General features: G+C 32.8%; 9 protein-coding genes and 1 non-coding gene across 18 annotated transcripts in view; 3 read left to right on the top strand and 7 right to left on the bottom strand.

The window, feature by feature from the left end:
• The first annotated feature begins 9572 nt into the window (after positions 1-9572).
• On the top strand, positions 9573-11882 carry LOC102669989 (putative F-box/FBD/LRR-repeat protein At1g78840). The gene is made up of 3 exons (XM_006586346.3): positions 9573-10832; positions 10928-11137; positions 11700-11882. The coding sequence occupies exons 1-3, from the start codon at positions 9573-9575 to the stop codon at positions 11880-11882; spliced, it is 1653 nt and encodes a 550-aa protein (XP_006586409.3).
• A 2328-nt stretch (positions 11883-14210) lies between these two features.
• On the bottom strand, positions 14211-15511 carry LOC102669865 (uncharacterized). Its single transcript, XM_006586345.2, has 3 exons — positions 15006-15511; positions 14686-14895; positions 14211-14592 (listed from the first exon to the last, which is right to left on the bottom strand). The coding sequence occupies exons 1-3, from the start codon at positions 15456-15458 to the stop codon at positions 14434-14436; spliced, it is 822 nt and encodes a 273-aa protein (XP_006586408.2). The 5' UTR covers positions 15459-15511; the 3' UTR covers positions 14211-14433.
• Positions 15512-18549: 3038 nt separating this feature from the next.
• On the top strand, positions 18550-27145 carry LOC100817965 (anoctamin-like protein At1g73020). Of its 4 annotated transcripts, XM_006585476.4 has the most exons (16): positions 18566-19295; positions 19688-19757; positions 19897-20012; positions 20340-20466; positions 20550-20650; positions 20743-20834; positions 20921-21025; positions 21139-21408; positions 22325-22457; positions 22543-22656; positions 22793-22860; positions 22966-23093; positions 25879-25961; positions 26091-26198; positions 26384-26542; positions 26636-27145. In XM_006585476.4, the coding sequence occupies exons 1-16, from the start codon at positions 19122-19124 to the stop codon at positions 26762-26764; spliced, it is 1977 nt and encodes a 658-aa protein (XP_006585539.1). In that variant the 5' UTR covers positions 18566-19121; the 3' UTR covers positions 26765-27145. The 4 variants fall into 4 exon arrangements, with proteins under 4 accessions (XP_006585541.1, XP_040874224.1, XP_006585539.1 ...); XM_006585478.4 differs by lacking the exon at positions 26636-27145 and having other exon boundaries at positions 18550-19295; positions 26111-26198; positions 26384-26520; XM_006585477.3 differs by lacking the exon at positions 19688-19757 and having other exon boundaries at positions 19158-19295.
• Positions 27146-27793: 648 nt separating this feature from the next.
• On the bottom strand, positions 27794-28471 carry LOC106799753 (uncharacterized). The gene has a single exon (XM_014779117.3). The coding sequence runs from the start codon at positions 28386-28388 to the stop codon at positions 28143-28145; it is 246 nt and encodes an 81-aa protein (XP_014634603.1). The 5' UTR covers positions 28389-28471; the 3' UTR covers positions 27794-28142.
• A 1664-nt stretch (positions 28472-30135) lies between these two features.
• On the bottom strand, positions 30136-32020 carry LOC100306153 (uncharacterized). The gene is given in 3 exon segments (NM_001251471.2): positions 30136-30449; positions 31396-31559; positions 31861-32020. Coding segments are annotated over 3 exon segments (453 nt in total). The 5' UTR covers positions 32009-32020; the 3' UTR covers positions 30136-30308.
• Positions 30823-30913, bottom strand: LOC113002457 (small nucleolar RNA R24). The gene has a single exon (XR_003268019.1). It is a non-coding gene; the product is annotated as a small nucleolar RNA R24 (small nucleolar RNA).
• A 3893-nt stretch (positions 32021-35913) lies between the features above and the next one.
• Positions 35914-41085, bottom strand: LOC100817435 (uncharacterized protein At1g51745). 2 transcript variants are annotated; one of them, XM_014779115.3, is made up of 3 exons: positions 40439-41085; positions 38285-39348; positions 35914-37459 (listed from the first exon to the last, which is right to left on the bottom strand). In XM_014779115.3, exons 1-3 carry the CDS (start codon positions 40627-40629, stop codon positions 36360-36362), a joined length of 2355 nt encoding a protein of 784 aa, XP_014634601.3. In that variant the 5' UTR covers positions 40630-41085; the 3' UTR covers positions 35914-36359. The 2 variants fall into 2 exon arrangements, with proteins under 2 accessions (XP_014634601.3, XP_040874221.1); XM_041018287.1 differs by having other exon boundaries at positions 40479-40610.
• A 9532-nt stretch (positions 41086-50617) lies between these two features.
• LOC100788547 (RWD domain-containing protein 1) lies at positions 50618-55868 on the top strand. The gene is made up of 11 exons (XM_003531584.4): positions 50618-50816; positions 50990-51055; positions 51191-51258; positions 51738-51771; positions 51946-52015; positions 52149-52206; positions 52451-52576; positions 54172-54263; positions 54575-54653; positions 55178-55256; positions 55362-55868. Exons 1-11 carry the CDS (start codon positions 50810-50812, stop codon positions 55442-55444), a joined length of 762 nt encoding a protein of 253 aa, XP_003531632.1. The 5' UTR covers positions 50618-50809; the 3' UTR covers positions 55445-55868.
• A 2130-nt stretch (positions 55869-57998) lies between these two features.
• Positions 57999-66711, bottom strand: LOC100788009 (NADP-specific glutamate dehydrogenase). 5 transcript variants are annotated; one of them, XM_006585475.4, is made up of 16 exons: positions 66416-66711; positions 65305-65909; positions 63809-63917; positions 63497-63698; positions 62377-62463; positions 62238-62297; positions 62072-62158; positions 61538-61609; positions 61119-61174; positions 60718-60803; positions 60472-60562; positions 60232-60389; positions 60048-60139; positions 59703-59783; positions 58998-59071; positions 57999-58444 (listed from the first exon to the last, which is right to left on the bottom strand). In XM_006585475.4, the coding sequence occupies exons 2-16, from the start codon at positions 65864-65866 to the stop codon at positions 58369-58371; spliced, it is 1893 nt and encodes a 630-aa protein (XP_006585538.1). In that variant the 5' UTR covers positions 65867-65909; positions 66416-66711; the 3' UTR covers positions 57999-58368. The 5 variants fall into 5 exon arrangements, with proteins under 5 accessions (XP_006585538.1, XP_006585537.1, XP_014634600.1 ...); XM_006585474.4 differs by having other exon boundaries at positions 63809-63920; positions 66416-66710; XM_014779114.3 differs by having other exon boundaries at positions 63809-63938; positions 65305-65943; positions 66416-66709.
• Positions 66712-68224: 1513 nt separating this feature from the next.
• The window catches only part of LOC102660010 (dentin sialophosphoprotein), a 9859-nt gene continuing 7213 nt past the window's right edge, over positions 68225-70870 (bottom strand). The window contains exons 8-12 of the mRNA XM_006585472.4: positions 70122-70870; positions 69909-69986; positions 69723-69834; positions 69085-69135; positions 68225-68631 (exon numbers count right to left, since the gene is read on the bottom strand). The exon at positions 70122-70870 is cut by the window's right edge and continues 1459 nt beyond it. Coding sequence (XP_006585535.1) covers positions 68584-68631; positions 69085-69135; positions 69723-69834; positions 69909-69986; positions 70122-70870 — 1038 coding nt within the window. The 3' untranslated portion in view covers positions 68225-68583. The remainder of the gene's footprint in view (positions 68632-69084; positions 69136-69722; positions 69835-69908; positions 69987-70121) is intronic.

The raw sequence follows: 70870 nt of genomic DNA, 5'->3' as shown, positions 1-70870 counted from the left end.
AAAGTTATTATATTTTTAAATTTTAACTTGAGACTTAGTTTTTATTTTATTTTTTCCGTTAACAACTTTTTTCTTTTTTAACATATAATATACACATATAAATAAATAAAAATAATTATTTTTTCGCATATGTTATTTTTGTTTTACTTGATAGATAAAATAAACGTTTTAAATTTATATTAAATATAAATGCAATATTCGTTTTTTATATTTTTTTTCGTTTATTATATCTCATTTTTCATAGAAGTATTATTTATGTCATTTTATAAATATACTTATTTCTTTCTCCGTTTTCTTTCCTTCTTTATTCTCTCCTACCAATTAATTAAATAACTATCTCTTTTTTTTCCCTCTTTTTCTTACTTTCTTTCCTTTCTTCTTTCCTCTATCTTTCTTTCATAAACTAAATAAAGTGTAAGTGTTAAATAAATATCATGAAGTGCGGTCCATGTAACATTTTTCTTTTTAAATATCATGTACTAATTTTGAAAGTTGATTCTCCGTCTCATTTTTACACAAACGTTGAAGAAACTGATGGTAACTTTGCGAGTGTGGAAGAGATTCTTTTCTGAGTAAACAAATTGAGTATGATCAGAATTTTTCTTTTTTGAAGGAAGTAAGATCAGAATTTATAAAGTGAGGGATAGATATTTTATAAACCAAAACAACCAATAACTCTCAATACTCTCGACCTATAAAAAAAATTCGTGGTTCAACTTTCCTAGGATGCCAATGAGCTAGAAGACAATAGCCACATGACCTGTAAATATCCTATGTACATTTGGCAAGTTTTTATTGCATGTAAACATTCCCCTATCTTTTGCTAATCTACGGGTACAATTGGTTGGTGTGATCTGGTACATATAGGAAAAACTACATGACAAATTTAATTTGGCCTTCAGATATTATTTATATGTTAGTTCATAAGTCCCTTTCGGGGAGGCAGATTGTACTTCAATCTGTAATATGTTTTAACACACTCATTGGACTGATTTGTTGACACCAATCAAATCATAAAAGGGTCGTGTTCTGGACATTTTCTTTCATTAATCTAAGTCACCATATATCAAATTTACTAATTTCGAAAATTAGTTTGAGAGGTGATTTTGCCTTTTAATATTGAATGTAATTATAATCAATATCAAAAATGAAAATCATCTATTTTTAATAAATAATTTTAAATTTCTAAATCACTCAGTTTAGTATATAATTTTATAAAATCGTCTAATTTGATATAAAAAAAATATGTTTTATTTCATGTTATTAAGATCATGGTCAATAAGTTATTTCAATTCACTTTTATTTTTTTATTAATTAAAAAATTTATTTGACAGTTTGGTAAATAAATTTTTTAAATAATTTTTAAAATGTTAGTTTTTAGCTTTTTATTTTTTATCCTTTATATATTTATTAAATTTTCTAATTATCATTTTTAAATAAATCATGATTTTATTATTTTTTTAGTTATTTTATATTTTTTATCTACTTCAATAATTAATTTTACCAAACACTATATAATTTAATAAGTTAATTTTTCACCTTTAAACTACGAGTTTTCAACTTACCGTTAAAAACTTTTAATTAACTCTTAAAGATAAATTAGTCTAAAATTAAGGTTAATTGAAATATATGGGTTTATACAGTTCGCTTGTTTAAACTTTTGTTTCAAAAATTATTAAAAGATAATTTATCAACTTAATTAACTAAAGTATTACAATATTTTGGTGTGACGTCATCTATCCCAACATATATATAAATAAATAATACATATAAACAAATTCACATGGGTAAAATATTCACATTTACTTCACTATTATCAAATAAAACTTATTAAAAACATATTCATTTCAGAACAATGTCGTCAAAATTTACAAAAAAATTTGTTAAATCAGTAAGGTAAAATAAAATAAAATAACATCATGCAATTAAAATAAAAATTCATCCTCAATGTCACATTCTATCAGAGCATTATGTCTCAGCATCTTCTAGCACGAGATTCTTTAAAGTCATCAAGCTAGTCATCTGCTCCCACGAACATAAGGTTCAAGATCATCACATGATCCAAACACAAATAACATATAGGAAGTGAGTTATCACATCTAAAAAAAATAAAAAAAAATAAACAAAGACATAATCAAAATAAATTATAAAAGTATTTATAACATAGTTCAAGTTAATACAATCTACGTCACTTCACCACTTTATCATTTAAAATTCATTTTTTAATCATCAATCACATTACACATGAATCACACACTCGGATCAAGACATAATAACACTCATCAATTTCATAATAAACAATTACAAGGTGTTATGCAACAATTATACTAAGACTCAAGCTTATATGTAATGTGGTATCATGTCACTGAAAAACCTCCCTGGAGCAAATAACAAGACACACCATACAATAGGTATGTCAAGTCACTCTCGTTACGTAAAATCGTAAGGTGACCAGTTAGGATCACTCTGTTTTATGAGAATGTTCCAATCATATGGAATCAACATAGGCTTAAAGGAGCACTCAAACCGAATGTTTTTACTCCCAAGGCCTAGACTCCGAAGAATTCATTAGGGTTTCACCTTCTTGATTCAGGTACAACCCCTACAACAATTTTTGCACTCGGACACTGTTCATGAATTATAAAATATCCACGACTTCACACTCGTGTGTCAAACAGGTTTAACACATTGTGTTACAATTTAACACTTTAGGTCCTTGACTAGGAATCCTACATTTTTCCTTTAACACTATTCATAAAATACTTTTCTCAAGGTAAATACCAATTGGTTTATTGTATAATTCACAAGTATTGTCACATCAAGTATTAATTATACATTTATTCACAACCAAATTTCATAATAAACAATTTTAACATATCACAACATCACAATCTATCATCACATGTTTATATGTATCCCAGAAATCAACGCATGTTCAACTTTGTACTTATACTTAATTCTAATAACAATGTTATAATCTCAAAACAACATGTTATCTTACAATTCATCACATATTCAATTTATTACTTAGGCACAATTTTAATCACAATTTCATAATCTCAATATAATAGTTTATCATGTCAATCTAGCAAATATTGTCCAAAGTACAAACAATTTATACAAAAATATTTCTCACAATATGAGGAGTAAAACCCCTCAACACAATTCCATACAATCATATCAAAATCATAGGTTAAAAACACAAAAAATACTAAGAGCACTTAATTTTATCAATTAATTTGCATCAGGACATCAATTGATCTTGCAAACATAACAATATTGTATTTCTAATCATAAAAGAAAAATTATAATTCAATAAACATCCCAAGACAAATCTCAACTTGATTCCCTAAGGATCCCTACACATGTTCATTCCAACTCAATTGCAATAAACGCATCCCTTACCTCTAAGCGGGTTCATGTGTGTAGTCCAGCAGATTGTTTCGAGTTGATGAGGAGGGGTATTGACTTGGAGAATACTTTCTTGCTGAATTTCTACTTGCGAGTGCTTCTCCCATTGTTGTGTTTTCTCCTTACTTTTCTCTTCATCTTTTTCTTTTGAATCATGCTCTTCTACGAGGCTTTCCTCATGAGCTTCAACGTCTACAAAGTTTTCTTCTCTTTTGGCCACAAATTTAGTCACTTCTTCTACTAGCTTACCAACTTGAATTTCTAGACTTTTAAATGCTTGTTGAGTAGATTCAGTGACTTTCTTGTATTGCATCAACAAATTATCCAGATTAGAAGTTCTTTCTTCTTCATATTGGTTGTAGGATTATAACTCTTGCTCTCATTGACAATTTTCCATGGAGTAGCTCCTGCCAACCTGAATTTCCTTGTTTTGTATCGAGTTTTGATTGGCTGTAGAGGTAGCATGGTATGCCGTGAATTCCATGAACACACTTTCAAGAGTAGAAGTTTTTTCTTCTTCATATTGATTATAAGGGTATATCTCCTATCCTCACCAAGAATTTTTCATAGAGTAGAGATGACAATTGTCATTGAAATGTTCTCCTCCACAAAAAGCACAATTTACCAGTGGTGGGTGATTGTCAAGATACTCAGTCCACCTCTTATAAATATCTTTCATCTTTGAAATGTCTCCCATGGATCAAGTTATTCTGAGGTTCCACCCTGCAAGCATAGACTCACAAGAATTTTTTTAAAAAAAGTAAAATAAAATAAAAAATAAAAAGTGAAAAGTAATTTCTTTAAAATTGGAATATGTAAATAATCAAGATTGTCACAAGTAGTAAAGTACTAGGAAGTTCGAGTGTCGAATCCACAAGGACTCTATTTGTATTTGAATTAATGCAAACCCAATTTAAAAGCAATAGATAAAAAATTTAAAATAAAGATAAGAAAATATAGTAGATAAGATAAAGATTTAAATATCAAAATAGAAGAAAAAAATAAAAGAGTTAAATTAAAAGATTTAAAGATAAAAATAGAAGATAAGAAAAGTAAAAGATAAGAGAAAACAAAAGATTAAGAAAATATAAGATAAGATAAATAAAAGATAAAAATAGAAGATAAAAGAAATAAAAGATATGATAATGTTGGGACCTATCCTGACCTATTCCCATCCCTAGTTGCAGTAAATTAAAATAATAATCATGGACTTCTAAAATTTGAAACAAATAAATAGTTAAAATAATTTATCTAGAAATGTTTTAAGTTTGGATTTTGTGCATCAATGTTCAAAATTTAGCTATGGTATATCATTTTAATAGTTTAGCATTTAAATGAGCTAATTGAATCAAGATATCACCAAAATGACCTCTCTTGTGTAGATTGTTTGTGATTATTTATATGAATGATGATTAGCCCAAAGGAAAATTACCATTTAACTAATTTATATACACACATGTGATGTTAAACATGTGATAATTATGAGATTTTGCATGTGAATCATGAGTCACATCGAAAGATGGGTTTGTTATTTGATATGTCCAAAGACTTGATATTAATGGTGCTAGATATCTTGAGATGAGATATACCATTATTTAAATGCATTGATGATTGTTATGTTTCGGTTCCAGTCCTTAATGTTACAAATTTTAAGGACTGAGAAGAGAACATGCAAATTGTTCTTGGATGCATGGATCTAAACCTTGCATTAAGGATTGAGAAGCCTCCTTCTTCTATAGATTCTCGTACATCTGAATTGAGGATGGGATCACTCAGATTACATGAGTCTTATGATCATTAAGCGCGATATTCCTGAGGTCTTTAGGGGCACTATTTCAGATGATATAACTAGTGCCAAAGAATTCATTGTTGAAATTGAAAAGCGCTTTGCAAAAAGCGAAAACAAGTACTCTTATTCAGAACTTAATTTCCATGAAGTATCAAGGCAAAGGAAATGTCATGGACATTATGGGAATGTCAAATATTGCTTCAAAATCAAGGGCACTAAAGCTTGAGCTTTCAGAAGACTTAGCTTCTTCGTTTAATGCTAATTTCTCTACCTTCACAATTTAGTTAGTTTAAGATCTCTTATAATTCGAAGGACAAATGATCTCTTAATGAGCTCATTTCATACTGTGTGCAAGAAGGGGAAAGGCTAAAGCAAGAAAAGACTGAAAGAGCTCATGCTCATGTTGTGAGTACCTCTAAAGAAAATGGCAAAAGAAAAAGGACTGAGGAGCCCAAGAATGAAGCTGCTAAGGGTCCAGCACAAAAAGAAACAAAATTAAGGTGACAATTGTTTCTTTTGCAATAAGAATAAGCCTCTACATGTAAAGAAGAAATGTACCAACTATCATGCTTGGCATGCAAAGAAAGGTATGTTTCTTACTTTGGTCTGTTCTGAGGTCAATTTAGTTTCAGTACCTAGAAAGACTTGGTGGTTAGATTCTGGTGCCACTACTAACATTAGTGTTTCAATAAACGGTTGCCTAAGCTACCGGAAGCCAATTAATTATGAAAGATGGATCTATGTTGGATATGGTAAATCAGTGGAGGTGGAAGCTATAAGGCATTTTAGATTATTATTACGTACTTGTTTTTATTTGGATTTGAAAGACACTTTTGTTGTATCGTCATTTAGACGGAATTTGGTTTCAGTTTCTTGCTTGGACAAATTGGGTTATTTGTGCTCATTTGGAAACAATGTGTTTAGGTTGTCTTTCAATTCAGATATTGTTAAACTGGTTCACTCTTGGCTAATGATAATCTATATTTACTTGATACTATAGCTTTCTATGGTGAATCCTTTAATGCAGAATTGCATGGTACTAAGCGTAGAATTGATAATGCAAACTCAAGAGAATTATGACATAAGTGTTTAGGTCACATTTCTAAGAATAGAATTGAACGACTTGTGTCAAATAGAATTTTGGATTCCATTGATTTCACAAGCTTTGATGTTTGTGTTGAATGCATTAAAGGTAAACAGACCAAAAGCAAGAAATTAGGTGCATATAGAGCTACAAACATCTTGGAATTGATACATACAGACCATTTGTGGGTCATTTCATACACCTTCAAGGAATGATCAACAATATTTTATATCATTTATAGATGATTACTCCATATAAGCATACTTGTTTCTTATACATGAAAAGTCAAAATCTTTGGATGTGTTCAAAACATTTAAAGTTGAAGTTGAAAATTAACTCAATAAAAGAATCAAGAGTGTCAGATCTGACCATGGTGGTGAATACTATGGCAGATATGACGATTTAGGTGAACAACGTGCGAGAAGGCATTGGAAAAGCAAGATCAAGTTTGCAAATAACAGTTTTGTAACTACGAAAGACATTGGAAAGGTGATGATTTAGAGGAAAGATGGACAACACTCATTTATCAATGATGTGCTATATGTTCCAATATGAAGAATAATTTGTTGAGTTTGGGACACTTGTTAGAAAAAGGCTGCTCAATGCAGATGGAGGACAATCAACTGAAGATGTTTGATAGCAATATGAGGTTGATTCTAAAGGCCCCTTTTTAAAGGAACAGAACATTCAAGATTGGAATTCAGATTGGAGAATTTCAATGCTTGGCTGCTTCTATAAGTGATGAAAGCTGGATGTGGTATCACAGGTTTGGTCATCTAACTTTCAGGAGTTTAAGTGAATTGAAAAGCAAGAAAATGGTTCATGATCTCCCTGAAATTGAGATAGAAAAACAGTCATGTATTGAGTGTTGTGTGTCAAAGAAACCAAGGAATTCTTTCAAGTCAGAAGTTCCAATCAGATCCAAAAGAAAGCTTGAAGTGATCTATTCTGATGTGTGTGGTCCTTTTGAAGTGAAATCCCTAGGAGGTAACAATTACTTTGTGTTATTCATTGATGAATTTACTAGAAAAATGTGGATCTATCTCATTAAACATCAAAGTGAAGTGCTTAACATCTTTAAAAAGTTTAAGTTGTTGAGTGAAAAACAGAGTGATAAGGTAATCAAAGTGCTTAGAACAGATGAAGGTGGTGAACATGAATTTCAAGTATTTTGTGACGAAGAGGAAATAATTCATGAAGTGACATCTCCCTATACACCTCAGCATAATGGTGTCTGATTACTTCTGAGGAGAGGCAACTTCTACTGCTTTGTATATTCTGAACAGATGTCCCACTAATAGATTGTAGGGATACACACCTGAAAAAGCATGGTCAGAAAAGAAACCTAGTGTGAGTCATTTCAGAATATTTGGTTCACTGTGTTTTAAGCATATGTTTGAGCATATCAGAAAGAAACTTGATGACAATGTTGAACCAATGATACTCATTGGATATCATCCAACTGGTGTCTACAAGTTGTATGATCCTAGAATGAGGAAGGTTGTGATTAGTAGAGATGTCTTGATAGATGAAACAAAAGGCTAGAATTGGGAAATAAATGCTGCTGACAATGGTGAAAGAAAGGTGATTGTGAACCTTAAAGACAAATAAAGTGAAGATGATGTACCATCAAGTGGAGAACAACTTAGAAGGTCACAAAGAGGGAGACAAGTACCACAAACACTCAAAGAGTATGAATTGTATCCTGATACAGTAATCACTGCAGAAGGGGATTTTGTGCACTTTGCTCTACTTGCTGAATCAGAACCAATGAGTCATGATGAAGCCTCACAAAGTTCACATTGGAGAACAGCTATGGAAGAAGAATTGAAATCAATTAAAAAGAACCAGACTTAGGAGCTAGTCCACTTACCTTAAGGAAAAAGACCAATTTATATGAAGTGGGTCTATAAAACTAAAGTAAAGCCTAATGGAGATGTATCCAAGTATACGACAAGATTAGTAGCAAAGGGATTTTTGTAGAAACATGGCTTGGACTACAATGAGATTTTTGCTCCAATTACAAGACTTGAAACTGTTAGGCTCATTGTAGCAGCTGCTAGTAACAGAAAATGGTCTCTATATCAACTTGATATGAAGTCAGCATTTTTTAATGGACCACTTGAAAAAAAAGTCTACATAACCCAACCACCTGGTTATGTAGTGGCAGGTCAAGAGGATAAAATTTACAAGTTGAATAAGGCACTATATGGCCTTAAGCAGGCTCCTAGAGCCTAGAATATGAGAATTGATAGCTTCCTAGTCCAATAGAATTTCACCAAGTGCACTAGTGAGCATGGAATTTATGTCAGAAACACAAATTCTTGTGAGTTTTTGATAATATATCTTTATATAGATGATTTGCTAGTGACTGGTAGTAGTAAAGAAGATATGAGAGTGTTCAAAGGAAGAATTTGAGATGTCTGATCTTGGTGAATTATCATACTTCCTAGGTATTGAATTTGTTTCTACTAGTAAAGGGATTTTCATGTATCAAAAGAAGTATACAGAAGACATTCTGAAGAGGTTCAATATGATGGAGTGCAATTCTGTGATCACACCAACTGAAACTGAAATCAAGCTGCAAATAGATGGGGATGAGAAAGAAGTTGATCCTACCTTGTATAAGCAAATTGTAGGTTCATTAAGGTACCTATGTAACACCAGACCTGACATTGCCTATTGTGTTGGCTTGATGAACTTCATCTTTCATCACTGGCTTTGTTAGGCTCTGCTTAGCATGTTCAGACAGGAGCCACACTCTCTTTATGCCTCCCACTCCCAAGACTGTTGGTGCAACAAATCACTCAGCATTGAGATACAAGAATATTTTCTCTTCTTAACAAATCATTCATATATTAATTTTTTTTCTTTCGTCTTTGCTTTTATGGATATTGTTTTTTAGGCTCCAATGTGTGCTTCTGACCTCAAATGCAGGAGTTCAAATATTCCATTATGTAAAACTTGGCAAAACATTATTAATATGACATGCATAATATGTGCCACTGATTAAAAAGGATTAGTAAACATAACCTATTTTAATTTAACAATTTTTTATAACATAATTAATAGGATCTTTTCCTAAAAATTTGTGGTTAATGTAGACAATGTTGATAGATTACTAGTATAATTAATGTTATTTATATAAAACTTGCTGCATATATATTTATTGGATAAATTTTAAATTTCATGTTCGGTTTCCTATATGATCTAATTAAATTTAATTCTTAGAGAATACAGTGCTCTTGGGTTTGAGATCGATCTATATTCCCAAAAGGTTTCATCATGATGGAGCTTTTGGAAAATGGGACAGCAAAACAAAATGAAGTTTCTGTAACCAAGAAGGATTATATCTCCACCTTGACTGAACATATCATTCATGAAATTCTCAGTCGACTCACCATGCCAGATGTTGCTCGAATTAGTTGTCTATCAAAGACATGGAAAAACTTCTATGTCTCCTTTCCTTGCCTGAATATCGAGCAGCAATACTTTGATCATCTCTCTTACGATAGCTTCAAGAATTTTATGTACCACAAAGTTAGAAGCATGAGCATCAAAGAAGAAAGTTTGGTTATACACAAATTCAAGCTATGCATGCATTATAAATATGTAAGAGAAGCTAAAGAAGAGATTGTAAACTGCACAAGGCTAATATCTAAGATGAGCACCATCAAAGAGTTCGATTTCCAAATCATTCAAGGTAATCATTTTGATAATCCAGATTATTCTTATGAACTTCTTCATCATATCTATAACGCAAAGATGTTAATGGTGTTGAGGTTAAGTGGTTTGATAATGATACAGCCATTTAGGGATACAAAGTTTTCCCACCTTGAAATTCTAAGGTTAGAAAATGTAACTGTACACAAAGAAAGTGACATTGATTGGTTCTTTACCAGCTGCCCTATGGTAAGGGAAATAGCAATTGTTAAATGTAATGGTTTGGAGCATTTGAAGGTGTGTGGTAATCTTGGTAACCTCAAACTGCTAGAGATTGCTTTTTGTGAAATGCTTAAGAGTGTCGAAATCCAAGTGCCAAGTCTAGAAAAGCTTGTCTTGTATGAGATTAAGAGAAACAGAGGAGATGATTTTTGTATGGCTTTAAGCATAGACTCAGAAACCAGTGAAAGCTTAAGAGAGTTGACATTATGCAATTCTACCATACGAGGCATAACCTTCACTTGTTTGTTCTCTAGATGCTCAAACGTTGAGTCTTTGGTACTTGACTGGTGCATGCATTTTTTTAAGATAAAAATTGCAAGTAACAAGTTGAGGAAACTTGTCGTGAAAAAGTGTTTGGACCTTCTAGTGACAGACATTGAAGCTCCCAATTTGAGTTCATTCCTCTTTTGTCATTATCTACCCTATGGATATTATAATTCCAATAATAATGGTCAAATGATGCAATACTCTGAGGAAATCAGCCAGCTCCAAGAATGCATGCTTGACATTAACCAAGTGCTTTGGACCAAAAATATATGGATATCTCTTTGGTTTGATAAATTCAAGGACTCTGCAGACCAAAAGTTAGTCATCTACCCAAAGGTAATTAAATTTACTTGCAACCAATTTTTTTCAATTTATTGTTTCAATTGTATTATTGTGAATTAATCGTGGATCCATTTTTCCCTATGATTTAGCACAAAAATTTCTATCATGCTGTTGTATTGGAAGACTGGAGTTCAATGGCAGAACTTGCACTAATGACTCAGATAAGTGAAGAAGCAGAAAGAATAATCATTACAACTATGAGTTTTGCTCATCTAGTTGATTACATGTTTGGGGATAGTGGTAAGGATTTGTCTAGTGTTTTGGCATTCTCGCTCACTGATGAAAGCAGTTTATATGAGGTATCAGCATTTCTTCGATGCATTAATTTTGTTAAAATTCTGCTTGTTTTCATATTACTTGTTTTATCTTATATTTTTGTTCTTTATTTTTCCTTTTTCTCCCTTTTTTATAGAAAATTTTTCAAATTTGATGTTCAAGTATAATTAATTTGGCATTACTTTTTAGGTATAATTTCATAGCCGTATTGTACTTTTGAAATTTTTCTTTTAGAAGGAACTTTAATCTTACTGTTGTTTCTCTTTAACAGTTAAATAATAAAAGTAAAAAAGATTTGATTCATTTTTTTATATAAAATTAGAGACTAAAATAAAAAATTTACAAAATTAAAAACTAAAGTGACCAACTAATTCTTTCATTACCAAAAAATAAAGTGATTAACCTTCCAATCTTAAAGACTTGTATAAGATAAACGATTTACTCCAATTTTTATTAAGGTTTTGCTTCTGAATTCATCAAATGTTTGTCACCAACTATTTAATAATAATAAAAATGACAATAATTTTACTATATGTATAGAATTTGATTTTGATGTAGTTAAACCTTGTCATTTAATGTCTGCAGCTCCTAAACAACAAGCCAAAAGTTTCATGTAAGCCTTGTTTTAATGTGGCCATAAGCCTCCAGGAAATGGAGACATTCTTGCCCAGTAGATGTTGCTCTTCCTTCTCAAGAATTGCTGCAACTTTAAAAGCAACATTGTTATCTGTTTCTCCGAATCTTCGAAGGATCTGGTTAGATCGTTAACATGCCAATACCAAAGTGTCCGAAGAAATATATGGTGCCTTTTAAAGAGACTAATATTCGAAAAACTTGATGGACTATTTTTAATTAGTAGATTTTTTTCTCCGGGCCATCTTTAGTGAGAATCTTACTTTGTTAGTGTAAAATGCTTTAAATATTACTTTCAATTAAAATAATTGTTATAAACATTAATTGGATGATAACGTATCTTTTTTTATGGATCGGACGCTACATATATTTCTCAGATAGATTACAAGTATCTTTAATGAAATTTTTTGTCTAAGTCAGATATGACTACTATTGAAAGATTATTAGTATTTAACTTTAGTGTATAACAAGGACTTGAATTCATGATCATTTCATTAAGGGCGAATTCTATCGTGCGTGAGTTAGTGGAGTTTGGCACAATGCCTGAATAAATAAGGGCTATCCGATCTAAACGTCTTTTCAATGTGTGCCTGAATAAATATGGTAAGGTGGTACAGGTGTAGGGTACGTAACACTTTTTTATGTATGATAATTTCTATCTGTTCTGAAAAGAAATGTAGTTAGGGACAAGAATGGGGAAGTAGTGCAACAAACATTTGTTTGTTCAAGGGCTGGTCTAAGACAAGACAGAGGTTTAACTACTGAAACTAGGAAGCATGAATCTAGAAATGAAGCAAGGTGTGAGTGTGGTGCAATGTGTCATGTTCACATTGACAATGTAAGTAGGCATTGTTGGTATGTTAGTCAATTGGATTTCGATCACGATCATGAGTTGCTTGATGAGTCCTATTGTGCCATGATACCTTCCCATAGAAAACTGACAAAAAGCGATATTATGCAAAATGAAAATTTTGGAAAAGTTGGCATTCGACCTCCTTTAATGTATGCTTCATAGGCAAACCAGGATGGGGGATATCACAAGGTTGGTTATTTGAAAAAAGATGTCCATAATCAACTTGCTAGGCAAAGAAGGGAGCATGCATCTGATGTTAGCGGTGCCTTGAAATATTTGGCATATTTGATGTCTAAGGACCCATTGATGTTTGTGAGTTACACGGTTAATGATGACAATACAATAGGTTGCAACATTTGTTTTGGCAACCACCACATCCAGCTGACGATTGTAACAACCACTGGTTAAGTATGATCTAAAAAAGTGTTTGAGTATTTTTTTTAACGAACCCAAATAAATACTAATTGTTAAATTTGTGACTTTTTTTTTTTGTGTATTTCGAAATGCATCCAGACATTAACTGAACCTATGGTTAATGCAGCCGCACCAGTGGTAATGCACTAAAAGACACTTGTGAACATTAACTCAATTGTCACAGTGGTAATGCATTAATCTTCATCATGCAAATGTTATAAAGTGTTTTGTTTTTCCATTAATTTCCCTCAAATAGTGCAATTTTAGTACTGCAGATTATTCCAGATCATGTTGTTCACTATGTACTGGCTGACGAACCACCGAAAAATGGTGGTCATATTGCCAGATTCTACCTTTGAAAGGTGGTCTCTCTTATGACAAACACCTCCAAACAATCATTGTCAACTTGGTCAAGGATGGCATGACATTGTAACCTTTTTCCCCGGCCATTCATGAAAATGACAAGGTCAAATTCATGAAGATTAATGGATCTGATACCATACGCGTCGCGGTGAATGAAGAGTAGATTCAACAAGCATCTTCATTTGTTAGGTTCAGCCAGTCATCACTATCATATGCTTAGTCTTTATTATTCACCATCTCCATTATATGGATTTTAATTACTCGTTCGGTGTAGTAATATTAAGACAAATTATCTCTTTTAAATGTTAAGGCTTTTCTGCGATTAATATTTTATTTTCATTGTATATTACTTAATTATTTCAGTTACAGTCTCAATAATATCTTTAGTTAAAAAAATAATCCATCTAGTGACTTATGGATGTCGAAAATGTGACACTCGAGCAAAAATCATGCAGATATGGATACAAATTAGTTTTAAAATAAATAGCCAAACTCACTAACTCACTCACGTAGAAGGTGTAGAACTCACCTTGATTAAGGTACCAAAAGCTTTTGTGTCTTGATCCACATGCTCGTTAGTTAGAAATATAATGTGTATCCTAATCAAATTCTTTAAATAAAACATTCTTATTTTATTGCTTGAAAAAAATTATTGATTCTAACATGATTGGAATCATAAAATAAAAATTATATATACATATATATATATATATTTAATTATTAAGAGAGCCAAATTGACAGCAATGAGTAATGATCGCACATTTTAAACTAAGATTAGAAGAGCAGTATCTGCAAAAACATAAAGCAGAACATCGTATAGAAACGAAGCAGAATTAAAAACCAATATTTTCTTACATGATTTTTCTTAGAATTTGGATTGAACTTAACTATTCAATCTCAAAAGCTAACTAAAGAAGTGAGGATGAATTATAAGAGTCTTTGAGAATCTTTGCAGCACAAAGAAGCATGGTGACATAAGATTATCACATGCATGCGTGCATCTTTCCAGGTACTTTACTCCTTTGTTTCAACTCCACCAATTCCTGTGTTATGACGTCAAACGGAAGAAACAGAAAATGATGTTGCTTTCAGAGTTGCACCAGCTCTTGAGAAGGAAGGCCAACATGTGGTGGACAAGAATTCATCCATTAGTATTTCTGTTATGACCACAGAAGAGCATTGCGTACATGAAAGTTTTGGTTTGTTATTTAGAACCTGCAGGCATTAATAGTAATTAGAAATTAGTAGTTATATTTCAACATCAATTTTCTAAATTTTTTATAAATAAGAGAAAACAAATTATGATACCTCATGTAACATGCTTTTACCAGAGATTGAGATGGCCAAAACCCCTTTTAAGCCCTTGCCACAATCCCCAAACACGTAACTAGCCAGATCAAGAAAACTCATGGTTGTAATGGTTGTTCTTGACGATGATTCACTTATCTGGGTCATAAGTGTAAGTTCTGCCATCGAACTCCAGTCTTCCAATACCACAACATCATACCCTTTGTAATTCTAAATTAATTCATGGGGCAAATAAAATGTGACCAACGTGAAAAACAACATTCACAATAATCCAAATCAAACAATAAACTAAAAAGAATTGGTTACGTGTAAATTATTACCTTCAGCGGGTAGATAATCATCTTTTGGTCTGCAGAGTAGTTAAATTTATCAAACCAAAGATATGTCCATATGTTTTTGCTCATAAGCACTTTGTTAAAGTCAAGCAAGCATTCTTGTAGCTGACTGATCTCCTCACAATATTGGATTTGTTTGTCAACAGCAAAATCTTGATAAACTTTATTGGGTACATAATTGCAAAACATGAATGAAGTCAAATTGGTAGCTTCAATGTCTGTCACAACAAGATCGTAACACCTTTTCACGACAAGTTTTCTCAACTTCTGACTTGCAATCTTAATCTTAAAAAAACGGATGCACCGTTCCAGTACCAAAGACTCAACTTTTGAGCATCTAGAAAATAGACGGGTGAAGGTTAAGCCTCCAATGGTAGAATTGCACAATGTCAACTCCCTTAAGGTTTCACTAGTTTCCGAATCTATTCTCAAAGCCATACAAAATTCAGTTCCTCTTCTTCTTTCAATCTCGGACAACACAAGCTTCTCTAGACTTGGCACTTGGATTTCAACACTCTCAAGCATTTGACAAAAAACAACCTCTAGCTGTTTGAGGTGACCAAGATTACCACACACCTTCAAATGCTTCAAACCATTACATCTAACAAGTGATATTTCCCTTATCAGAGGGCAACTAGTAAACAACCAATCAATGACATTTTCTCTTTTTACCCATACATTTTCTAACCTTAGAATTTCTAGGTGGGAAAACTTTATTATATCCCTATCAGAGGGCTGAATCAATGTCAAACCACTTAACCTTAGCACCACAAACGTCTTCGCATTATAAATATGATGAAAAAGTTGGCACCAATTACCTTTAGTCGCGTAAAGACAATGATGCATGATTTGGAAATCGAACTCTTTGACTGTGCTCGTCTGCAATACTAGTCTTGTGCATTCTTCAATCTCTTTTGTGGCATTTTGCACGTATTCAAAATGCATGCGTAGCCTAAATTTGTGGATAACCAAACGTTCTTCTTCTTCTTTGATGCTCATAACTTTGTGGAGCATAGTATTCTTGAAGTGGTGAAAAGGAAGATGATTAAAGTCACTCTGGTCAATGTTCAAGCAAGGAAAGGAGACACAAAAGTTATTCCATTGCTTGGAAAGACAACTGGTTCGAGCAACGTCTAGCATTGAAAGTCGACTGAGAATTTCATGAATGATGTGTTCAGGCATGGTGGAGATCAGAGGATCCTTCTCAACCGTAGAAACTTCAATACCTTTGGCTCTCTCCACAAGCTCCATCGATTGTTATAAAAAAAGAGGGGATGAAAGAGTATAAGAAGTTTATTCCTCATGCATGCATGGATCCTTTGCAAGACCAATTATATATAAATTCAATTTTTATATGATAGATGCCATAAAAAACTAAGATAAATTGTTATCTTATCTTATATATTTAAAATAAAATAAAAAAGATAAATTGTCATCTTAACAGCTACCATATATAGGTTTAACGAATTATCTGTAGGATAATGATAATCCTAACGGGTACGAAGATATACATATAGATTTTGCATGAAAAGTTGAAAACCTTACCAATTCACCCTTCAGTCACTTACCGAATTAGTATTTTAGCTTTTATATTGCATAGGATCACAATATTTATTTTTATATAATTAAAAATCATAAAAATTAATACATAAATTATATTAAGTTATATATTATATTTAAATTGTGATATAAATTATTTTCAACTCTCAACAATTTAATATAAAAAATATTGAGATTCGAGTTAGAGATGAAGATATAAAATAATGGATTGAAAGCGTGGTTTACAAATATCAAGAATGGAGATAAAGATAAAATGAAGTTTACATTGAGAAGAAAAAAGATTAATTGTCTCTAGACTCTAGTGATACCTGTGTTATATATAGATCGACTAAAAAAATTGAGAAGGAATTTTTTTTTTTTAATTATGGAATGCACATCGTAGAGATAAGATAGAATATTGAGAATATCTAGAATCTTATTGTTTAAAACTTTGTATTATAATCATCCATTATGAATAATATTACTATTTAATTATCATGACTCCAGCAAATCCTATCTTACGTAAAAATAAAAAAATAAATAACAATAATCATTATATTAAAAAAATTTAAATTTTAAATTAAAATATGATATATCATCATATATCTAACAAAATAGCCAAATAACAATTAAATTCATAAAATATTGATTATCAATTTCTAAAATAATTGTATTAATAAAATTACGAAAATAATTATTATTATCATAAATTTTACTGCAAATCATCATCATTATTATCAATATATTATTATCACCATTATATTATTATTAATTATTATCATCTTTATCATCATCATTATTTTTATTGTTTTAACTGATCATTTGTCCTCACTTCTACACCTATGTCGTTATGCCTTTTATGAGAGTCGTCGCTATCGTCATCACCTCCATCATCCGGTAGTGGTGACAATGGCTCTGGTTGCGGGTTCAGGGTTCAAGGCGGTGGCAGGAGGTCAGGCGGCGGTGTCGTGGGTTGGCGCACGCGGCGGATTCCGTAGTGGCGACGAGGTGTTCCGGGGTTTCGACTCTGGCTCTGGTTGCGGGTTGATGGTTCTTTTGCGTTATTGGTTGGATTTGTTGCAGGTTTTGACTATGAGTCTAAGACTCCGACCGCGCCATCGTCTTCGTCTACAACAGCCTCCCTCTGTGTCGTCCGCCGCACCTACAACCAAAACACGCAAGATCTGTGTTTTTTTTTTCAGATCTGAGCATTTTTTTCCAGATCTGACCAAAAGAAGACCTCCATCGACAAGGTGGCGGTGGTGGTGGTCGCATATCCTATCTGACGGCGTTGTGGGGAAGGCGACGGCGGTGGTGGTGCGCCACGGCGACGGTGGGCATAGGGGGTTACGGTGGCTATAGGTGTTTAGGGAAAGGAAAAGAGAAAGATTAGGATTTTTTATTTTTAAATAAAATAAAGATAATAACTATTTATAGCTGTGTTAAATTAATTATTTAAAATACTAATAAAAATAAACGATTTAAATAGAAATTAAAATAATGCATTTTGAAAATTCAAAGGATTAAAAAAATTAAATTAATATAACAAAATAAAACTAAAAATAAATCTAATGAATGAAAATAACATTAAATTTATCTTACATGAACATGAGTACTGTGTTAATTTTTTTTTTTAAAAAAATAACGACTAAATTAGTCTCTTAAAAGTTATTCGGATCACTATTTTAATTTTTCAAAGTCTTGTCGATATATAAAAATTATATATTTTGGTTCTGAGATTAATTTATCACTAAATTAAATGTCATAAATTGGTTGTTTAATTATTTTAACAATTAATATGATAATATTTTCGATTTTTGGTTGATAGGATGATAATTTAAGTTTTTGAAAGTTTAATTTAATTAATAATGTAACTACATATAAAATATAAAATATTTACACCAATATTTGTGGGTTTTAATGAAATTAAATTAAAAAAATTATTTTGTCTTATAAATAAATATTAAAAAAACTTAATTAAAGGCAGATGATTAGATTCTTAATAAAAATTACTGGTCATTAAAAAAATCTGTAAATATTTCATGACAAAAAAATATTTACTATAATAATACTTTTGGTAAAGTTTTTTTATAAGGAAAAAAAGAAAGAAGAAGAGAAAGGCACAAAAGTAGAAAGCATGCACGTGGAATTCAAACTCTTCTAATCCTGTGTTTTTTCCTTCTTTTCTGTCTTTTTCCCTCCACCACCTTTTTAGTTTTGTGTTTATCATCTCTTCAATTCAATTCAAAGTTCAAAAACTTCTCGTCATTCCAGTTTGTATGACCCCACACGTACATACAACACACCGTCTTTAATTTTCCACCCTTTGGACGGTGCTAGCTTTTTCCAACACATTTGATTTTCTCCTCGGAATTCTTCATTTTTATGGCATTTTCTTCAACCCCTTTTGGCCAAAACGGATCTTTCTTCTGCCCATTTGAATCTTTCTTTTGAATTTGTGAAAACAAATGCCCCTTTGAATTGTTGAAGGAGGGAAAGGGGGAATTTATTGTTATTTTTGGCTTTTAATTTCCCTCGTGCATTGGGTCAGGGGGTTTGAAGATGAAAGAGCATGGAAATGAAGAACCTGTTTTTGAAATTGGGGTGGTGATTCCTAGGAGAGTGGTTCAGGAAAAAGATGAATCATGTGACTGTGCATACGTCCTTGTAAAGGAGTTTGAGAAGGTGGGGTTTGTAGTTGAGAGAGTTATTGGCATTGCAGATGAGTTCATCAAGGTTAGGTTTTTCACAATTCCTCTCTATATTTTAAAACTCCTTATGTTTCATTGCGTATCGGTCACTTTCATCCAATTCTATGCTTTACAGTTTACAATTTCTTTTCTTCTTTTTTTCATTTTGGCATGTCTAGGGAAACCTCAGTCTTTTTTTTTTTCTTTTTGAAAAAAGAAATTTCTTATGATTTTGTTCCATGGTCTATATCAATCTTGTGGTTTAGTAACCATGGGTGTCTAGCTCAGTTGGTTGAACAGGTGCGCAAGTTATTGTAACCCCCTTATAGCTGTCTTTGATTCCTAGGGATCAAAAAAAAATCTTGTGATTTAATAAGTTATGTGTGTCTAATTTAAACTTTTTGATGAGTGGCTAAAACAAACATGCCATTTGTTTAGTTGGCTGCACCTTTGGAGACATTAGGGAGGGCTGCGGCTGAACTACAAATCAAGAAACAGACTCTTATTGGTACATTCAAATTCCCGAAAGGGGGGCATCTGTTCTGCCTATTACTATTTAAGTTCACTGTGTGAGATGGTGCTAACTAGCATGTGACTGGTTGTGCAATTCCTATGTATGTGTTAATGTGTCGTATAATAAATGGCAGGTATGGATTTGCAATTTGAGGTGGAGGAGGTTGAAGCTTTTGTGAAACAGCCTGATGGTTCTGTTTTCAGTTGGTATGAGCGTTTTCAGTGCTACTGTCACTTGATATATGGAACAGTGAGTTTTTTCTGTAGCAATCTGTTGTCTCTTCAAGTTGAAATCCCTCTTTGTAATTTGCTGTGCTTGTTAACCAGTTCCACACATGCCACTCGTTGTTTTATTTGATTCTCAGATTATAGGTGCCTTAGCTTTCTAGTTCAAGAAAACATTAGGATTAAGCATTCTTGTGATGATGAATACGAAAAATGTGACATGTTCGTTAAATTTGTTGCTGTTATCATTAGTATGGCCATGGCTACCATGGAATTGCAGTCTTGTATGAACTCTCCTATTGACAATTTGACATGTCTTAACATTTTGGTTCTCTTGTAATTGAATTTGCAGGTAAACAACAGCAAGTCGGTAAAAACCCTTAAATTTGATGGAAAAGAAATCCATTGGGAAATTGGGGAGAATCTGCTTCTGAAATTGGAATCATTGGAAATTGTTAAGCAAGTCTTTCCTTTGCATGGTGTTTTTACTCACATGTGCCATCAATTTTTCTCTAGATTAGTGTGACTTGAAGCCTGAACTAATATTGCTTTTGGTTGATAGATGAAAAGAAGAGAAAGAAACTTCTTAGAAGTTGGGCACTTCAATGGTGGGACTTCACTAGTCAGCCAATCGATGAGATTTATTCATATTATGGGGCAAAGGTTTGTTTGACTATGACTCTGAGCTTTATAACATTATATGAAAATGATGTATTCCATTCTCCTTATCCAATGAAGGAATGAATAATCTGCAGATTGCAATTTATTTTGCTTTTCTTGGAATGTTCACACGGTGGATGCTCTTCCCTGCTGCATTTGGGCTTACTTTGCAATTGATAGACTTTGGGTGAGTGAATCTATCGGTGTTTATGCTACCACTTCTTTAGTTTTGCATCTAGTTAAGTGGTTTTATGACTTCTTATTACACTTTAGGTCATTGAAATTAGTCGTGCTTCCTATTTTCTTCATCATGGTGATACTTTGGGCTATAATGTTTTCTCAGTTCTGGAAACGTAAAAATTCGGCACTTTTAGCCAGGTAATGTTATACTTTTTTACTTCTTTTGGGATCAGTGCAATCACTTGACGCATTTGCTTGCTGAGATTCTTCCCTCTTCACATCTTTTTCTCTCTCGTGTTTTGGTGTTGCAGATGGCCTATTAGTTCTATAGTTGCAGTTGACCAAGGATACAAGATTTCAGGCAGGAAGTCCAGCTCCTGGCAGCCCCCAATGGAACTCATGAAAGTATTTGAGACTGATAGAGCTAAAGAGAAGGAAATATTCCAGAGACATGAGTGGCTTGGGCGTCTTATGCGATTCAGAAATGATGCTATCATTATCTTCAGCATTATATGCCTCCAGTTACCATTTGAGTTGGCATATGCTCATCTTTATGAAGTTCTTGATTCTGATATAATTAAGTAAGACTACGTATCATTTTTTTCTGTGCTTCTACTTGTTAGTGTTAATTGAATATTCTGTTATTTTTATTTTTGGAATTTCTTTCTCTGGATTATTCTCTTATTCCAATTATTCTATTTTTTTCTTTCATTCTTTTGTCTCAACTAAAGGATCTCCCATTGTTTTCGTATAACTATTAGTTCTTGCAACATTTATTCTCACATCTTTACTGAGATGGTGTTCTCAACCTTTCTGAAGGGCTTTGTTTTATATGTCAGCCCCTTTGGCTTTCAATTTCTCCTCTTTGATTCTGTAGTAGCAATTACCCTACTTTAGTTTTGTGTCTGTCAAACTAAAAAGTTCTACTCCTTCAAGAGGGCGAGCCCTGGTGCAGCGGTAAAGTTGTGCCTTGGTGACTTGTTGGTCATGGGTTCGAATCCGGAAACAGCCTCTTTGCATATGCAAGGGAAAGGCTGCGTACAACATCCCTCCTCCATACCTTCGCATAGCGAAGAGCCTCTGGGCAATGGGGTACGCTAGTTTTTTTATACTATTTCTCTTTCAATACTTCTTATCTTCTCTGTTGATTGTGTTTTTTCTAAATGCAATTTATCCCATGATTCGTACATGTCAATGTGGAGTTTTTTCTCTGTTGTATCTGTGAATAAGAACATGAAATTGAGATTCATTTTGTTCTTCATCAGTCCCACAAGCTTCTTAGCCATCCACATAAAACTCATGAATGGCATTTTTTGTTACCATCAAAATAACTTTGAACTTGTGGATTTAGATCCCATTAGGAAGGCACTAGCTTGTCTCTACTAAATAATCTGTAATTTGATGCTAATTGGTATCTTTTGTTAGTCATATAAATTCTTATATTTGGTTGAGACCGATACTTCATTAATGTCACTCTTATTTAATGTTGGGTTTCAGGTTTGGGCTCACTGCTATTTACCTTTTCGCCATTCAGTATATTACCAAGATTGGTGGCAAGGTGTCTGTCAAACTTATCATGAATGAAAACAATGAGAACACAGAAAAACGGGCTGATAGCTTGGTCTACAAGGTAATGGCGCGGATTGATAGGTACCATGTTGCTTTTTTTCACCTTATCCTAAACGTTGAACCTAGGGGTTTACTTTCTCTCGCAGGTGTTTGGTCTGTACTTCATGCAGACATACATTGGAATCTTTTATCATGCCTTGTTGCATCGTAATTTTTCAACTCTTCGCCAAGTGTTGATTCAGCGGCTCCTTCTTTCTGAGGTTGCAGAGAAAGTTTTCTCGTGTTATCTTTGTCTTTCCCTTCTCCCATTTACCCGTTACTTTTCTTCTTTTCTCCCTTTCTTTAGTTTGGGGCTTTTCCTTTAAAATAGTGGAGTAAAAGAAAACATCTTTCCAGGTGTTGGAAAACCTGGTGGAAAATTCATTGCCTTATCTCAAGTATAGCTATAAAAAGTACAGGGTTCGGTAAGCCTCTTCATCCCCTTGGACATGGACTATGCTGGGTTTATTTTGTTAACCATGTTACCTGTTACCAATATACAATAGCTAATTTATCTTTTATTTCTCAAGACACAAGAAGAATGAGAAAGGAGAAGCAAGAGAAAAGTTCCAGTTTAGTTCTAGAGTAGAGAAAGAATACCTGAAGCCCTCTTACTCTGCTAGCATTGGTGAGGAGCTTGAAGATGGGCTATTTGATGGTACTTCCAAATTCATTATACTTTTAAATTGTATATGATTTTTAATTAATTCTTGAACATATGGAATATAAGTAGTTTCATTTAGATATACATGTGTTTTTTTTTTTTTGGAAGGCAAAAGATATATATATTATTAATAGTAGAAAAACTAGTACCAGTGGTACTAGAGATAGATACAAAGCACCAGAGTGCTGCCCTCCAAAAAACCCATCCTAAACCATGAGATTAAGGAAACCCATCAAATCTATCCAAAGAACTTCGAAATATTGGAAGACCAGTGGGTGAAGCTAGTATTGAAATCTTTATCTTTAACCTTGAAACAGGACCAAAGAAGGTAAATGGCATGATCCATGACTTTATAGGGGTCGAACGGGCTTCCTTGGAAAATCAGATTGTTTCTATGGTGCCAAATAGAACTAGTCAAGGCAATCCACCAACCACCCCTAATATCCTGATTTACAGGATCCCCAAAGCCTTCACAGAATTGAGTAAAGTGGCACTTTGGATGACTTGGCAGGGGGCCTACTACCCGGATCCATCTCATGGATTCCCACCATAAACCTTTTGTCAAATTACAATTGAAGAAAAGGTGAGCCACATCCTCCAGAGCAGTACCACACAAAGGACAGTTTTGGTCCTGGATATTAATGTCTCATCTTAGGAGATTTTCCTTGGTGGGGAGTCTATTTTTAAGGAGTCTCCAACAGAAAACTGTTGCCCGAGGGGAAATTTTCAATTTCCAGATTTGCTTATATATCTTCCCATCTGTGTTTGCTGTATTGAGGTTAGTGCAGACATTGTAAGCTGATTTAGTAGTGTAGTGACCATGGGGTTCAGCTAACCACACCATAGAGTCTTTACTATTCCTCTGAATAGGAATGGAGCTTATTTCCTCCATGAACTGCACAGCTATATCATTTTCATGATCGAAAAGATTTCTCCTCCACCTGAGGTCCCACTCCCAACTATCATTAATGAAGTTGCCCATGCTTGAGATGAAGGAGCTTTGCTGTCTACTAATCCGAAAAAGCTGATTATACTTTTGCTCGAGAGTGTAATCTGCCCCAAGCCACCTATCTGTCCAAAATTTGATACTTTCCCCACTCCCAACCTTCCAAGTCATATTCTGACTGAAAATATTAGGATCCGACTGCTGGTAAATCTTTCTAATATCCCTCCACCAGTGAGAATGACCCCTCTTGTTAGACTGAAGCTGGAACTCTGACCAATCCCCATATTTAGATTTTAGGACTCTGACCCAGAGTTGCTGCTGACCAGAGGCAAAGGCCCAAATCCACCTTCCCATTAGAGTTGTGTTAAATTTCGAAATATCCTTTACACCCAAACCCCCCTCATGCTTGGGCTGACAAATATCCTCCCATTTCACCCAAGGGATTTTATGATGGGTATTGTCACCACCCCACAGGAAATTTCTTTGTAAGGAAATGAGACTTTGGACTACCCTTTGAGGTATCTTAAAAAAAGAGAGGAGGTAAATTGGGAGGGCATTCAAGACAGAATTGATTAAAGTGAGCTTCCCTCCCATAGATATATCTTTGCTGGCCCATTTGGATAATCTAGATTTGAACCTATTGATGAGAGGCTCCCACACCATCAGACTTGAGGGGTTGGCACCAATAGGGATGCCTAGGTATAGAAAAGGATGGTCCATTTGACCACAGTTCAGAGTATGAGCTGCTTCCACACCCCAGTTAGCTCCTCCACCAATTATCCCAAATTGGCTTTTCGTGAAATTAATCTTTAAGCCAGAAGCCATTTCAAAGCCTCTGAGGAGAGCCTTTACAGCAGAAACATTCTCCCAAGCAACCTCACCCACAAAAACAGTGTCGTCCGCATATTGCAATATATTAATAGGTTCCTTCCTCTTCCCAACTAAGTAGCTTCTGTAGAGATTTTTCTGTGCTGCTTCCCTCATCATACCAGTGAGACCTTCTCCGACTATGTTAAAAAGCAAGGGGGCTAAAGGGTCCCCTTGTCTCAAGCCTCTCGTTGGGCTGAATTCCTTAGATGGGCTACCATTAATCAAGACTGAAATGGTTGCTGATTGAAGGCAAGATGATATCCAATTCCTCCATTTTTGGCAGAACCCCAACCTAGACATCATATAGTCCAAGAAGGACCAAGAAACAGAGTCGTAAGCCTTTTCAAAATCAACCTTGAAGATCATTGCTGGCTTGTTACTTCTCTTTGCTTCCTCCACCACCTCGTTAAGGATCAAAATGCCGTGAAGAATATGTCTTCCCTTGATAAAAGCTGACTGTCTTTCATCAATGATATCATCCATAACAGACCTTAGTCTATTAGACAGCAGCTTAGCTATCACTTTATACATGCAGCCTATCAAAGATATAGGTCTGTAATCATTGAAGGATTGCGGATGATTTATTTTGGGGATTAAGGCCACAAAGGAAGCATTGCTGCCCCTAGGGAAGCTTCCATGGGCATAGAACTCATCCACAAATCTCCTGAACTCTGGATTCAGGACATCCCAGAAGTGTTTGATAAAATTAAAGTTTAAACCATCAGGCCCAGGGCATTTGTCCCCTCCACAGCCCCACACTGCTTCTTTAATCTCTTGATCAGAGAAAGGGGTAATCAGCTGGTCACTTTGCCCTTGAGAGATAGTTTTAAAGTGAACCCCATCTAAAGTAGGTCTAGATTGCAGTTGTTCAGAGAATCTATTCTGGAAAAACTAAAAAGGCTTGATTTCTCATCATGTTCGAGAAGCGTCCCAAGACTGACATTGTCCTATCCTGTTTCGCAGATTTCTTAGAATTGGCCTTGCAGTTTGGAATGATTTTGATGTTTGCTTGCGCATTCCCACCTGCATTTGCTTTTGCTGCTGTGGTATAAATGCTTTTATCTACCTCCCTTTTTTGCACTTGCTTTTGCTTGCCTTCACTATTGCTATAAATGCTCTTTAATTCATTTTGGGCTTTTATAAAATATTACATCGTTGACAACTTACTTGGTCAGAACAACCTTATGGAGATCAGGACAGATGCATTGAAGCTGCTAGTAATTTTGAGGCGGCCTGTTCCTCGTGCCGCTGCAACAGTAGGAGCCTGGCTTAACATATTTCAGGTATTTATTTATATATACAGACTTTGGAAGGTGCTTGTCAATTATTTTTGATAATCCACTTCAGATTAATTATAAATTGGAAAACATGTTCACCAAATAACCAACTATATGGAAGATATCTACACCATGAATTATACACTTGATTTGTATACAACTCTAATTTGAGAACATTTTTCATTTTGCAGTTTCTTATACTGATGTCTATATGCACCAACTGTGCTCTTTTAGCATGGCTATATGATGAGGAGGGAAAATGGAAAATAGAGCCTGGACTTGCAGCAATTTTAATCATGGAGCATGTCCTCTTGTTGACTAAGTTCGGTTTCTCTCGCTTCATTCCTGAGGTGATTGTTTTGCTTCCCATCCACTATCATTCTTCCATTTCAAAGATGCTTTATGAGAGATTATGACAGGCTATGGTACTGTTTTCTTTGAAGGAACCTGCTTGGGTAAGAGCCAACCGTGCAAAACACACTACACAGGCACAGGATATGTGTTCTAAGAAGCTTTTAAGGACTATTTCCGGAGGAGTCAAGACTTTTAGAGAGGAGAAAAAATTGGACTGATGCCTTTCCAGCTTATTGTTTACTTCATTGCCAGATCAACACGAGGGAAAGAAAGCTTATGCTGGATTGTCTTTCTGTTATCTCAGCTATCCATGGCTGAATTGTATATTAAGAAGGGATTTTGCTTTGGTTGACCTGTTTGTCTTCCCTCCCCTGTGCTGATAAGATAGTTCATACAACCCTACAGTTAGTGTTCTCCCTTTTAAATTGTACATATGAAAATTGCTAACTACTACAAGTTTTGTCGAGAAGTCAGTGAAACAAGGATGGTATCTTTTTGAGGCATTTAAATTTCATTATAGTTGTTTGATGAAGAACTTGAGGAATGACCAAAGGTAGTGAATGACAATTGACAACACAGCTGTGGTGGCTACCTGAAAATATAAATTGCACAGACCAATCTCATGTATTGAGTATTGACTTGTCCAAAAGATATAAGTTTGGCTCACGAAAGTTGATATGCTGTGAAAAAGACTATAAAGCTATTCAATGATTTGACTAGGACACATTTAGATTGTTTTCATTATTATCTGTTACCTTTGAATTACAAAACTGTTACCTTCTTGTAAATCTATAGGAAATAGAGAAAACGAAGAGAAAAAAAATGTTGACAATGTTTCTGGTACAAATATTTGAAAACAGATGACAATTTTGGAAATTGCAAGTGAACAGAAATAAGTGAACCCTAATATTTCCTATTTCCTAACCCCCAATTGCTTTTCCTTTGGTGTTAGCAACTTGCATTTCTTATATATTTATAAGGAAATCGTGTTACTGGTGTCTATATTCTTGTATAACTATCCATTTCAGAAAGCAGCTATACAAAAAATGGTAACAGTATATCTATTGGACATAGAATTTATGAAAATTCAATATACAAATACGATATAGTTTAACTGTTAACGATTCCATGGAAACACAAGGGAAAACAAGACACAAGCTAAGAAGATCACGTGCTGTAGAATTTGTACAAATTTCACGCTTCACAGTATAATTAGGCACTTAGCAGTTCAATGGAGACAAAAGAAATAGTACTTTCCAATTCCAGATTATATTTACAATATTACTTTGTGAAATTTAAATGTATTGAAATTTGGCATTCTACCTCCAAATAGACAAGGCATGATTCCTGTCAATACAAATGGATATCCCAACACACAATTATTTGATTCACCTTGCTTCTCACAACAAATATACAGCCACCGCTTTAACATCTATGAACAAATTCTCAAGGCTAAAAACCATTTGATGTAAAGCTCAAATTTTCAAACTCCACCAACATTTCTTCCATCAACCAAATCCAAGATCATGTCTGTGATAAGTGACAGATCCAGAAATTTTAAAGTGTGGGGGTAATACTCATACATAAATTTGTAACTTAGCCTTGAGACTTTCCAAAACGGCCACTGACTTGGCGTGCATATGCAACAACAGCCTTAGCCCACCTCTTGATCTCAGCCTTCAACTTGTTGGAATCCATGTCCTTCAGCTGCTTCCCTGGCTCCATAGTCAATTCAACTGAAGAGAAACAGCGTTCGAAATGCCTCCGTTTTGAAGGTTTCTGGCCCTTAAGCTTGGCAACCGCATTGCTGCCATTGAGAGACTCAGATTTCTTTACAGACATGGCTGCTGTGTGATCAGCAGCCAGAATAGTTTGTGAAAGAAAATGTGGTACAGTAAGTACCAAACGAATTATGAAACTGTGTATTGTATCTAACTCTTTTATAAGGCTAATGAATTACACCAAGACAAGTAACATGGTACTCCAATGCGTGTAATAATATGCTTTCATTGACTTTAGACTTTGTCAACACTTTTTAGGAAGGATTCCTTAACAAGTTTAATTAATGCCTTGTACTATTCAAATTGTAATTTTTCTAATTTGGTTCTTCCTTTTTTAATTTTCCTTTTGTCTGAGAGAAGAGAAGTAATTATTTCATTATTAAACAAATACAATATGTTTATTTTGTGTATAGGATGAACATAGTGGTATTGAATATAATAAATGGTACAAACTACAAAGGTTGGTATCCATAGGAATAGAATAGTAATTACACTTCAAAATTTGATATAGTCCTTTCTTCTATACGAACCCACAAATGACAATATTAATGAGGAAATTTTATGTACTAATAGTAGAGACCGCGTTAACTTAACTATGAAGAAATAATTCGAAGAATAATAGGCAGTTTGATTATTTGCAAATTTTGTAACGAGAAGCTAAAGCGTATCAAATTCCTCGGTGGTTGGATTTGAGAGGCCTCTTGATTCAAAACAAGCATTTCTATTTTTTGGTATAAGCCAAACTTGCATTGTAAAGTAGAAAAGAGATTTTTAAAAAATAATAATTGATTTGTAATAAAAAAAAAAATTAAACATTAAGCCTCAAACGGTTTAAGATTATCGTGATGGTCACGCATGGACAAGCCAGTCAACCATCAGGCCCAATCATAACAGCACCAAATGTTGTTACCAATAACAACACATCACCATATATAACATTAACAATTAGCCACACAATTGTAACTAAGGTAATTTTCAAGCTTCTAGGTACCGTTGGTTATATGCTAAATAGTAAAAAAAACCTCTGCATTTACCTCAGTTATGTGATCACTTGTACCAGGCAAATTACCTTTACAACATGTCCTACCCAATCATACCCTTGGAACCAAAGTCCGAAACTTCTGAATTAGCTAGTTACTAGTTGCTGATTCTGGAGTCGAAGGAAGCACAAATTCACAGAGTAAGACAATTACAATCATCATGGTCCATGCGTGAACGTAGGTAATCCATTTCCGTTACTAACTGGGACTTAGGACTAATTGCATTCCGAAACTTGTTTAAGCCATGCGATTCAACCTACGTAACAATGCCGTGTTTTACGTACAAGGTGGCGTGTCAAAGAATGTAACTCATCAATTGATGTTTTTTAATCTTTCTAATGTTAATCTATTTTCAAGCTTTATATTAAGAGGTGTGCAATCTATTTTATCAACCTTCACATTGAGTGATGCTACAACTTCAAATATTTGCCATTTTCTCTTGTAATTTAAAAATATTACTTTTCACTGGACCAAAATGGCAAATTGTTAATACAGGAGGCTTCTTTGTTTAGTGCGAACATTTATGCAACTGTGCTTAACATGTTTCAAACCCCCAATCCTCGCATCAACTATTGTTTCAACTTTCGAGTTCTACACAACTACGTTCATTATGATAGGATGATAAAAGAAAAATAGAAATAAAAATATCTTTTAAATCGAGGGTTTCAATGCTAAACACACTAATCATATCCCTCCTTTGAGGCAATAATAGCCAGCTATTTTGTCGGAAGAGCGACTTTTAAAGCAACAATCATGAGGCGAATATACCGAGACACAAATCAAGGTGAAATCTATAACATGGTAGTTCAAGTTTTCATATTGAATACTTAATAAATAACTGCATTGCAAAACAAACTCGAGAAATCTAGATTGGAGTTCTAAAAACACGAAAGAGAGGGCAAAAACGAAGATTGAACAGCAGATTCTTTCTCAATTCCCTTTCACTTCCTACCAGCGACTCTCACGCCCTGTCTATTCCTCTTCTTGACACCAGACTTGGCAACTTTGAGGCTTCTGTGAACAGCACTCAACCTTGCAAGGGCAGCCTTCTTGAGATCAGGCCTGTAGTAATTTTTGGCCACCTGAAGCACATTGCATCATTAGGAAAAGGGACTCAGGTAAAGTTGGAAATTTGGGGTATAATGAGGTAACAGCACCACAATTCAAAACAAATGAACAAGCATTAAGTTGGAAATGTTGGGCTATTGGAACATATGAAGAAAATTATTACAGATTAAAACTAAAGAACCATGTACTGTCCATGCAAAACTCAGTAGGCTTACTCTTGGGAATTCATAGGTTCAAGCAAAAATATTTGGAGAAATTCAGACCAAGACCAAACAATACTAATATCATAAGAAATTTTGGATGCTGACATCAGAGAATGATTAACAAGCATAGGAAAGAAACATAAAACTTTCCTATATTAATAGCATCAGGAAGGAACCCGTGATAGAAGCTCAGAAGCCAAGCGTAACATGTATATTTCATTGAAGAAACCCAAAAAAAGGATTCTTCTTATATGTTAGAGCCTCATCACCGCAGCTGAGCCTTGCTGGCAAAAGCCCAAACAGATTTTTTCAAGCACAATATCCCCCAACAAAGACACAACAATCACAAAATCGAAAACAAGTAGGCAAGGTAACTTCAACAGACCCAAGAACAATAATAACATAAAATTTCTTTTCATTATGAAAATGATACAAATTTGCCAGCTGGGGACAGTTCAGTCACTGACATAAGGGTAAACGTCAAATACAAGTCAAAGGACTGCTATCAATATCACTTTGCAGGATAATATGAACAAGTTCAGTTTGACTTTTATCTATAGCAACTAACACTCTTACAGCAAACAAGATTTAAACCAGATTAGTCGTCCTTAAAGAAAAATAAACCAAACAGAAATAGATATTTGAAATACCAATGTCAAACTCTAAGAAGTTAGAACAAGAATATCATACATGATACACCATTAACATACATCACAAATCTAACCTCCAAGGAATAATGATTTTTATTTAAAATTACCTGGTTTTCAACAGCTTTTGCCATCCTCCTGAACTCCTTCTTCATCACAGATTTGTGGAGCAATGCAGCGGGCTTGTTTTGCTTCTTTGTCTTGGTTGTAGCCAACAACACAGCCTGATCTTTGCCCTCAGGCTGAACAGTAACAGTTTTCTTGTTTGCCAAACCTACCCATAAACAGTAAAATAAGACATTCAGCCACAAACCATCGAAACACATTGATCCAATCCATAAAATGTTTCTCAGATAAAGCCAAATCTGAGATCATTAGATAAACACATTATCATTAAAAAAAATTAAAAAAATTCAATATCTATCAACCCAAGTTCTGGCCCGGTAATTCAACCTCAAATATTCTGACTCAATATCATCAAAAGAATTAGTCTGTACCCATTTTCAACAATTAAAACAAAATCCAATTTTTTCTCAAAAAAAAACAATAAAAAAAAAATTGGAGTGATGACACACCAGAGTACTTGAACGAATTGAGGTTGTAGAGATTGTTGCTCTCTCTGCTGAATTCGACGCTCTGGGTGCCCCTTCCAAACTGCTTGACCAAGAAGGAATTGTTTTTCTTGACGATCTCCCACACGAGCTGCCCTGGAACGGTGGCCATCTCTTCGCCTGCAAGACAAAACTAGGGTTTTGCGTTAGGCTTTGTATATATAGGACAGTGAAGAAACCCTAATTTATCAAATTGAATAAACCGGGTTCGGGAAGTTCGACCCATTTATCCGAAAACAAGATCCGTGTTCTGGAGTATAATATTTTTTATAATTTCTTTAAAAAGTTAAAATAAAAAATATTTTAAATCTAAACTGATAGATACGTAGCTTAACTATAAAATACGAAACAATAAAGAAATAAGAATGAACAAAGACAGATAATTTAAACAAATTCTCAGCCTTAATTATTTCTTTTAGTAATAAATAAATAAAGTAATAAACATGGATGATTTCTCATCGAATATATTTTGAAGTAATTTATTCTTTTTTTATGAGAAGTGATTTATTCTATTAGAATTAATTTATTTTTATAAAATATATTAAAAAATTGTTGATTAAATTCAAAAAAAGTAAAATAAAAATCTCTTAAATTTTAAGCAAATACAAACATGTGTTAATATCTATGACAGAAAATTGTTTATAAAAAAATGATGGTTCAAACTTCAAATAAATGTCATATTAATTATATTTTCTATTTAAAATTTAATATTGAGATGCAAAAGAGAAATCCTTTTGAGGTAAACATGCTTTCTTTTTTAATTAAATATTTTTCTTAAAATATACAACTGAAGCGAAGGATGTTAGTAAATATTTGTTTTATATTTTAAAATTTATAAAAATATATTACTCATCTTAATTCTGTTTTTATAAGATAAATAATTTGTTTTAGAATTCTTACGTAAAAATTAGATTTCTTATCTTTTCTAATATTTTGTTTTGAATGGGCCAGGTTGCTACAAATGTTTGTTTTTATCATTGGAACGAACGGTCACACGTAGCTTGTTTCGTTATTTAGCTTATTTTAATTTAATTTTCTAACCGTTTTAGTGAGGAAACTATTTTATTCTTATATAGTCTTGTCTATTGTAGTAGTCTCTTTTATCAAAATGTTTGTAATGGATATGATTAAATCCCTAATAAATTTGGAAAATTAATGGATGAAAACATAATGTATTATGTTCCATTGAAAATATTTTTATTATATTATATCATTTTTTTAAATTTTAAATTAGTGGAAGATTGTTGAAAAATATTTTCTTATAATTTAAAATTTAAAATTAAAATATATTTTCTTTAACAATTATGTTTTTTAAGGATAAAATGCTTTTAGAATTAGTTTCAGTGGAAAAATTAAAAACATTCCACTACTTTCATTCTTATGTTAGGAAGATATCTTTTACTTGGTCAAATTCTTGTGTGAACGTTACAAGTCTTTAAAATTAGGAAGATATCTTTTACTGCAAGTATTTTGTTATTACATGTTGGTGACTAGTTGCCTCTATATATGTAGCTTCTTGCTAAAAAAAAATAAACATGTGAAAATACGTCACACAAAACAATAAAATGAATATTTAGATGAAGCTTTATATTTTGCATGTCATATTCTTAATATGACACCTTATAAATTCTTTTAAAAAAACCCCTTATGAACTATGGAGAAAAAGAGAAACAAATATGAATTATCTTAAAGTGTAGGGGTGTCTAGTAAATGTTAACATCCCTATTAATAAGAAAAGAAAATTTGGACAAAAAATTGTTGATTATGTTTTTGTTGGATATTCTTTGCATAGTACTATTTATAGATTCTTGGTTGTTAAATCTTTGTATGTGGATGACATATTGATATTAGGTAGTAATATGCATTTCATAAATGATGTGTAGTCTTTCTTGTTTAGTAATTTTAATATGTAGGACCTTGGTCCTGTAGATGTGATTTTGGGTATTAAACTTATAAAGAAAAATGATGACATAATTTTAACCTAATCACACTATGTTGAAAAGACTATTGAAGAAGTTTAATTATTTTGATGTGAAACATATTTCTACTCCTTATGACTCATCCATTAAGTTAAAGAAAAATTTGAATAAAGGAATTTCTTCACATAAATATTCTCAAATTATTGGTTCTTTGTTGCATTTGACAGACTTATCTAGTCCTGACTTTGCTTATGCAGTTGGTACATTAGGAAGGTCAAAAAATAATATTGTGGATCCGCTTACAAAAGAGTTGCCGTGCCAACAAGTACTTAAGTCGTTAGGGAAAATGAGACTAGAGCCCATTATTTAGTTACAACAATGGATACCCATGTCTCCGTGTGATTGGTGATCCCATGAATGGAGTTCAACAGGTAACAACGAAATTGCTTGTTGACTAAAGTACACAAAAATAAATTTTTACAGAGTTGTTTTGTTTCTCATTCCTATGATGAGGTGTACTATAAATTGCGACAATATCAAGGTTGAGATATTTATATATGTGTATTTTTTGGTAAAAAAAGTACCTCTTAATGAATATGATGACAATTATTGTAAGGATAGGGTCACAAACTACTCTTTGAGGATTCAACTAGTGAGTGTGGTGGTGAGGCCGCCATTGTGAGATATGGGTCAATCTCTAAGTGACACTCATGAAACAAGATACACGTGCAAGATCGTGTAACACACTACCACCTAATTAGAACCTAAATGAACACCAATATTGTAAGAGTTGTGTACTAAAGTCCAATTAAAGAAGATGTAGTTAAGACAATTAAGTCACTACATTTTTTCTCATGTGGAAGTTCATAAACACTAGGCATAAGGTTTAAACCTGGAAAGTTCCTTATATCAAAATACAATATCACATGTTTTTCTTTTATGTTTCTATACAAATTATTTTTAAAAAAAGTAAAATTTTAAATTACGTGAGGAATGCTAGTAAATATTTGTTTTAAAATTTTAAATTCATAAAAATATATTACTCATATTAATTCTGTTTTTATAAAATAAACTATTTATTTTAAGATCTATTATGTAAAATTAGATTCCCTATCTTTTTTAAGATTTGGTTTTGAGCGGGTCAACGTAGGTTGTTATGTATTTGTTACGTTTGTTTGTTTTGATCTATGCATATATATATATATATATATATATATACATATATATATATATATATATATATAATTTGCTTTTTTTTATAAAAAATTATTTTTGAGAGCAAGTGCATATGTGTTCAGAAAGTTTGGAAATCCTTTCGTTGCACACTATCAGAACCAATGGGTTGTCTATCTTGGTAGAGGAACACAATCAAATTTTTCTACCCGTGCAAGGACATCTTCTCTCTAAGGATACCGTTTGCACGCTTCAACCTAGACTAATTAAAAAATTTTCCCTTAAATTATTTTCCTCTGTGCTTATTGAATGATATATTGCATTGTTGATTCATGTTATGTCAACTGAAGTTATTTTTCTATTATTATTTTGTTATTTAGTTTAAGACTTTCTATTTTCTTCTCATTTATTTCTTTTATTTTATTTTTATTTTCTAACAAAGGAGGAGAAGAGGGAGGGATTCAAGTGATACTACAAGGATTACTCTGTTCATATTTATCCATTTGTCATAATGGTTCTATCTTTTAGGGTTGTTATCATCACTTGTAAATATTCTTTTTTTTAGCTTAATTGGAATTTATCTTTATATTTAATTCTGTGTATTTTTATCATCCTAGTTTTAATTGCTTGTAATTAGTTGCTACAGTTTTTTAATTCTTCAAATTTAAGTTCTTCACAGCAAGATTTTATTCAATAAAACATTTATTTTCCCTTGTACCAAAAAAAAATCAATAAAAGTAAAAAAACAAAAATATAAGCCAACAGAAGTTTTATTGTTTTTATGCTAATGATATAACATCCACAATAAAGAATATAGTAGAATATAGAATAAGCATACACAGAAAAATGCTAATAATATGAGCAACCGGATATGTATTGATGGCATAACAAGTTTCCATACAAACACAATAAATTGAAATGGGGATTGATCCAAATGTTCTCATAATTGCATTTTTCTTTGTTTTAGGAGGTGACTTCGACATAAACAATCGAGTCCAAATCCAACATGAGTATAAAATGTAGTTATTGAACCTCCGTAACATCCTAATCCATTACTTTTTAAGAACCTAATATCAGGTCAAACACCTAATACTAGACCACCCCTCTTTACATCTCATCCAATGTTACATTATTTACAGAGCCAAGAGAAGCCTCAGATGATTTAACCTCCTACTAGTTTCTACATGAAAATGTCTTGAAATTGTACAGAAGATTCAACCTTCATGGCAGAATATGTGGGAGCAGCAAACTGTGCATGTAGTTAAAAAGAAGTAGATAATATTATGGTCTGCAGAACTAAACCAAAATCTCTCCAATTACCAAAGAAGCAATTATCCGCACCACCATCCAATCGTTGTAACTCCTCACAAGTCAAGGGTTGGATGATGTTGGTAATGCACGGTGCGTGGACCGTGCTTGACCGCTCACAGCTTCATTTATCCTACTGAATACTACTTGGAGGGGAATACAAGCAATAACAGGACCCTTCTTATCTACCACTGGCTTTTTTTCCTTTCTTTCCTCTTCTGACTGCCTGTGACCTGTCAATGACGACAACTTCCGAATCTTTTTATTCAACAGCCCGGTTTTCTTCATCTTGGAAGATTTACTAGGAGAAAATCGCGTTGAATTCTTCGAATGTATTCTTCCAGTCACCGAGTTTGGCTTGGCTACACAATAGACATCACCAACTTCCAAGTCACATCCAATGTCACTCAACATTTTATCACAATGACCTTCAACCATGACCTCAACCGCCAAAGGGTGTCCAATAAAGGCTTTGCCATTCAGTTTACTCACAAGGGAAACCAAAGGCACATGTTGTGGCCGGTAGCTGGATTTAACTTCTAGCTTAACGTCATATAATGAAGCATCAGAACAATAATTTCTTCCAGGGAAATCTGCCGTTTGATATCTGGAGTTAACAGTGAAGCGTGAATGGCGATAAGGAAGCAATCTCTGAGGTGTGAGAGATCCATCAGGCAATAACTTTGCCTCCGTTGTTGTCACCTTGACATGCTTGTTCAAGTCCCGAAGTCCTTCTAGTTGACCTTCAGCAACAGGTTTGCAGTTAACTTGAGAAGTACAGTTGTATGAAGTATTTGGTTCACCCATGCCATTCCAATCAACTTTTTGACAAGCACCCTGATAGATTCCGTCCGAGTTCCCTATTCCTGGAAAATATGCACTGGATTGGCGGTCTGTGTCCACATATTTTCTTGAGGCATGTTTTATATTTTTACTCGTATTTCTTGAATTCCTCTTTCCTTTTGACTGCCACTTTGAACTACCTTTGTCTGCTCTATGGCCAACAATACTGTGACCAGCAACTGAACTGGTACAGCCTGGTTCATTCTTGCTCTCATTTCTCAATGACACAGCTTCACATTGACTAGCATTACAAGACTGTTCTCCCAATGGACTAACTTGAGGCTTGCCAGATGAACAAGAAACCAGTATGGGTGAGAAATCTGGCAAAAGAAATTAACATCAGTGCACGTTAATTATCCAGCCCACATCTTTTCAAACCACAACATACAGAAAAGCAAAGTTGTAGCATAACTTAACCATATTCTAAAGCTCTCAACAATACGTTAAAAAAGGGCTTTATTGATTAAAGATAAACAGATGGAAATAGGGAAGCAGTAGCATTGATTGCAAACCTCAGGGAAAGAACACAGCCACATATAAAATTAATATATTTGGTTATTTAGAATTACTCTACAGCTCAATGATGCAACTTCAAACAATCCATTTGTAGTTTTGTACACATAATATGGGACATAAGCAATAACCATGAAAAACCAGACGAAAGCACGTGACAATCTCAATGGAGAAGGGACACAAGTTATACACTTCAGATTAAATTGTTTATGCAACATGAGTGCCACTTTCTCAGGCGCAAAATTTAAAGTCAGTGAATCTCAATAGTTTACTTCCAAAGAAGCCAACCATAAAACCATGCTTCAACCTAGCTTATTCAACTGTTATTAAATCCTAATGTATGACCACTGTGCCTCTTCCAGAATCCACATTCATTTTCCCTCTTTTTTTACTGAGCTTCATGATCAGAGCAATGCTACATAAACTATTTAACTTATGCAACATACCCATCTAAAGACCTAAATCTGTCACAAAACCAAAAAGAAAAATTAAAATATTGATGAAAAGGGAAAGAAAAATAATATTAGTGAGAGGGGGAGAGGATCATGAACTGCAATACATTCTGATAACAATTGTAAACATTGCAGGTACAGAAGAGAAGACACTACGGAAATTCAGATACTGTGGCATACCCAGAGTGTGTTTCTCCTCCCCTAAAACCCCAACAAATGGAACATCAAATAGTTCATCAGGAGAATCTTTGCCAACTAGCCCTGGTAAGCCAGAAGCCTCATTCTCCTTGACTTTGTGATTGATTTGGGAAGCATCATCACTACCATGGTCATGACCAATTAATGAAGTCCCGTTCTCACAAGTAGCCTCAGTACTATCTGAATTATGTGTTGGCGTTGGAAAAGTTTTCTTTGAACCATTAGAATCTAATCCTGAAATTCTTCCATCAGTTACCCCACATAGTGGAGAACCGCTTGAACTGGGAAGCTGATCACAAATGACAGGAACTGACACCATGGCTGTACTCTCCAAAACCTTAGTCAGGGGCCGGTGTCGATTTTTCCTTTTCAATAATTCATGAGCATTTGCCACTTGTGATCTCTTTCTTTTCAGTGTTGAAGAATAGCCTTTACCACCATTTACAGAAGTTCCATTTGCCAGACAGTTCCCTGCAGTTGAATTGTTGAGTGAAGCACTAATGTGCTGAACTATCTCAGTTGCACCAGTACCTTGGACCTTTCTCTTTGACACTACACCAATGCCTAGGTCCTCAAGTCCTCTCATTCGCTTGACTCCTTCAAATCCATCATCTTCTGAATCATTAGGTGTTCTTCTCCTCCTTCCTTGCACAGATTGCATCTTTAAAGTACCATTGTGATTAGGCTCTTCAAAAGATATACCAGATTGAGACAATTCTGGAGCTGCATTAGAATTGTCATCAGAGTCACTCAAATCATCTGCCACATCTTCATTGTCTTCACCAGACATGAGGGGTAATTCGCCAGCTGATCCTCCATGTTCACTACCAGGTTTATCTAATCTGGAGCATAAGCTTAATGATTCCTTGTCCAGGTGAGCACTCTCTAGCTCAAGAGCATGGAGAATAGCATCTTCCCTGCGAGCATACTTCACTGCCTTCTTGCTTGAATTAGCAGCAGATGCCTTTGCCTTCTCAATGCATTCATTATACTCTCCACAGCGAAAAGCTTTTACCCGCTTTGATTTTTCAAGATTATACCAATCCCTGTATCACAAAGAATGACAAGACTATATGGTTCAATTTCTCATTCTGGAAACACGAAATGAAGTATCCAGAGCCACATAAGAATTGCCGAAATCACCATTTGATTACCTTCATCCAAAATTGCTTGAAGGCAATCATAAATATAAAAAGCAACTTAAAACTAAACTTCACAAGGTGATTTCTTGAACTATGTCATGACAACCAACAAGTTGCATCCACTTATCTTAAGTAACAAAAGAAAAACAAGTTCATAAGCCTCTATAATCAAAAGTAGCACACTAATCTTGCTACAAACAAAATCACAAGAAAAACATTCACAGAAAGGCTCAATAGGCGTATTTATCCACATAAATGGGAAAGCTGGCATGAAACAATTGACACATTTCGAAACATATTTTTGGACACAAAACAAATTAGTAAAAACAAAGACAGTTCCAATCATAAGTTTAGAGAAACATAAATTAGTTCTACTCACTCCTAAGCTTCACTTAACAGGAAGCAGTAACTGACACATTTAACCAGTCTTCCACCTTCGACACCTTGTACAATTTTAACTAGAGAAAGCAATCATCTATTTTAAAGGTTTAAAACGCTCCATTGCTGCAAGATTCCCCAACAACTCAGGAAAAAAAAGAAAGGAAAAAGCATCCCCTCGATAATATGATGAGAAAACAATTCCACATAATTAAGAAGCTGAGAAAACAATTCCACCCTATAAATAATACTCTAATCACTTTAAAAATAATGGTCCACACAGCACAAACCCATCACATTAAAATTACAGAAAACCTTGTCCCAAGTATCTCAATTTCCCAATTCCATTATCTGGAGTGAAAACAGCACTTCAATCAGAAACTGTCCCCGAAACACCCCGCACCCAAAAAAAACAAAAAAAAAGTAAATAAAAATCCAATGATCAAGCTAGTATCATATGATTCATATCATATAGCCACAACTACAACACCATCCAATTAAGGATAATTAAAATTAAAAAAAAAAAAAACAAGTTCAGACAGCAATATGAGCAAAACATGGAAACAAAATTTTTTTAAAAAAAAGTTGAGGCAGAAAAAAAGAAGAAGGAACTGACACGCTTGCATCTTCACGACCTAAGAGCTTAACGGGAGTACCCGATCTCGGAGAAACCAAGCAACTCTCCGACAATTCATGAAGACCCATTATCCGACCCGGCCACCACGACCCGTTTCTCCGTCGGACCCAAACCAACCCACCCACCGACGCATCGATTCCGTTCAGGTTCGACTCACCTGAGCTACCCATTTCTCCAAAAAAAATAAAAAATACAAACTTATTCTCTTAAACCCTTTTTTTTTGCTCAAAATGAATCAATCCAAACACGCCCTTGCTGAGGTACCAGGTTGGGGAAAGGGTTCAAAGGTTTCACTTTTGCGCAAAACAGGTGAACCCCAGAAGGCGAAGAGGCTAAAACCCCATTGGAAATTGTAATGGATGGTGCATGCAAGGGAAGAAGATCTAAGAGAGGGAGAGGGGAAAGGAAGGATCTAATGGGAAGGTGGGTTTTGTGAGAAGGGTTTTTGACATTTCATGGTGGTGGTGGTCATCCGTGGCAACACACCAGAGAGAGTGAGTAGTGAGTGAGAGAAGAAAGAGAAAGAGTGATGAAGCAAGGCGGTTTTCCGCACTGAGAGAGAGAGAGAGAGAGAGAGAGGGCTGGGCTTTGGGTTGGTGTTTGGATTAAAACGTAACATTTGTATCTTTAGGAGATGGCCCATTAGAGAAACAAGGAGGGAGACAGTGAAGCAATGTGTTCGTTTTTATTGCTTTGGTTTTCTTTTTCTTAAACTAAAAAATAAATAGTAAATAAATGCATATGTTATGTTTTAAGTTCAAATTGTTGCGATCCATATTTTAATATAAATTCACTTGATAAAATTAAAATTAAAATAAATTATGATTTTTTTATAGGATAACTTTTATCTCAAAAGTCATTTTATATCAAATTTTCAAACATGCAATAAAGAGTGTATGTATATGATTCAATGTACTACACCATAATCATCAACACACATGTGTTTATTATTATCAATTCGTCTTAAAAAAATAAAATTTAGTATAAAAAAGCTTTTTGAAGGAGAGCATTTGGTTTAGTATTGGAGAGTATTAATATATTTGATCCTATTTCCATAACTCGTTTCATGTTGTAGTTGTGCATATTTTATTTACCCATTCTTGATTAAATGTCTAATTTTTTTTCTAAAAGGCACAGTATTTAGTGATGATAAGAAGTCTTTAATTTGTGAAGTAATAAATAATAATGATCATAACCTTTTTTTTTTCTTTTTTTGTATGATATATTTTTTTCTTTTAATTTTTCATTGAACATTATCATTGTAAATTCTCTTAGGCTATATTTGGCATAACTTGCTGGAAAATTAGTTAGAAGCTCTAGCTAAACGAAAAGTTAGTTTATTAGATTAAAAATATTTGATAAAATTATCTGTTAAAATAATTAAAAAGTAAAAAATATCAAAAAAATAATAAAATTATGATTTATTTAAAAAGTAACAAGTAAAATAAATAAATATATTAAAAATAAAAGTGAAATAAAGTATAAAAAATTATAAGATGATGTTTTGAAAAACGTTTAAAAAAGAGTTATTAAAATATTTTATTTATCAAATAATTAAACGAATTTTTCAATTAATAAAAAATAATTATATAAAATATCTTTATCAAACATAACTTTGACATTTTTGCCTTTAATAATAATTAAAATACTTTTCTTTCACATTTATTTTAACTTTTTTTCTCCATCCTTAAAACACTTCTATTGTATCTTTATTTTTTCCGCCTTATTTCCGTTTTCCACGGTGTCATCATCTTGGAAAAATAAATTTTATTCACCACTTGTTTGGGTGTAAGAGTAATATTACATCACTTCACTTGTGTTTGGCAGAGGAAAAATAATAAAACAATAAGAAAAATAAAGAAGAGATATAATAGTATCACACTTTTTACATTATATTTTAATTTAAATATTTCTTTTTCTTTTTCTTTTTTATATTTTCATTCTCAAGTCAAACACAAATTATGAATTACAACACTTGCTTATAAATTTTAGAAGGATACTCATACATAATAAAATAGATGAGAATTAATATGTGTACGTAGGATATATCATATGCCATACATTAGAATGAAAAATTAGGTTGAATACATCATCAATGTAATTTATAGTCTGACAATTTATTAATCCCTCTAAAAATATCATGTATAAAATTGTTATTTGCGATTACATTGGTTGTTATTTGAATTTTATTAGTTACATTTTAAATGAGTTGAATTTGAATTGACAAATGATGCATATTAGTTCATGGGAAAAATAAGATGGAGTATATATCATTTTTTTTTGTACATAGAATTTTTAAATTTATCAAACCAAGTAAATATTAACATATTTTTACACTCTTAGGCAATAGGGTTAAGGCCAACTGTATATTTGTGTAGCAGGGTGATTTTATCACAGTATCGGGTTATTGAGATAGTATTACACATTACCGTAATACCCATCGGGTACATAATTGTAAAAAATGAATGAAGCCAACTTAGGAGTTATAATAATTGTCATGAAGAATCGAAAGTTCGAAACAACTTTTCATACAATATTTTTCATCTTCTTGTAACTCTTATCTTGAAAAAATTCATGCATTTAGAAGTGATGAACATCAAACTTGGTACATCCGAGTTGGACAATGTCAACCCTTTTAGAGTTTCACTTGAGTTTATACTAAAAATGTTTGTGCTTTTAAATTTTAAAACATGTATTGATGGAGTCATTAGATAGTTGTGTTGACCTCTAACCAAGATTGTTCCATAAAAAAAGTCAAAAGTAAAAAACTGTTTGAAATTAAAATTACACAGTTGCAAATTATAGAAACTATAAAGTGGATTTTGGATCCATTTGTTTAAAATTTTAAAAAATGCTTATAGAAAAAGCATTTTAAAAAAAAATAGTTATTTTAAAAAATAGATAGAATTTACTTATTTAAAAAAGCATAAAACTGTTTTTTTAAATAGTTTAAACAAACTTGTCAAAAAGGCATAAAACTGTTCATTTTGTTGGAAAAATGTTTTTTTTAACAAATAATTTAAACAAATTAACCCTTTAGCTTGATACTATATGTAATATCTGTGTATTGCATAAGATTATTTAAATATAAAAAGATATTTTAAATATATAAAAACATGTTAAATTTTTTTTACCTGTTTATGATTTATTATAAATAATCCATGCAAATTATATTGTTAAGATATTATGTGTACTTTTATTAAAACTAAACATGTTAATTAGTCAATGTTTTCGCAAGGTTATCATTATAGAAGAAATACAGCAAAAGGCTAAGAATACACTTTCAAACACATCATTTTTTATTACTTGAAAATAAAATAAAAAATTGAAGGTTTCATGTCATATTTATTATTTTATAATTTTCAATAAATTTGAATTAATTAGAGATGATATATTTGATCCTAGAGAGTGTGTTCATAATATTCTTCAAGAAAAATATTATTATTTATTTTTTGGTCCCAGAGTAGAGATTATGAGTATTTCTCAATTTATTGAATAAAAGACTAATCTTGAATCTCGCTTATGTTGCCAGTTGATCCAACAAAATTTTGCACAATGTAATAATCAAATATGAATTCTCCAATTAAATAAATTATATTCATTTCACTGCATCAATCCTTTTAAATATTTACTTATAAATCATATACTTATTTCACAATTCTTAACATTTAAAAAGAGAAAAAAATATTCAGTAAAAAAATATAATTAATCTAACTCTATAATCATTAAAAATATGAGTCTAATTTTATAACATAAAATCATAATAATGTTACGAGTGATTTAACACTTATGATATTTCACACTCATCTAGTCAAATATGAATTGAGGATAAGAAAGCATGATCAAACCTTTTTTTCACTATTATTTATCATTGTGCGTTATTTTCATCTACCAATAATGTTTATTATAAGTTTTTATGTTAAGTATTCTTATAAATCATGTTATTATTTTATGTTTATGAACTGTCATTATTCAAATTTTATATTTTAGTGAAAAGTTGCTCCGTATTTACGAAGTTAAACATGCATGCATAACATCATAGTTTTTAGCTAAGAAAAATGTATAGTTTAATCTTGGAAAAAAGTATTTGCATAATTAATCAATAACAATGTTATCAAACGAGGAATTTCATAACGTTATTCATTACATATTAATTATCGGGGAATCTAAATGTACTCAATGGGAACCACAATCTATGTTAGTTTTAATGAAACAATAAATCAAACGCTTAATTATAAATTTAGTCATCATATTTATCTCAGCTTAAAAATTTGGTTCTCTTATAGTTTAATTCATCAATTGAGTCCTTTTTTTTTTCAATCCAGTTATTTTAATTTCCAAACCTGAAATTGGACGTTAACTATTAATTGCTTATGTTGACCGTCACATATTGTGCTTTTATTGGACGCTAATTAGGTGCACGAAATTAACCCTCTTTGGTAATTTTTATTTTACCTAAAAATCATAGAAACTTCTTTGCCTGCCACTACTCCAATGCCAAAACCGCTTGCGTACAGCAACCTCTGTTGTCTCCGCTTCTGCTCCCGCCGCCATCAAATCGCACCCACCCTTTCGTTGTAGAGTCTATGGCACTCACGAAGCAACTCAAGAAGAAGAGCGAGTGGGACACTCTCGAGGAGGCCATTAAAGCCAAACTTGAAGATATCAAATCTCACAAGGTTTAGTTTTTTCAAATCGAAGTGGTGCAGGTGACGAGTTGCAGATCTGACCTTCGCGGCCTTGCCCTTTGGTGCGAAAAGTTGCAGAGAAGAGTGGCGGCGTCGATTGGAGGAGCGATGAGCGCTGAAGCAGAAACTGGAACAATGGGGCGTGGGTGTCAAGTTCTAATGGTGGAGGCGAGTTTAGTGATGGTGTTTTTGGTGTGTGCAACGGAGGAGAGGAAGTTTTGGAGGCGAGTTTAGTGTAGGCTTTAGAGCAAAAACAAGAGTTTGAGAGAGAAGGATATTTCGTGCACATAATTAATGTCTAATAAAAACCTAACATGTGGCGATCAACATAAATAATTAACTGTTAACGTCCAATTTCAGGATTGAAGACTAAAATAACCGAATTGTAAAAAAAATATATGGGACTCAATTGGTGAATTAAATTACATAGGGACCAAATTTGTAAACTAAGATAAATAGAGGACTAAATTTACAATTAAGCCTAAATCAAAAACAATTTTTGCATGTAAATTTAAGTAACTTTGAGTAAATAACCATTTTTTGGCCTATAGAATCCTTAAATTTACCAAACTAAATAGATATCAATATATTTTTGCTTTTAAGCACTTTGTTAAAACCAAACATACCTTTTTTTATAACCGATTGATTTCCTCAAAGTACTGCATTATTGAATTAATGTTGCAATCATTATAATATTCGTTTTGTAACATAATTGTAAAAAACAAATGAAGTCAGATTGGGAGTTGCAATGTCAAGATTGAAATACCTTTTTCATGACAAGTTTCCTCTACTACTTACTAATAATTCTTATCTCAAGATAATGCATGCATTGATCAAGTATCAAAAACTCAACATTTGAGTTTGGTATACTAGAGTTCAAATGCCAACTCCCTTAGAGTTTCACTTGCGATTATGGATATGGCTGGTTAGCATGTCTCTCACCATGGGAACTATTTTCTCACCAATAGACACTTCAATTTTTAAATGGATGGTTGAGATATTTTCTTATTGTTTATTTTCCTTTCTTTGTGTTTTTTACCAATTCATATTTCTATCACCACTCAATTTCCCTTTTCCTCTATATGCCAGACAAGACTCTCCATTCTCCACCTCGTTGTTGCACTTGCTTCAACTAATGTCACGTCATCTCTAATTCTACTCGTTAGAGATTCATGCAGAATCTGGTGTCGTTGTGGTTCATAATGGTTTCAAACTGGTTATTTCTCAAGTCTTATATTGTAAAATTTTAAGGGTTTCCTAGATTAAAAATTATAGAAAATCAATAAGATCTTGAAACCTATGATCTCACAAATAATAAATAAACAATGCGTATCTTTCTCCATAGTGAGATTTCTCTTTGGTGCACTTTGATTTCTTGGAAGATGAGATAAACAAGATTTCACTCCCTTAACTATTGTTTTTGTCTCTCTACGTTTGTGATGACTAGAGAATAGAGAGAACACTTTTCTATCAGGAAGGAGACCTCGTTTCACATTAGTGAGTATTATGTTGGATCGAGTGGCTTCAGAATAATTAAGAAGGGGGGTTGAATTAATTGTTCCTAAACCTTTACTAATTAAAAATTTACTTTTCTAAGGATTTTACTATGTTGTTAAGTAAATGAAGAACATAAAAGAAACTTAACCAAAAGTAAAAGAGAAAATTAAAATGAACAGCAGAAATTAAAAGAGTAGGAAAGAAGGAGACAAACACACACGAATTTTTATACTGGTTCGGTAACAACCCGTGCCTACATCTGTTCCCAAGGCAACCTGCGGTCCTTGAGATTTCTTTTCAACCTTGTAAAAATCCTTTTACAAGCAAAGATCCACAAGGGATGTATCCTCCCTTGTTCTCTTTGAACAACCTAGCGGATGTACCCTCCACTAGTACTGATCCACAAGAGATGTACCCTCTCCTGTTCTCAGTCAATAACCCAAGTAGATGTACATTCTACTTGTACCACGAAGGATGTACTCTCCAATGTGTTAAGACAAAGTTCTCAGGCGGTTAGTCCTTTGAAACTTTGTGAAGGGGGAAACAAAAGAATTCTCAGGCGGTTAGTCCTTTGAAATTTTTTGTTTTAGGGAAATGAAAGAATCAAAAGAATTCTCAGACTGTGTCGTTTTGAATTCTTTGACAAGGGAGAAGGGAGACACAAAAGAATTCAGGCGGTTAGTCTTTCGTTCTTTTGGAAAAGGGAGAAGAGAGACACAAAAAGAATTTAGACGGTTAGTCCTTGGCAAATTCTTTTTGGCAAAGAAAGAAGGGAATGAAAAAGATGAATAGCACAAGTTTTTTATCAAAGAACTTTTCTTGAAAGAAAAAGTTTTGAACAAAAACTTTTAGAAAAATGAAGAAGTTTAGCAAATGGACCTGGGTGTTGCCCAATTTTATCGTATCTTCCGTAATACTCACCACCCTTATCAAATGCAATAACTTTCACCTTTCTGTCTAATTGTCTTTCTACTTCATTCAAGTAAATTTCTAAGACATCCACTACCTAAGATTTCTCATGCAGTAAGTAGACATAACCGTAACGTAAATAGTCATCAATAAAGGTGATAAAATGTCTTTCTTTTTTTGAAAGAATTAACATCAAAAGGTCTACAAATATCAATATGTACAATTTCAAGAAGTTGAGTGCTTCTTGTAACTTCTTTCTTTGTATGTTTTGTTTGTTTTCTCTTAATACAACCCACACAAATATTTAGATCTGTAAAATATAGATCAAGAAGAATTTCATTCTTTATTAATCTTTTCATACTTTCTCTAGAAATATGACCTAAACGTTCATACCACAAGAAAGCAAATCGTTCGTTCACTAAACTATGTTTAGTGCCAACATTATGATGCAGAGTTAAAACAATTTCAACATACAAATCATCTAATTTCAATTTATATAAATCATTACAAAGAACACTAGTACCAATAAGATGATTATGCTTAAATAAACTGAAACATCCATTACCAAAATTAAAAGAGTATCAAATAGCATCAAATTTAGATAATGAAACTAAATTCTTAGATAAACTAGGCACATAAAAAGTTTCCAAAAAATCTAAATGATGTTCAGTGTCGAGTTTTAAACGATAAGTCCTGATTGCTTCCACTGGAGTTTTCACTCTATTTCCCATGAAAATGAACTTCTCATTTAGGCTTATGGCTTAAATTGTAAGAAATCCCTGCATAATGTTAGAAACATGAGTCATACTTCTAGAATTAATCCACCATGTATTATGTACAACTTCAGTTAAGTTTGATTCAAACATACATGAGCATTAAACTCATCTTTCTTTTCGAACCAAGACTTACACTTTAAGAAATCCTTCTAAAAGTGTCCAGATTTCCCATAAAATTGGAAATTATTGCCCTTTGATACCTTCTTTTGGATTTACAAAGATTCATCATTGATCTTTAATTACTCTCTGCCTTTATCATGTTTCTTCACAATTTTCTTTCCAGCTCCTTGATTCCCTTGGTGGCTTACATAATGGACTGAGTGACTTCCTTGATTCTTGAGCTCTGTTTCTTCCTGAACGAACATACTATGCAATTCATGCACATATTTCATTTATCTTTCATGGTATTATAGCTCATTTGGAATGGGCCATACTCGGACTGTAATGGGTTCAAAATAAATTAAACAAGGAAGTTCTCATTCACAGTCATTTTCAATGTCTTAAGTTTTACTATAATGTTTGTCATCTCAATGACATGGTCATGTATAGTATGTGAATCATCAAACTTCATGGTGGTCAATGTACTCATTAATGTCTCAGCAAGAGACTTATTAGCTGTTTGAGAGTGCTCTTCCACTAACCTCATAAACCTTTTAGCATTATCGGTCTTAGGGAAAGTTGTCTTAATAATGTCTGCAACTTTCATTCTCATGAACATTAGATTAAGTCTGTTAGATCTTTCCCAAACTTCATAATAGACTTTCTCTTCACAATAAAATTCACATAAGTATTTTGAGAGATAAAACACATGTCATACATATGATTCATTTATATAATGGTCAATGTATATTGATATTCTCCTTTGGGTGATACACTAACACACAACATACAAACATGACGATGCCAATAAAATTCTTAACATTATTTGGCAATTAAATATGCACCAATTACTAGTAACTATTTTCTTTGAATATATAAATAAAACTAATGATACACACAAATCGCCTACAATTATATTCATTAATTATAAGAACAACTAATAAACCTTTGAGCGATCCATAAATTCCTTATAACAATGAATTTCAATTACCCATAAATCAATAATCATATAATTTAACATCCATTATTTTATGAGTAATTGAAATAATCATTAATTTGAAATTAAATAACCTTATAAATTTGACTACTTTGGTGACTAACAAATTCATCAAACATTTAATTCTAATCAAATAGATGACCTGCACATCCTTATTACTGTTAACGATTTATAATCATTTTATTAATTTCATCCCATGCCATAAAATAATATTCACATTTTTTTTTTGTTGTATTCAAATACGTTCAAACAAATATGTAGCATATACATATTTATTGCTATCGAAAATTTCAAAGCATTCACGTTAATTTAATTCCAAGAAATAAACTTTAAATCCTTTAGCGACATTCAACAATAGTATTTGGAAAAAAAATGAGCATATGGGATAATGCAATGCAATGCAATTGAAGGCATCTTGTTTTGAAAAGAAATTCTGATAAATACCGACATGTTATTCATAATGACAACATCACTTGTCACAATTTGGTGATCCATTAATTTATTATAATATATCATAATAATTCTTAATCCAGTATTTTTTTTCAAATTGAAGAAACAATTTTAATAATCACAAAATTTTATACTTGTAGCTAGAAAAAAAATTCTAAATTTTATAATTAAGATTCATGCATAATTGGAAGAAAATAAATCATTATTGGAGAATCATAAATTTCATAATCATAAGCTCTGATACATGTATAAAATTTTAAGGATTTTCTAAATTAATAATTATAGAAAATTAATAAGATCTTGAAACTTATAATTCTCACGAATAATAGATAAATAATATATATATTTCTCTATACCGATGCTTATCTATAATAATGACTAGAGATTAAAGAAAACTCGACCTTATTTCACATTTTACATGATGTATATTAATCCTTCTTATAACTAATATTCCTATTAAGTAATAATTACCTTTTAACAATTTTTTCTATTTAATCCAATTATATTTAATCTTTAATTATTAATTAATTATTTATTTATGAATCCTTCCATAACTCATATACCTCTCACGTCATCATTTATTAGTTCTAACATATATGATTTCTCTTCGGCTGATGCCAAAAATTCGTGCTCCGATGGGTAAATTCGGAAAGAAAGCAATAAAAGAAAAGTACAAATTGAAAATCTCAACCATCTAATTTAAAATTAATATATCTAATGGGCCATAATACTCTTCCATGGTGGAAGACATGACTTGCTCTCACACCCTAGTGTTCACCATTCGGCGAATTACTGGTTAAAAAAACGCACCGTTTCAAGAGAAGCAGTGTTTCACTGGTTAGGTCTTCCCTTCCCTGCACAATACACACACTGCTACTTCCGTGACATCGCTTTGCTAATCCTCTCTCTCTCTCATACGCATCAATTTCCAACCATGACGGGTGATTTCTTAATCTTAATCTTTCTATTTTCCCCCCTTTTTAGTGTTTTGGTTTGCAATTGCATGATATTTTAACTTTATTCCATGGTTTTGGTTGTAAATTGATCATTCTGTTATGTGCATTAATTCCCAATAGCATTAGCCTTATTTGATGATGTGTGCTGTGTTACGCAGACTACAAACAAGAACAGGATATGGAAATTGAAGCATTAGAAGCTATACTTATGGATGAGTTCAAAGGTTTGTTTTTTTTATACCATTTAAAATCTCTCTCTCTCTCTCTCTCTATATATATATAATCCCAATTTACTTGTCATTTGTTTTTCCACTGAGAAGATAAAAGGGCCTGATTTTCTGTTTGATATTCCATGCTAGAAATACATTCTGGTGAAAGCGGCCTAAGTACTTCCAATCGATGCTTCCAAATAAAGGTTGTTGCGCAGGTAAATGTTTCTCCCTCTATTAGTGTGGTTTCTCATGTTATGCATTTTTTGTTTTTAAACTTCTTATTAGAGTTTGTTTGTAACAGAACATGGTGATAACTACGATGGTTGCTATTATGCAGCTTATTTATGATGGAAAGAATTTGTGTTTATGTTATTGCGATCAATAATTCGATATATTTTGATTGATAGTTTACTTTTCTTTTTCTATGTAATGAATTTATTCTGTTATTGAGAAGAAGAGACGCACATTTTCTTGTTGTGTGTAGTGTGTAGTGTGCTGACACTCATTGAAATTATTTGGAATTATATTGATGTCTTCTTTTGGTAAAAAAGTAGCTTGTTTGGGTTTATTTAATTGCTTTTCCTCCTCCTTTGACTTGTTCAATTATACTTAGGGAACTGAGATGTCTTACCTATCAAATAACTTGGGGAAAAAACTACCCTTATATTTATCTAAATATTATTCATTTGAACAGGATGACGATGCAGATGGGCCAATAACTAATCCAGGTTTATTTTTTCTTTCTCTTTGTTATATTATTTTCTTTTCCATTTTGGTGTTCAGTTTTACTGAACATGTACTTTAGATTTTGGAATATCTTGTTTTTATTCCTAACATATTGTTTTACTTTTGGAGATTATTTACTGCATATATGAAAGATGCAATTGCTACTTTTGTTGCAGCTCAACTGGCTTTGATCTTTTCACACACAGAAACATATCCTGATGAACCTCCACTTTTAAATTTGAAAAGGTCAGTATTTCTATTATAATTGTATAATATTTATTTGTCTGTTCCGTTAATGTCAAGTGCATCACATATATTTTTGATTCATTTATTATACGCTAACATTATGATGTGCCTATATTTCATCTATACTTTACAGTTTGCAAGGAATGTCTACTGAAGATCTAAGGATTTTGAAAGAAAATCTTCAACAAGAGGTAGTCTTTTACTTTGCAGTTTTGCTGTTTAATGTTTGAGCATATCTAGTCTTTGTGCTATTCTTGCACTGGTTGTCATACAGATTGAAAGACATTTAAATAGCCACTTTAAATTTAATATGTATTAGTATTACATGTGCATTTTCATGTTGCACAAGTGATGGTTATGGAACTCTACATTTGTTGTGGATACTTGCTAGGTTATGGAAATTGGATATTTTGATGCAAAAATTGTGTTCCACAGGCATCTGAAAATCTTGGTATGGCTATGATCTACACACTTGTTACCTCAGCTAAAGAGTGGTTGGCTGACCGGTTTTGTCAAGATGATGTTGGGAGTACTGAAGCAGAAGAGGCAGCCAAAGAGGATGTAAGACTGTCATCTATTTTGTGATTTTTCTTTTGAAATTTTGGTTAAACTCTTAATGCAAGCAGGATGGCTAAAAATGGAGAAAGACATTAGGGGTTATTTGTGATCGCAAAGTACCTTCCCAAAAACATATTAAGACATTGAGTGAGGCCCACATTCTGTGTGTGTGTGTTTGATTTTTCCTGTTTTTCCCCATTGAGAATCCCATATTCTCAAAATGTAGTAATTTCATTCTCTTTGCCTTTTTAATAAAATTTCTTCTGTGAAAAAGATAGCAACTTCTTTCTAAGACTTATGGGAGAAAGGGCTGTGTACAACGTGTAGTACAATTGTGTAGAACAAGATTAGAGCTATATACAATACACTATGAGTACTATTAAAGACATTTTCAACATAAACTAAAAAATTAAAAAAAAGAACTTCCACATAGGTAAATAAAATAAGAATAACTATTGAACTGTGAGTCATATTATCCCTAAAATGTTCTGAATTTATTTATTATTATTACTACATGTTGACTATATTTTTAATTACTTAAGCTAATGTATCCTCTTCCTGTATTGTATCCTATACTTTAGAGACATTGCTCTATCCCAGTAATTGAACTTCATATGCATGGTTCATTAGTAGTGAGTAATGCTAACAAGATCACTGATACTGAATGTTACATCTTCTCAATAATACCTGTACCTTGACTGCATCTGTATTTGTTGCTTTGATGAGTGAAGCTAATCATTTTAGCTTAGATATTTGGTATTTTTTGTTCAAAACAGCTTTACTTGCAAGGCCAGTGCTGACTGCTTGTATTTTCCTCTACCAGAAAGTTGTTTAGTTTGTGTATGGAAGGAACAGAGTTTAGCTGTGTGAAAGCAGAAAATACGTGCTTGTACATCTTAAGCAGCTTGTAGAAGTAGGGGCAATTAGAGAAGGGTAATAGTCAAGTCAAACATAATGAATAAGAGCACTAATACGATCAAAGTTCAAAGCCCAATAACTTAAACTAACTTATTGGGGTGCCATGAGGCTCCCTACAATGTGAAGGCATGGGGGAGGGCCATTGTACGCAGTCTTATTCTTGTATATGCAAAGAGACTGTTTCCTGATTTGAACCCATGACCATTGGTCACCTAGGTGTAACTTTACAGCTGCGCTAAGGCTCGCTCTCTTACTATACATTTTTTTACTATGAAGGAAAATAACTGTTTGAAGCAGTTATTCTCTTGAATATATTGGGTTCAATAACCACTAATAGGTTTACTGTTCCTACTTGGGAGATTTTTTATTATCAGAGTTCCCTCTTTTTGTAATTCCACTAGATTGAGCATGGTAGATGTGCATATAGAATTATAGACTATACATTTTTTATATGCAATTACTTCTTGTCTGTTGCATTTTGGAGAATAATCCTTTAGTTCTAAGTAGTCATATGAGTAAGGTAGCAGTGGTGGTTTGTTTTCTTCTGATATCCTTACCTGGATTCTTTTTAAGATGAAGATGTATTTCCTCTAATATATTCTTTTTATGATTTTATACATTTGTCCATGAAAGTTGTGTAGAAAAAGCTGTCTGACAATTTTATCTATCCAACATTTTAGGTAGTGATACCCCACGGGGAACCAGTTACTGTTGAAACATTTTTGGCATGGAGAGAAAGGTTTGAAGCTGAGCTAGCATTGGAGCGAGCTAAGTAAGCTCCTTTTAGTTTTCTCAATCTCTTCATATCTACAATTTTGAGATACAAGGGTTTTCTGTAAATGTATGATGAATCTTCTACATGTGTGACCAGTGATTATCTGTGGGGGTAGAGGTTTTAAAAACATATTTATCATGTATGGCAGGAAGAAGACAGGAAAAATAGAGTAGGGGTGGGAGGATTGTAAATTTGAAATGTAACACTGTAACAAATAACATAATAGAGTAAAGAATTAGTTGATCTATTCTAAATGCCTGTTGTAACAACTTTTCTTTTGATGCCAAAACAATTTGTTCTGATTGCAGGCTAATGCCAGAGTCTGTGCTCTCAGCTCCTAAGGAAAAGAAGCTCAGTGGTAGACAGTGGTTTGAAAGTGGAAGAGCGGTACTACTTGTCCTTACTATAGTTATTCCTAACCTTGATATCCTAAATTAGTATTTTTGTGTCAAATGTTCAACAACCCAAACAAATAATTTGGTACCAGCAACTAAAATAAATGAACATTAAATTAAATTAAAAAAGAAACCACAACTTGGAATTGGTAATGTATGAGAAGGCTATAAAAATATCTATAAAATTCCTTGGTAAATGGTGCCTCCTAAATGAGACATTAAAAAATGTGATAATTATTACAAAGGACACGTGGGCTGTAAAATCTATCACAGTAACCTTTAGTTCACTTCACACTAAGATTAACCACACTAGGGGTTAACGCGTCTTGTTTGTTGAATATAATCGCTCAAGGTTCCTTATTAACGAATCTTGCTTTAAACACTCCACAACTTAATTAACCACTCTTGGTTAATGGATCCTGTTTCTTAAAATTTCACTCCTACTGGCATCTTACAGTAATTTTCTTAAATTTTATGAACATATAAATTATACCATCTATTTTTGTTCATTCACAGAAAGGTGTGGCTGCTGTCGCTGAGGAATCTGAAGGGGAGGACGAGGAAGATATTGACTTTGATGAAGATGATTTTGAAGGTATCCCTCTCTCTTTCCCTCTTTATGCACACGTGCTGTTTCTTTGAAACAAATACTTATTTTGTATATAATGATGAAATGTGTGTTCTATGTTTGTCATGCCAGATGATGAAGAGGAGGATATGCTTGAGCATTATCTGGCTGAAAAATCCGATTCATCCACACATTCTTCTATGAGAGCTAGTTAAATTGAATATGCTGCATATCAGGCAGAGTTTTACAGTTTGCCTCGCTGACTTTGAGGGAGTTTCTGCCATCTTTCTAGGACTGGAGGATTTGGTTTTATGATATTATCAAAGGCACAATGCAGAAGTGTTTGATGTGTGATATTGTATTTCACTTAAACACTGTCTGATATAAAAAGAAATATCTTTTGTTTGTAATCATCATCCTCGAATTGCATGAAATCAGTAACTTAGGGATAGACAACTCAATTTGAAGTAGCAGAAATAAGACGATTTTGTTTCATTATGAACGTGTGTATCTATGCAGAAGTATTCTGTAAGAAACTAAGAATACTCTTTTCTGCCTTTTAGACCTTTCAAAATCGAGTTTGGAGATGTCTGAATTTGAATTCATTCAAGTTTAGAGATAGTCTCAAATTTTGTTTTATCATTTTCTCTTTAAGGTTATGGTTATATATCATGAATGAATTACGGAATTTGTTACCAGTTTGGTCGGCTGAAATTCGTCAACTGAGTAAGAAGAACATTTGTCGTTCCATATTATTTTTAACTTCTTGTAAATGGCAAAATTCTACCGTGCCCACTTTAGCTCAAGGTTATGTCTGCATCTAATGTTAGTTATAATATAAATGTGTAACACCTATTGAACCATATTTTTCTTCAATTTCTAATTAGAGGTTTTTTTGAAGGACCAGATCCTTTGCAGTTTAATTATAAATGCGGATGGTTGGTCCATGGTACCCATAAGAGAGGACAGTTTCACTAACTTTGTAAAGAGACATCCTTCCCTACCATTTTTTTTTGCATTAAATTCCAAGGTACAACTGCAAACTCACTGAGGCATAGGTAGTTTTTTTTTTCCCCATAAAATGCTGATTGATTGACACTCCAAAAGTGCATCATTTTTTTTTACTACATCACCAATTTTATTAATTATTTATCTTTCATTGGGTGTTTACACTTTTCGAGTGTCAAGAAATCATTTTTCTTTTTCAAATATACAACTTACAAAGTCTGGCTAATGAGTTCCATATTTACATATAATGCGGGTTTCAAAGTAAGGATGTTTGCAATTTAGGTATAAAGGCATTCGATTATATTTTAACAATAAATTATAATGTTTTTTTGACAGCAATAATAAATTATTTATTAACAATAAATTTAATCTGGTTTGAATTGATTTGAATACAATATTAATCTGATTCAATTCTTTCCAATTTTTACAATTTGGATTGGATTAATTATTTGACTTTTGCTGTTTTTTTAGCGACTACAAATATTAAATAAAACACTAAATTACTTATGTTTTGTTTCTTTAATTTTTTTATTCGTATGAATTGAATATGATATAAGGGATTAAAATTTTATGTTTTTTTAATTTATTCTTTAACAAATAACAGAATAAAATATAATAAAACATGTTCAACTAACTAAATAAACTTAAAATAGTTTAGATAATAAGATTAAGAGAAAAATACATCGGTATAGTAATTTTATAAGCATCTACTTGCACAAGTTTATTTCTAAAAATGTTTGGCTCTGCTTGTCCTTTTAAGGAAAATATAAGCTGAAAAAAAGCTGGGTCAAACACACTAAGTCTTATTGAACTAACATCTCTTAACAAATGGAACGTTTTCATTAAGGACATCAAGTTTATGAGATATATTATAAAACTTAAAAATTGATACTTCATTAATGAACTTTATTTTTACTGGTACTAAACTTCTAAAATATGATATTATATACCTTTTTATTTAAACTTTGATATGTATAACAGTGTAGTCATTTTATAGCATTATATGATTCAACAATTAAATTTGTATTTTAAAAAGTCATTGAAAAAAGTGTCTAAGACTTATTTTTAAAGTAGGTCCCTTCTCGAGCATGAATATGACAAGGAAGGAAAATCTTTCAAAATAAAAAAGTGGAAGCCTGGAAGGTGTTGTTCCAGTGGCCTTGAATATGATGATTGCACGGATTGAAGAGACGGGGAGGACAAACGTGCTATATTTGTTTGCAATGATTGCACTGTTTCGATGCGAGAAAGATTAGATTTTTTTATTGTTTTAATTAATTTGTTTTTAAAATATCCTTTAATTTATAGTATTTTTTTAACATTATTGAATAGGCTAACTTAGTAGTGAACATAATTTTTTTTTTAAAAAAACTCAGACACAAAAATATTATATAGAAATTAGATTAGAAGATTTGGAATTCATAGTTAGTATATTGCCATTGGCAAGTTTAGGTGGATTAAATGCCTTTTGCGCATACTTTAAGTTTATGAAATGTATAGCAATGAAAAATAATATATATATATAGATAGATAGATATATATATATAAAAGCTAGAATAACTATTTTAAATGAGAACATTTTTAGATGTTATTCAACAAGAGTATTTGTAAGAATTTTCCTTTAACGAGAACGTTTGTATGAATTTAATAGCATGGTTGGTCACTTTTAATTTCAATATAGAAAATGTCTCCGAATTAAATTTTGAAAATACATATCTAAAGGCTCTTTCGAAGGAAAACTTCTAAACAATAAGCATAATATTCAAATTGAACACTAACCTTTTATTTCAAATCTGAATATTCAAATATTTCTTCAGTTTGGAACAGGCATCAAGCAGGGTTAATAAGCCAAGGACAATTTCTCCTTTTTCTTGGCAATACTAAAGGATGCCTATTCTGTTGTGAAACTAAAATTTGTCCTCCAAATATTTTTCTTTTCTAAGTCTATTTTTTTTTTTACATATTTTACAAGGAAATATGCTTTGGCAATAGTGTGTCATCCTATCATTGACAATTTCCACTGCAGCATCAACAATGATCTGGACTATTCAGTGAATGCAGATTTCCAACCATAGTGCTAATTGGTTAACATCAGTATTTGGATGCATTCAAAACTTTGCGATATGAACCCCTATATAGAGCCTTGATCAGTCATGGCTTGAGCAATGGTTAGAAAGGCAGAGATGACTGCTCCATGTACCAGAGCCCTGACATAGCAAGCATACAAATATTAACTAGGACTGCATATTTAGATGAATAATCATTCAAACAAATCCATTGCAAGGAAACTACACTCACAAGAATCTACAGTTGCCATTACATTGACAGGTTACACTAGAATGTATTTTACCTTTTTTGGATAAAAAGGATAATGAAAGGATGGAAAATATAGGTTTTCCAAGTTTCTTTTTATTATTAAAAAAACATTGCATCTCACAAATGCTATCTTTTGTTGAAAAATAAACTTGGTCAAGACAGATCTTGTAGCTGAAGTGTCTTGTAAGAAAGTAGAAATGAAAGAGGAGAACTAATCAATACTATAATTCTTCTAAATTAGCATACTCAATACTCAGAACATCAAGACAGATCTTCAGAGAGGAAAATCATATATTTTGTATTGTGGTAGGACGGCAAAATGAAAGAGAAGAGGAGAACTAGTCAATTAGGATGCCTACTGGGAGAGCATTAATTTTGGAAAGTAAAGCATATAAAGTTAGTAGCTTTCATCATTTTTGTAATGCTACCAAAGAAAGCACTTACTCAGGGCTTTCTTTTTGATAACCAAAATCAGTTGCAGCTTTCATAGCTCTCTGATAAGTCTGCTTCATTGCTTCCTGCCCAAAGAAACAGCAAATTTGAAGACAGAAGTTGCTATAAAACAGTATGTGGCTGATGCTTACTGAAGTGTGGAAGAAAAATTATTAATTAAAAAGAGAAAATCACAAATAAACACACATTATAATGTATTTCTCTGCACACAAGAAACATAACTTCGTTTATGAAAATTGTATCATTCTATTCTAACATATACTCCCTCCGTCCTTAACTATAAGAACCTTTTCAGAAATTTGTTTGTCCCTTTTTATAAGATCATTTTTCTAACTTCTACATGCATTAATTATTTTTTTCCCTACATACCATTAATTATTTTCTCTCCAAACATTAATGAGAAGTAATTAAGTAAAAAGAGAGATAAGAAACGGGTAATTTTGAAATGATAGTACAAATAATTGACTAATTTAATGTGATTAACTAAACTAACTACTTTTCTAAAGGGGCATAAATTAGTTGAAAGGGTCTTATAAATAGGAAAGGAGGGAGTAAGAATGAGTTAAATTCAATTTGGATGGGAAGAGTCAATAAGAACATGACGTAGAACTACATAATAATAAACCTAGCAACCATTTACAATTCTTAAAAGGCAAACTATATGATTTGTAAGGGCAATTGATTTCACAAAACTACCTGCAATTTAGATTCAAAGTCCTCTGGTGACCAGTGCATCAAACTGCATTCATGATTCAGTTCAAGTTCTCCAGCCACAACCTGCAAGCAAGGGGAACGGAAGATTAAAGAAAGGTCCGTCCAAATGTCATGTCTAATGTTTGGTGTTGAAATTGAAACTTCCATAGTTGAAGAGAAGATCTATTAAGGTGGATAGAATTTGCATTTTCATCATGGCAGTATTAGAAATGAAAGTGGCTGTACACCACCATCACCAAGGTCATTAATGTCGCTGTTGTTTTGATTATGGTGGGATTATGTGTACACTATACAATATACATAGGAAAAATAAAGTACAAATCTCACCCCTCCAGCACCGGCAGCCATTGCAGGAGCAATGAGAACACTAGCTTTCCTCAGAATCTGAACTGCCTCAGGGGTACAAGGCATGTTTGAACCTGGGATTGAAATTAAAAAATTAGCTTCCATTAGTATATATGAGGAAGTAGAGGAGGAAGAAAACCAATATTGCATCCTGCAGAACAACTACCTTCTACTAGTATACGGCAACCAGAATTAACCAAATTAATGGCATCAGATTGATCAATTTCATTCTGTGAAGCACAGGCAAATGCAACATCACACCTTTCACTCCAAGGTTTTGCTTCATCATAATATTTGGACCGAGCATAGGTCTTTGAATAGTCTCTACATATTGTCAATTTATGAACGAGGACAGTAAAATTATACATAATAGCAAACATAAACAGACAACAGAAATGATACACACCGTAAACTTCTTTGTTGAGCTTTGATGTCTCGCAAAAATGATATTTTCATGTAGTCAAATCCATCCTCATCAACCAAATATCCTCTAGAATCTGTCAAATGCTTTTGTTAAAAAAACAAGACTCCTTGAAAGGACCAGGTTAAAAATGATAGGAGAATCCTAGATTCAATTAGAACTATTCTGCATCTTAGCAGAACCTCCCCCACACCCCCACACACACACCCAATTCATAAAAACCAAAATTACCTGATACTGAAATGGGAAGAGCACCATAAGCAATTAGCTTCTCCAAGACATGCATTGCGATCTTCCCAGAACCACTCACAACACATCTACAGGAAATTATAAATTCGAAGAGTATTCCAGGATCATGAATGTGTGAAATCAATTTAGGATGCAACAAATTTCACACTAGATATTTGTCTTTAAAAATATAATAAGTTAACAGAAGATATTGAAGATTTCCAAGTTTCTAATATTAATGGAATTTTGAATTCAAGAAAAGAAAGCTCTACCAAATTGAAAAGAAAAGATTTTAATCCTCAAAGGGATATTATAACAAGAAATGAGGGTCAGAAAGGTAACACCAACAATGAATGAGTCATTAGAAACACTGTTTAAGAAATGGTGTATATTAGAATAGAAACCTTAATCCTTTAAGTTCTTTATTCATGTCAGCAAGCATGAGCTGGGCAAAGAAAACCTGCAGAAGCATGACAAACTTGTTAAAAATTTAATTACTTGAAAAAATAGATGCAGAGAACATTTTGTGATGATCTTCTTGGCCAGAATGGACTTGCAAGCTACATGCTTTTTGTTCTGAAATGATTAGTTGGCTGATATGCAATAATGCTTAGAGATTACTCTTGTTTTTTTGTTGAATAAGGATAAGCACAAGAAATTGATAGGACCTGCGGTAAAAGGATATCTCATACAGAAATACCAAAAAAAAAGGAAAGAAAATGGAAGGCTACCATGGAGCAGGAGCACATTTCATACATAATCACTCATATTTTCACATCTCACCATACATCCACATAGAGTAAGAATTAAAAATTGAAATTACCAGCCCATAGCCAGTGGCTTCAGGTCGAAGACTGGAGCCAGACCAAAATATCCTTGGCCCTGTAAAACTTCCCTGCATAAGTAAGGCATACATATGAAAAATACCCAAAAAACAAAACATAGTTTTCCTTTCTGCCCCAAATGCCAACATAATCAGTATCTCAAAATTTCATGTTCCTAAACTGATTAGACATGCTACACACAGCACTATACACGATGCATATCATGCAAGATATGCAACATTCATTTTGTACAGTAAAGAAATGATCCCCAACCACATAAAGGCAGAAAAACAACCTGAAACAACAACCATTTTTTTCCTATTAGGTTGGGTCCATAGTTATCTCAGAGTTTGCTCAATCTATTCATTTTTTCCTTGGTCATTGGGATTTATTCTATTGATGTTTTTATATAAAGTGCACCAAGCAATTCGGATCTGAGGGATAAACATACAGGGGAAAATATATAAGAAAAAAGGTAAAATATTTATATTTCCACCAAATAGTTTGTTAGGATTTGAGAATGTATGAATTACCTGAAAATGACCTGCGAGACGCCTATACTGTCCAAAAAGATATCCCATTTCCCGAGTACCAACACCCATTTCCTCTGACGGAAGGTCCTAATAGACATCCATCACAAGAATAATACATGAAATAGGCCTTGAATGTGAACAGGTTAAAACATGTGCTTTCAGTTACCTTGTCAGGCCCCAGGTAGCGATACATTTCACTCATGAAACTTTGGCAAAATCGCATAATCTGCCAACTTATCAAAGTAACATTTAGTAATTATAAAACTACAAAAGTAGAGATCAAATTGAATAAGTTGAAAATTCACCTCATTGTCACTTTTTCCTTTTGGATCAAAATCACTTCCACCAGCTGCTCCTCCTAATTTATATGGTGATAAGGCATTCTTTAAAGTCTGCAGAGAAGGATGTGTCATATAAACTATAAAGTGGTCCAATACAGAAATGCAGCTCAGAATCCAGATTCTTTTGCTGATATGTGAATCTCAGTATATTTGTCAGATATAAACAAATAAAGGCTTAGATATACAGGTTTTCTGTCCCAATCATTATATTTCCATACATAAAGTACATAGACCATAAAAGATCTAGGCATGTTAGAAATATTTCAAAGATCTCCTTAATCTTTATATTAGGAAATATTTCAGAAACATGACATTTAGTATTGATTTTCACATTTTTAAATTTTTACCACGAATTATGACAAGGCAGATATGAAATTTTATGGTTTACTTATCAACTGCACAAATATAGCATACCCACATGTGTAAAAACACATGCATCTTACGTTAGTATAATTGATACCAAGTGATCTTAGACATCTAAGATATCGACATCCCAAAAGCCACCCTAAGAGAGTATTTTAAAGAACTCCAACACTGACCCTGCTCACCTCTTTATTCCATTGAATACTCTCACCATCTTCTTTTTATTATCATTCTGGCACTTATTTGCTCTCTCTCATCTATTTTTTTATCAACTAACTTCAACACAATATGGACACGTGTATGTGAAACTGTAAGCACACATGTTTGCTTATTTATCCTCCCCTCTTTTCATGTGCTTATTCTCTTTCTAAAAACAAAAAACAGACTACTGCCATACAGCACTAACAGTGAAATCAAATCAATGTTAAAAAAAAAATTAAAGAAAAAGGTGGGTTCCACCATGGTGATGAAATGTAAAAAGTGTGTAACATACAGCCCAAACGTAAGAGATCCAGGGGTGTAACTTAGATCCCCCCACCCCAAAAAAAAGGAAGAAAATCTTTTAGACATACTGTGCATTCTTGTGGTTGACAAATAACCAATATGTTTCGAAGTCATGGAAAAAAATGTGATGGCACTAAAATAGGCTAAATTCTGCAAGAGCTAAGTCATTACTTGTAAGAAATAATGTCATATGTGAATCCAAAAATACTCATAATACCTGTTCAAAACCAAGGAACTTGGCAACACTTAAATTCATTGATGGATGAAAACGAATACCACCCCTACATGGACCCATTGACTGGTTAAACTGTACCCTAAAGCCCCGATTCACACATGTCTCACCCCTATCATCCACCCATGAAACTCGAAAAACAATCATTCGTTCAGGTTCCAATAAGCGCTCCATGATGTTAATATAACTGAAACATGAGAATATTGATGAGAATCAGATGCTTCAAATACTAAAGCATTGGCTTTGTTATCAGTGGATAAATAAATATATAACTATAGCCATTTGAATAAAACACACCGAGAATTTTTTGCTATGACTCTTTCAAGGGCTTGAACTGCTTCTTGGACTGCCTGAATGAATTCAACCTCATGAGGATCCCTTTTTAGCGTAGCTTCAAGAATTGATCCTGCTGTTTTTGACATGGCAACTTCAATTATAGAATTGTCAGACAATACCCAAGAACATAAGCATTTAATAAGAAAAAAGATTACTTGTTTCAAGAAATTGATTATGTCAATTGTAAAATAGATATTCTATCATACAGAACAAGAGCAATGAGCTGAAATTTGCCATAGTAATGTTAACTGAATCTTGACTGTTAGGTATCAAGTACGGATAGAAATAAGAACTAAAAGTAACAAAATTGTTTACGTCTTCAGGTCTGGGATTAAGAACCAGATCCTGAGATATAGCACTATTCACAGTACAAACGAGGAAGAAATTAGTAACAGGAACTCTCTCGGGCACTTTGCGAGGCTTAAACTCTCCCAAGGAATCAAGGATCCATATTCTGTAATCGCTTTTTACCCTGCCCATCCCCCCATTTCTGCCCTTTGGCTATGGTCAGGGGCATTGCACCTTTAGACCCTTCCCACATACACTTTAGAAATAATGGCCTCTTTGAGCCCATATCATTGACATTTTAAGTGAACCTTGAAACCTTATAAATGGCATTAAATGTGGAAGTATATGTGTTATGTGAACAGAAACTGAAGGAAAATAAGAGTTAAAGAAGAAACCTGAGAGAGAAAGTTGAGAGAAAGAATCTGAAAATGGTCTATTTTTGTTTCTAGAACAAAATGAATTAACCCTGTTATCTGAGAGCAGCTCTGAAAATATAGGAAACTGTGTAGGGAATTATTGGGCCACTAACTAACCAAACAGTTAAACTGATCTGTTGGTTACTTCTCTTAACTTACAGAATGAGGGTGCATGTGCTGTGTTTTAAAGCTAACAATATACAACTACAGTTTACAAATACAATCATATACTCTAATACTAAACAAAATGGCAAATTAATATTATATTATTCATGACAAAAGAAAATAACAAGCATTTGAAAGTGAGGACAAAAACTAAATTTTGCAAAGCAACCATTAAACCAGTGGAGGGAACAAATAAAAATGATTGTATGCCATAGGATGCTACCAAATCAGTGGTAATTCAAACTCTAAAAGCAGTAGTATAGTTCACAATTACGTTCAGATTTATCTAATAACACAATATGTGCACTTCATATAACTAAAGATTGATTGAAATGTTGAATGCATCTGTGAAGCATATTCCTATTATCCTGTATAATTGATTAAATGCATCTTTTGTGAATTTTCAACACAACGAACAATATATTTGTTATGAACTTATGACCATAAATTGAAACGAATTTGGGAAGAGCACAACAAATGGCTCAATTCAACTAACAGAAAACACAATATACAACCATCAACATTTTTGAAATAACTAAAAATATTATCTTTACATGGCAGTTATTAAAGCATGCTGAGATGGCCAACCTTTTACATAAACAGGCTTGTCGACCACAATTTTATCTTTAGAGGCCATTTGAAGACGAAGAGCCTCTTTGTGAAGCAAACTGTTGTTGTGTTCTTCCAGGGCACTCATCTGCATATTACGACTGCCCTCATTCCCATAAGGATTTCTTCTATGCTTCCGGCCGTACTCCCTGCAGACAGAGCAGAAAATCCTTGGTGTCCCATCCTTCATATCAACATAAGCCCATTTATAGGTGTCTGCCCATTCTTCTCTCCATCTTTTAACAACCTTTTTCCTCCTTTTCCCCTGTTGGGTCTTGGACATATCTTGAGCATCATTAGGAAGCTGAGAAATCATCCCCGTCTGCTTGCTCTCTCCATGTTCTTCTACAGAAGATTCCCGCATTGGTGCACCAATCAGAGTAGCGTTACCAAATGACGGGTCATCCTCCCCAGCTCCTATTTCTAAATCAATCTCCTCGCCAATCTCCCTCACAACCAAGTGATGCCTCTGGGTTTGCTGAATCAAATTCATATCATCCATTGCAGAATTCATCCCTACTCCACTGGTTGGCAACAACATTCAGCATTACAAGCCTCTCCACAAATTTAAAATACTTTGCTTTCTGTCAAAACAAATACATCGAATCACCAATTTACCTATTTTAAGAGTTAATGGAACAAACAAACAATCAAAACTCATGCGAGATAAACTTATTTCTGGACAATTCAGCTTCAAAAAAATTGATTGGCCTAGACACACACAACACAAACCTACCACTCAAGTAGAAACAAAAAAAGTGGCACTGTCTAGGCCAGTCTTCAGTTCTTCAAAACCACAATAAACAAAAATCCCAAACATGAATATCCTTTCTAGTGCTCAGACAACATTTCAATTGAAGAAACCCCCTCAAAACTTCCCTCAACCCAACATTTACCAAGTACCATTTGAATTGACAATCATTTACACCCGAAGGCACATCATAAACCTCAGAATCCTCACAATACATAAAGCCAGAGTCCACCAGCTCCACAAAAAGAAAAAAAAAAGTTTTATTGCCAACGACCCACAAATCATAATTAAATATGCAGAAATACCCAGAAGTTGAATTTGATCGGTGAGCTGAAATACCTCGAGAATTCGAACGAAAGTGGCAAACTTGAAAAGCGGAAGTTTTGAGCATCTCGTGGTTGAAGTGAGAGATCAAAGAGGGGGAGATTGGAGCAGTGAAAGGAGGAAACTTTAATTTGAAAAAATTGAGGTTAGAGAGTGAGTGGTGAGTGGGAATAAAACGAAGTTTGGGAGTTTAATGATTGTTTCTGGGACTGTTTGTTTTGTTAGGTATTTCAGAAATCGAAGAAAGTGGGGGGAGTGAAGAGTGACGAGGATGAACGTATCATCATGTATGTGATGGTGATGTTATGTTATGTGATGTGATGTGGATTCTGTGTATATCATCATCATCATCCATCAAATGTGCATAACGCAAACATTCTTGCCACGAGCGTGATTTGATCTGATAAATGATGATAATAATAATAATAATAATGGTTAATTTTAGATAATTTTGGATACGACGATTTTTAAGAACGGTTAAAATGAGTTGATGTTTTTTTCAAGAGGTAAAGTTAGTTTTGTTGGTTTATGCATGCTTTTTTAGAAATTAAAAAAAAATCACATATATATATATATGAAGAAAAAAAATATTATATATTGACTTTGTAAAAAAAAATTTATTAGATGACCGTATAAAAAAGAGTTATACTATCCTTGTGTAAATATTAAACTCATACATGAACATAATTTTTTCAAAAATATTTTTTTCTGGGCTTGTTCTTTTTTCAATTTGATTTTTTCAGAAATATTGTTTTAGTAAAATAATTTTTATATGTTTTTTCAAACTTTTATTATTTAAAGTTTTTAATTTTTTATTTATTATATGAAAAAAATTATCCTAAGTCAGAAATTAATGTTTTTAAATCTACTGAATTCGAGATTAATTTTACCCACGATACATGAATCTTTTTACTTATGTGAATGTGGTAAAATCTTATATTAATCATTTGTATGTTATCATATGAAAAAATTTATTATTTAAAAACTAATTTTTAAAATAAGAAAAATAATCTTTTAACTTGACAAAGATATCCTCTCCCTAATTGAGTATTCCCAATTGTAATAAATAAAATCAAAATTACTTAATTTTTAAAGAAGTGGATCTATTATAACAGAAAAATGGATATAAAATGGTTCTCAAGAACAACTGTTCTTATAATTTGAAAAAAAAAAGTTAGAGATTATTAAGTCATTATGACTAAAAAATTTCCTAAAATATGAAATTTTTATGATGATCAAAATGAACAAAACAGGATAGAAATATATTTTAACAGATTACAAAATAAGTTACAACATAAATAGCCGAGTTAAAACATTTTCGTTATAATACTATGTGTTTTTTCAATGATTGAAATTGAAATATTATAATAATATTAGAATAATGTTTTAGAATAATTTTAGAATATAATAATATGCTAATTGGATTAGATATTTTATCTTATTGTGTATTTTAAGGTTTATTTATTGCTTCATGACTTCAATCCAAATTTCTTAAAGTATAGGAGTATTATATCCAATCAAAGTTGAACAATGAATAAAAAATTAAATTGAATTGAAAAGCAAGTTGATTGGATAATAAAACAAACTAATACAATTAAATTGAATAACTTCTTTTAAAAATGAATTAAAAAAACAATTAATGGAAGAAATATTATGAATTGTATGTTATAAAAAAATCAAACACTGCTTCTAATTTCGGTCTTATAAATAAAAACGAAATGAATAATTCATTTAACTAGTACCCATTTCCTTTCCTTGCCCTATATGGCACCAGTTTTTCCATAATCATCATGTGACATTGTAAAAGTTTCAATGTGACATTTCTTTGGCTTGTGAACTTAAAATGCACATTCCCAAATTTCTCTAGCACTGTTGAGACTCAAGCTTGGTGAATCTGTAAAACGGTATTAAAGAATATACAATTTATCTAGACATAGAAACAAAAAGAAGGCCAGGCTAAGCAAAAAATAAAATAAAATGCCAGACCTATACGCAAAAGCAATGGACAAAATTTCATTTATACACAAATATATGGCTCTACCAAGACACAGTATAAAAAACTAGTGCACACCCAACCTACAAAAGAATTTCATCTACTCAACTGCGCATCATGTATCACCCAAAAGTTCTTAACCTTGATAAACAGGCTTCAATTTTATCTATATAGTACTCTTGTATTTTCATCATTTATTATACGAGTTTGAAAAGTCTTTGATCCTTCCCTTGAGATTCTGCAAGTGGGAAAAAAAAGAAGCATCAGGAGCATGTAGAAAGAAGCAATACAACTAAACAATTATGAGAAAAGACAAAAAGTTGACCATTTAATAAAAATAAGAGTAAGTATACAATTTTGCCTCCAAAAATGGCAATCTATGTTAATTTGATCCCTAAGTTTATGTGAATACAACTTAATCCCTGAATCTGTTAACTTTGTGACAAGTTTATTCTTCTCTATCAATTTAGTCCCTCAATCTGTCAACTTCCTGACAAATTTAGACTCCAAATTTAGTTAATTTCAAGTTGGAAGATCTAATTTCTCATAAAAAATACAAATTCAAGGATAAAATTCAAGGATAAAATTCAGGGACCAAATCAATATATGTTGGCACTTTCAAGGATGAAATTGTATATTTACTCTAAGAAAACAATTCTAGATCAAGGTTAGAGAAAATGTAAATAATTACCTCCAATTCCGTATGAAGAACAACAAATATTTTCTTCAATCTCTTGTGCCTCTGCAATTCACATCATGCAGACATGTTTAGAAGATATATACTAAATGCGAGCAGAGCTTTACAAATTAGGTAATACATGAAACACTTAGAGAAAAGATTAAAAAAAGACTCCTATATCCCAAACACAAACTCTTGATAAAAAGTTAAATCACTAATTTGCTTAACGATAAACACAACCAAAATTGCATCTAGTCGAACCAGACAATTATCGGTCAATTACCATAGCTGTCAATGCATATCAGGTTGCTATTGAAGAATATGTAAGATGAACTGGCTTAAGAGTTAGACATCCACGTGAACTAGAGGATTAATTGTATCATGCACAATCACTTTCAATCTACATAAATTCCTTCAAGATTATCGTACATGTGATTTAGACGGTACAAGTATTTTCAAAGATTTTTTAATCCAATACAGAAAGGTAAATGGACAAGATTAGACAAAAGGAGCTTAAGCATGAACAAAATTTTGAGAAACTGTTGAATGCAGAACAAGAACGCACTAAAATATTACTGGTCCAACATTTGGGTTCTATCATACAATTATACAAATAGTGCATGCATGGGGAGGGGCAAAATAGAATATACCGGTCCACAGCGTCGATAGGATTCCTTCAGCTGCTCCACAATGTCATAATATCTATCCATATCCCTGCCTTTAGCGTGTTCTAAATCGTTGCCTAGTTTCTGAAACTCATCCCTGCAGATTATGGGTAAGAGATGTTAGACAGAATATCAAACAAATAATAAAACTCTATTTGTAAGGGCATTTACCTGTATCCCTCCAAAATCTTGTTCAAGGAGCAGTAACTATCATATTTATCTTGAAACTCCTGCACATATTCTTTATATCTAGCATTGCATAGGAAAAAAACGTATCAGATGTCAAAAAAATCAAGTGATTAACTTAAAAGGAAAAAAAACCCTAACACAACATGAATCACTGGAACAACAGCTTTTAAAAAAAAATTAAGAATAACAGCTTACTGGGAGAAAGTCCTTATCGGTCCCTTCAACTCAGGTTCATCCTTTTCATACTTTGAATAAGAGCAACTATTTTCATCTGAAGATGATTCTCTCTTCTTTTGATCGCTATGATTTCTATCTGCAACAGAATCCTTTCCTCCATCAGCCATCTCTTCCACTGAATTAGGTGTTTGTCTTTTAATTTCTTTCACAGGGTAGGAAACGTTTCCGCGTTTACTGTCTTGTGGTTTAGATGCATTTGCAGGCACTCTTCTATTGCTTTCACTGCGACCTTCCAAGTCAAAATCTTGGCTAACCCCAGATTCACTATTTCTATATTTACTGCTCATTTCTGCCAATTTGTTTTGAGATCCAACTTCTGCATGATCTGCTCTCAAATGTTGCAAATGAGCCTGCATAACTCTAGAACGAGATTTTGTTGAATCTTCAAAATGGTTATCCGAATTCTTTTTATTAGTGTTGTCCAAATTACTGGGAAAACCAGAATTTACAAAGGCTGAAGATGGCTTTCCTGAATCTGAAGTTGCTTTCAATGAAGGCTTTACTTTAGTAATATCTGAATTCCTATCCTCAGAAGTGTTTGCTTTGTTTTCCAACAGTTTAAATGAACCTTTTTGTTCAAATTGCTTTGCAACATGAGTTTCATCTGGAGTGGACTCACGGAATTCACCCAACTCCAAGTCCGAAAGCTCTCTTTGAAGGGAGATACCTCGCCCATTAGTTACAGGGGATTCATCAAAACCAATTCG

The sequence above is a fragment of the Glycine max genome, chromosome 8, assembly GCF_000004515.6.
Source record: "Glycine max cultivar Williams 82 chromosome 8, Glycine_max_v4.0, whole genome shotgun sequence".
In the NCBI taxonomy this organism is placed as follows: domain Eukaryota; kingdom Viridiplantae; phylum Streptophyta; class Magnoliopsida; order Fabales; family Fabaceae; genus Glycine; species Glycine max.
Note: the sequence above shows the minus strand (reverse complement) of the source record. Positions and strands in the feature narration are given on the sequence as shown.

Coding starts and splice junctions, on each gene's coding strand:
- LOC102669989 (XM_006586346.3), top strand. CDS start 9,573: ATGGAGCTTTTGGAAAATGGGACAGCAAAACAAAATGAAGTTTCTGTA. Junction 10,833..10,927: donor AGTTAGTCATCTACCCAAAG/GTAATTAAATTT, acceptor CCTATGATTTAG/CACAAAAATTTCTATCATGC. Junction 11,138..11,699: donor ATGAAAGCAGTTTATATGAG/GTATCAGCATTT, acceptor TAATGTCTGCAG/CTCCTAAACAACAAGCCAAA.
- LOC102669865 (XM_006586345.2), bottom strand. CDS start 15,458: ATGGCTTTGAGAATAGATTCGGAAACTAGTGAAACCTTAAGGGAGTTG. Junction 14,896..15,005: donor TGATTATCTACCCGCTGAAG/GTAATAATTTAC, acceptor GAATTAATTTAG/AATTACAAAGGGTATGATGT. Junction 14,593..14,685: donor GTAAAAGCATGTTACATGAG/GTATCATAATTT, acceptor TAATGCCTGCAG/GTTCTAAATAACAAACCAAA.
- LOC100817965 (XM_006585476.4), top strand. CDS start 19,122: ATGAAAGAGCATGGAAATGAAGAACCTGTTTTTGAAATTGGGGTGGTG. Junction 20,013..20,339: donor GTCACTTGATATATGGAACA/GTGAGTTTTTTC, acceptor TTGAATTTGCAG/GTAAACAACAGCAAGTCGGT. Junction 20,835..20,920: donor TTGCAATTGATAGACTTTGG/GTGAGTGAATCT, acceptor ATTACACTTTAG/GTCATTGAAATTAGTCGTGC.
- LOC106799753 (XM_014779117.3), bottom strand. CDS start 28,388: ATGTCTGTAAAGAAATCTGAGTCTCTCAATGGCAGCAATGCGGTTGCC.
- LOC100817435 (XM_014779115.3), bottom strand. CDS start 40,629: ATGGGTAGCTCAGGTGAGTCGAACCTGAACGGAATCGATGCGTCGGTG. Junction 39,349..40,438: donor GGTCGTGAAGATGCAAGCGT/GTCAGTTCCTTC, acceptor TTTGTGATACAG/GGATTGGTATAATCTTGAAA. Junction 37,460..38,284: donor GGAGGAGAAACACACTCTGG/GTATGCCACAGT, acceptor TTCTTTTGCCAG/ATTTCTCACCCATACTGGTT.
- LOC100788547 (XM_003531584.4), top strand. Junction 51,259..51,737: donor AAATAAAGGTTGTTGCGCAG/GTAAATGTTTCT, acceptor TCATTTGAACAG/GATGACGATGCAGATGGGCC. Junction 52,207..52,450: donor AAGAAAATCTTCAACAAGAG/GTAGTCTTTTAC, acceptor TGTGTTCCACAG/GCATCTGAAAATCTTGGTAT.
- LOC100788009 (XM_014779114.3), bottom strand. CDS start 65,866: ATGTTGTTGCCAACCAGTGGAGTAGGGATGAATTCTGCAATGGATGAT. Junction 63,939..65,304: donor CAAGCCTGTTTATGTAAAAG/GTTGGCCATCTC, acceptor CTATAATTGAAG/TTGCCATGTCAAAAACAGCA. Junction 62,159..62,237: donor GCTACCTGGGGCCTGACAAG/GTAACTGAAAGC, acceptor GATGTCTATTAG/GACCTTCCGTCAGAGGAAAT.